This window comes from Bidens hawaiensis, unplaced genomic scaffold (genome assembly GCF_021521415.1).
Source record: "Bidens hawaiensis isolate Kalapana, Puna unplaced genomic scaffold, B.hawaiensis_p1.1 tig00015975_1, whole genome shotgun sequence".
In the NCBI taxonomy this organism is placed as follows: Eukaryota; Viridiplantae; Streptophyta; class Magnoliopsida; order Asterales; family Asteraceae; genus Bidens; species Bidens hawaiensis.
Genome location: NW_027492438.1, coordinates 448,682 through 520,770, shown reverse-complemented (window position 1 = coordinate 520,770; position 72,089 = coordinate 448,682).

Below are 72,089 nucleotides of genomic sequence, written 5' to 3'. Positions count from 1 at the left end.
CCTTAAACTTCCCACCTTTATCCTCTATTTCAACAGTGCCGTACGGGAAGTTCTCAGTGACCGTGAACGGTCCCGACCATCGGGATCTCAACTTTTCCGGGAATAACCTCAACCGGGAGTTATACAATAAAACCAAATCCCCACACTTGAACTGCTTGCTACCCTTCAACTTCCTATCGTGCAGTTCCTTCGTCCGCTCCTTATACCTAAATGACTGCGCGTAAGCGTGATCTCTCGCTCCTCTAACTCGTGCAACTGGTGGAAACGAGTGCTTTCTGCGGCAGACATATTAAAATTGACCCTCTGTAGGGCCAAAGAAGCACGGTGCTCCAACTCGACAGGCAAGTGGCAGGCCTTCCCATAAATCATCCGAAACGGTGTGGAACCGGTCGGAGTTTTGTAGGCTGTACGGAAGGCCCACAATGCATCATCTAACTTGTCGGACCAATCCCGACGATTCGAACCAACCGTTTTCTCAAGAATACGTTTGATCCCCCGGTTACTCACTTCTACCTGCCCACTAGTCTGTGGGTGGTAGGCTGTTGCAAGCCGATGGGTGACCCCATAGCGACGCAACGCCTTCTCCATCTGCGCATTGCAGAAGTGAGTTCCTCTATCACTGATCAACGCCTTCGGGACACCAAAACGAGCAAAAAGGCTCTTGATAAAACGTAGTACAACTCGAGCATCATTAGTGGGTAAGGCCTTGGCCTCAACCCACTTCGAGACATAATCAACCGCCACGAGTATATACTTGTTCCCACGCGAAGATGGAAATGGTCCCATGAAATCAATGCCCCAAACATCAAAACCTCACAAACCTGAATAGCATTCTGGGGCATTTCATTTCGCGACGAGATGTTGCCGACACGCTGGCAACGATCACAACTCTTCACAAATGCGTGCGGGTCCTTAAAAATCGAAGGCCAATAAAATCCACAATCAAACACCTTCTTTGCCGTCAAACTCGCATCGTGGTGACCTCCTGTCGGTCCAACATGGCAATGGCTAAGAATCTGCCATCCCTCCTTAACGTCAACACACCTCCTGATCAACTGGTCAGCACCTATACGAAAAAGATACGGGTCGTCCCACAGGTAAAACTTAACATCAGCAAAGAATTTCTTCTTTTGCTGGTAAGACATCTTCGGGTAGTACCCGTCAGCAAGATAGTTCGAAAAGTCGGCGAACTATGGGAAACCCTCATCCTGAGCCGAAACAAACATAAGACTCTTTGTCGGAAAGTGGTCATTAATCCTGACCCCCGGCTCTCCTAACTCAGCTCCCTCAAGACGCGAAAGATGATCGGCCGCCACATTCTCGGCCCCCTTCTTATCACGGATTTCAATATCAAACTCTTGAAGCAACAGGATCCATCGGATAAGGCGTGGTTTAGCATCCTGTTTGCTAAAGAGATAACGAATGGCAGAACGATCTGTGTACACAATCGTCTTGGACAGAACAAGATAGGACCTGAATTTGTCGAATGCAAACACCACAGCTAAAAGCTCTTTCTCGGTGGTGGTGTAACTCTCCTGTACACCATTCAGGGTCCGGCTCACATAGTAAATCGGATGGAAGTGTTTATCCTTCCGCTGTCCAAGAACCACTTCGACTGCGAAATCGCTGGCATCACACATCAATTCAAAGAGAAGCGACCAGTCGGGAGCAATCATGATCGGGGCGTTAACGAGTTTGTCTTTTAAAAGATCAAATGCCTCGATACACTGCTCAGAAAACAAGAATGGGGCATCCTTCACCAAGAGTTTGGTTATGGGTCTTGCAATCTTAGAAAAGTCTTTAATGAACCGGCGATAGAACCCAGCATGACCCAGAAAACTCCGGATGGATCTCACAGAAGTGGGCGGGGGAAGATTAGAGATGGTATCGACCTTCGCTCGGTCGACCTCTATCCCCGCAGTCGAAATACGATGCCCCAAAACGATGCCCTCGCGTACCATGAAGTGACATTTCTCCCAGTTAAGAACTAGGTTGGTGTCAACGCATCGGGCCAACATCCTCTCAAGGTTGGAGAGACACTGATCGAAAGAACTCCCAAACACAGAAAAATCGTCCATGAACACCTCCATGGAGTCTTCGATCATGTCATGAAATATAGCCACCATGCACCTCTGAAATGTGGCTGGAGCGTTACACAGTCTGAACGGCATACGTCGATAGGCAAACGTACCGTATGGGCAGGTGAACGTGGTTTTCTCCTGGTCATCAGGAGCAACAGGAATCTGAAAGTACCGGAGAAACCATCTAAGAAGCAGTAGTACTGCTGACCTACCAAACGCTCCAACATCTGATCAATGAAGGGTAGAGAAAAGTGGTTTTTCCTCGTGGCATCATTCAGTCTGCGGTAATCGATGCAGACTCTCCAACCGGATACAGTCCTAGTGGAATAAGCTCGTTCCTCTCGTTGGTGACGACAGTCATGCCACCTTTTTAGGAACCACTTGGACTGGACTAACCCACGAACTATCGGAAATGGGGAAAATGATCCCCGCATCAAGGAGTTTGATGATCTCCTTCTTCAAGACCTCCTGCATCTTCGGATTAAGCCGTCGCTGCGGCTGAACGACAGTCTTATAGTTATCCTCCATGAGGATTTTATGCGTGCAAAACGAAGGGTTGATACCCTTGATGTCGATAATCTTCCATGTAATGGCCTCCTTGTGCTCTCGAAGCACCCTCAACATTCTCTCTCTCTCGACCTCCGTCAAAGCAGATGCGACAATAACCGGTAACTTCCTCTCTTTATCCAAAAACGCGTGCTCCAGATGGGCAGGTAACTCCTTAAGCTCTAAGGAAGGAGGGGGGCTCTCGACAGAAGGTCGGTCCATCGAATCGTCACGTACGATCTCAGCAGACACTTCAGACTCAGGGTGATGTGACTCGGCGTCATCTTCCGTTGACTGGTCGGTCATGGCAACCATCTCAATCTCCGGAATGTCCCTATCGAGAATCTGAGTGTTGGAGGAAGATCCTCCACAGATCTCGCTGAAAAACTCACCAACATGCTCCATGATGGTATCAATAAAGTACAGGGAGTCATCAGCAGACTTGGGGTGTTTCAGTGACTGTCGAACGTCAAAGGTGACGTTCTTATCCCCAACTCTCAAAATCAACTAACCCTCGCAGTCGTCGATCAACGCCTGTGCAGTGGCAAGGAATGGTCGGCCTAAAATAAACGGTACGCTATCATCATTGTTCATGTCCAAAATGACAAAGTCCACCGGGAAGATGAACTTGTCGACACGAACCAGCATGTTCTCGACCACACCTCGAGGGTATTTCACAGAACGATCAGTAAGCTGGATACTCATCCTGGTAGGCCTCGGTTCGCCTAGACCCAGCTTGCGATACATAGAATACGGCATGAGATTAATTCTGGCACCAAGATCGGCCAGCGCATGAATAACCGTATCATCACTCAAGATGCAGGGAATCGTGAAACTCCCTGGATCGGCCATCTTTTCCGGTAATTTTCGCTGTAAGACAGCAGAACAGCTAGCACTCAATGGGATGGAAGCGACCTCAGCAAGCTTCTCCTTATTCGAAAGAATATCCTTAAAGAATTTCGCGTGTTTAGGCATCTGAGTCAGTGCCTCAAGGAAAGGAATGTTAAGGTGAAGCTGCTTCAAAAGATCAAGAAATTTGGAACTCTGCTCCTCATCTCTGTCTCGGCGAAGTCTTCCGGGGTATGGTACTCTGGGCTCGTAGACTCTCGGCGGCTCACTCGGTAGCTGCTGTCTCTCGGCCTGTGCTGAACTCCCTGGGCTGCTTCTCCGATGCACCTGGGCCGGTGGAGACTCCATCTGACTCTCCTCATCCACCTGCTCCTCTACAAATACTGCAGGCTCCTCGACTACTCCTCTCTGCTGAATCCCGGGCTCCTCTCGTGCCCCTGCACCGCTCCTTGTTGTCACAGCTTTAGCGAATCCCTTTGGGTTCTGCTCGGTGTTACTTGGTAGTGAACCCTGCGGCCTCTCGTTCAACCTACTCGCTATCTCTCCCATCTGCCGCTCGAGACTTTGAATCGACGCTCCCTGATTCCTCATGAACTGCTCGTGCTCTCGAAGCTTCTCCTACGTCTCCTTGTGTCGGGAATCCTCTCGTGACATAAGCTGTGATAGCATCTGTGTTTGTTGCGCCATCATCTCCTCTAAAGTGGGCTTCTTCTCCCCACTGCTCGCTCCCTCACCGGCATCCTGAAATAGGCTCTGACGCTGCTAAAAATCGAACTGGTTGCCGCTCCTCCAGTTGGAGTTCTGATTTCCCCTCCATCCCGAATTATAAGAATTGGAAGAATTTGGATTTCGGTTTGGATTTCGTACGAAGTCTACGGCCTCCTCTTGGGAAGTGACTGGACACTGAACGGTATCATGCCCCCCTCTGCAGATCTCACACAACTTGCTCTTCGTCTGCATGTCCTTCACCATCTTGGCCAACGCCTCGACCTGTGCCGTCAGTGCGGTGGTCGTGTCCACCGAATGCATGCCTCGTGAGATGGAATCGACGGTCTTACCTCCTCTAGCGGGTGGTCTCTGGTACCCTTTCATAGCTAGCCCATTGAATAAAGCGATACACTCATCGGGGTCCTTTGTTGTCAACAGATTTCCTCCCGCCGCAGTGTCGAGCATACTCTGCGCCGCGTACGTCACTCCATTGTAGAACTTTTCGACGACCGCCCAATCTTGCAAGCCGTGGTTAGGGCACAACGCTAATAGATTCTTGAACCGCTCCCAGGTCTCGTATAAACTCTCTGTGTCCTCCATCTGGAAAGAATGTATCTGGTTACGCAAACGAGCGGCCTTAGCCGGAGGATCGTATTTCTCAAGGAATTGGGTCTGCATGGCAGCCCAAGTAGCTATAGAGCTCTGTGGGAGGGACTCGAGCCACAGACTCGCTTGATCAGCGAGTGAAAACGGAAAGACGCGGAGCTTAACGGCGTCTTCGGAAACGCCCGAAATATGGAAAGTGTCGCAGATTCGCACGATGCGGGTGAGATGAGAGTGCGGGTTCTCATGAAGCAACCCGTGAAACTGAGCAGAATGAGCAATGGTATTCAGAATGTTTAACGGGATCTGCCAATTCGTCGCAACTCCAATGGCGGGTGGTGCGATGCTGGATCTGGCGCCAGCATTGGCCGGTCGGGCCCGGTCCGCAACTGTCCTTCTCTGTGGTGGAATGTCGCCCATGATCCTATCCCGATCGTCGGGGTCAACGGATGAAGAAGTGGACCTGGGTGAAACGGGACGATGTCTCTCACGAAATTCTCTCTCTGGCTCAGGAAATGCTTCAGTGTCGGGTGGTCCACGAGATCGAGTCTGTCGCATAAATACTATAATTAGAAATAAGATTATCTAAACTATTCAAATCAAATAAGCAAAATAAAACAAAAAATAATTACAAGTAGCACAAAAGATAAGTCCTAACTCGGATTGCTCTCAAAACGCCTAAAACCGTGTCCCCGGCAACGGCGCCAAAAACTTGATGTGTGTCTAATAACCCTATAATAATGACCCTCACCACTAAGCTTTAATATTAAAACAAAAATCCTAAAACCACACACAACCGACAAGTGTACAGATCGCAAGTAGTATAGACTTAGGAAGTCCGAGTATCGAACACGTGGACACGTTAGAACGCTAAAGATCACTAACCCTAGACTAGACCTACCTTAAAATAACATTATATTGATTTTTGATTTCTTTTAACTTAACTGAACTAACTGGATTAACTAACAAAACTTACCACAAATAGAAAACTTAACGGAAAACTAACTGTGTTAACTTAGGATGGAGAAAAACGTCTACCTAGGTCTGAATCAAATTGTAGGTCTAACAAGCTAATGGATTGAATGATATATAGACATCGGTCCCTAAAGATGACACGACTAAGGATCGCTCGGGCTCACTGGATTACCTCTCGGTCTCACTCAACAAGCCTAAACTACTCAAAATCGCCTAAAACGACCAAACCGGGAAACAATTGCTAACGTGTTCTAATGAAGGATCACCTCTCGGTCTCACCAACACTCGACTCTAATGGCAATGAATACTACACAACCAAGGATAGAGGAACAATTCAACTTAAACCAAAATAGATCAACTAGTCGCTCAAACACCTAAACCTGACAAGAAACGAACTCGCTCTCGCGCAATCCTTATTCTAGCATGCAAAGGCAATGAGACAACCCTAACTTCCTATCACCTCTCGGTCTCAAGAAAGGTGTCTAACCGCTGTACTTAATCCAATAAATCATGCAACAAAACCCTACGGTGGTACCTACCGCAAACAAACCCTAAACACAAAGTCTAGAATCAAACAATGCTCCGATCAATCAATACAAAACTAATCAATCAACACACGGGGTTTATGCAATAATTCACCAAAATTTCGAGCCCTTAAACACAACCTATTTCATGTCTAAATCAAACTTTACAATAACAATTCAAGTCTATCAATCAAACAATCCATAAAACCTATCAAACACTAACAAGAATCATCATTCCTAGGTAGAACTAACAAGTTTAGCCGAGAATCATTTTTGGACAGCAGCAAACAATTAATAAACACATCATTAATCCCATACCAAACATCTTAACAATCATCCAATGATCAACAATAATCAATAATAATTCAATCTCTCAAGTAATTGCAAAATAAATCAACAATTAAACAAGAAAATCAAAGTGTGTGAACAATGAAAAAGATGTAAGGATATGGATGTTTCCGGGGCTGTTCTTGCTGTCAAAAACGATGGGGATTCAATCCCGAGGCTTGGTTCTTGTGTCTTCTTCCTTCCCTAGCCGCCATAACCTTCAAAACCTAGCCGAAAAAACTTTATTTCTTTTTTTCTCCCCTGCTGCTGCTGCTGTTCGGCTGCTGTCCAGCTGCTGTATGGTTTTTAAATTATTTATATTATAATATTATAATAGTATTTGGGCCTCCATGATGCATACGGGTCGGGCCTTGAGCTTTGTCTTGAACTTGTATGCGTAAAAGGCTCATAGAATGCTCGAAAAGTCCCGGTTTTTACCTTTCTTTTACCCAAAACCTACAAGATTAATAAATGTACGTAAAACCTATCTAAAACAAGTTAAAAGATATAAAATATAATATGATACGTAGATAAAACGTGCGGAAAATACGAGTGTTTTACAACACATCACCTCATTAAGTATGATCATACACCCCCCTTTGCACTCCGGTCCATTTGTATCGAGTGGAAAAGGGCCTCATTATCCAAGTACATTGGTTGTTACCAATTGGAAAGGACCTTACTTGCGCGATTACCAATGTACGTTGCTTGTTACCAACTGGAAAGGACTTACTTGCTCGTTTATCACTTGTCCATGAGTTGTACGGTTTTTATGTATGTATTTAAAACTGTGGAAACTCACCTGCTATTTATAGCTGACTTTATTTTATACATATGTTACAAGTACCGTGATAAGAGGATGAAGGACTAGAAGACGCTTAGAATACCTAGTTTATTTAATAAACGAGACTTTTGTTTTTATTATGACTTGATTCCAATTTGAATTCATATTTGAACTTGTGTTAATTGGCTTATTAATGAATTAATGTTATTATGGTCACAAAATAGTGTCCCGTGTGTTTGACCAATCTGTACGTCACACTCGGGCGTTTCCGCTTAAGCCGGGGTGTTACAGATTGGTATAAGAGCCGTGGCTATAAGATAGGGCATTAGATGTAGTGTTCTAGTTTAGCTATAGCTTAATTGTTTAATTGTTTTGGTTGCATGATTAGAAAATTATGTAGGCCTTTATTTGATATTTTGAACGCACTTACTATTATTGCTATATTGCTTAATTCGTTTATGCCTCATGTACACAAAAGCACACACAAGTCCAAGGCTTAGGCCTAAAAATCAAAATTTTCAAAGGATTTACAAATAAGATTCGTTTGGGTGTTCCGATAATTCTTCTGCATAAAGATGATTCGTCGTGGCGGGTATGTAGTAACTGGAAGGGAGACGTGCTTGTTTTCAGAACTCTTGACACCAAGGTTCATGAAACCTAAAGATAAGCAATGCACATATATCCAATCAGACGCTGGACCCGGTTGCTTACCTGGAGAGTTCGGGAAGGGCATGAAACTTATTAGGCCAATACGTACCACACCAAATGCCATACGAGTCACCACTTTATGTCTCCGCGATCATGTGCTCTTTGTGATAAGGATATGGTTGCATCCCTTAGGATGTCACACAAGTCATGGTGGTTCATGCAACGTGTGACTCCGACCATCTATGTTTTATAATGTGTTTTAATCGAAAGTCTGTCAAGTCGTGGTGATACACGAATACCCAGCTTTTGGTTCGATTTATTTTTCAAAATTTTGATTTTGTGTTGGAACATAAGAGTCCATGGTGGTTCATGAAAGCTCTAAGTTCCTCACAACACTTATTATATTTATGGTTTTCATATTTTAACAAACTTTAACAAAGATTTATTTTCTTTATATATCATGCACTATTCTGAGTCTCACGATTTTCGTTACCCTTTTTCGCAGAATGGCTTCCCGTAACCTTAAGCGTCGATCATCTGGACCCTCTAGCGGCAAGATAACTTCCCAGATCACTAAGCACCTGAAAGCGGTCCTTCCCAATATCATGACTCAGATGCACTAGAACATCATGGCTAACGTTAACCCTCCTCCTCCTCCCCCGCCTTCAGCTCCCGTCGTAACCTTAAGAACTTTACCGATGCCAAACCTACCTATTTCAATGGAACTAAAGGTGCCACCGCCCTACTTTAGTGCTACGAAGAGATGGAAAGCGTGTTTTACCAAATTGAATGTCCTGATGATAAGCGAACTCGATTCGCTACCGGTATGTTCGGGGAAGGCGCACTTACATGGTGGGTCAAGGAAAAGTCGACCTACGGTGTTGAAGCTGCCATGGCCGTGCCATGGAACGAATTGAAGGATCTTATGACCCAAGAGTTTTGTCCTCCAAATGAGCTCATGAACTTGGAGGCTAAGTTTTGGAACCTGAAACAAGAGGGCAGTGAGCACCTGGCTTACACCGCCCGTTTCAACGAGTTGAGCATGCTATTGCTGCATCTTGTTACCCCGACCTCGCGTGCCATCGAGAAGTACATTAGGGGACTGCCGAGGCAAATTCAAGATAGTGTCTTCAGTAGTTCACCTAAGGAACTTGGCGACGCGATTAAACTAGCCGCAACCCTAACCGACAATCATGTCAAAGCCGGGACTTTGACATTGAAATCATCCAAGAAACCGGTCGAAAAACCTGCTGCTGAACCCAAAGAACTCAAACCTGAATCATCCAAACCCGCATACTCATCCCACAACCGCAACAAGAAGTGCAAGAACTACGCGCTAACCCAACAACCCGCACCTCAAACTCAAACCAATCCCGCACCACCACTTAAGAAACCCTATGGCGGACCTCACCGATTTTGTAGCACCTGCCAGCGTCACCATCCCGCCTATGCCTCTTGCCGACAGTGCACCCATTGCAACCGTTACGGACATCTTAGCCCTATTTGTCGTGAAACCACCATAGCGGCTCCCCCGCGGGCTGCTCCACCGAATCCCCGACCCGTACCATATGTCCAACCCATCAACCAAACGAGAGCTTGCTACAATTGTGGCAACCTGGGTGATGGGTGGATTGTAGAGCCACCCTTAAGTGTCGTAACTCTAGTTAAAACGTGTGCGTTTATGTATAAATTCAAGAATTTGGATTACTACACTATGTTGTGTAATGCAGGTACAAATGAGGAGAAAAGGTTGCTTGAGTGTGTTCAGATGAAAAGGAACAAGAGAGTCAATGCGGGAAGTCAACAGCCAATAATTGATAAAGAAAAATGGAATTTTGAACTGGGTCTACCGTAGCTTACGGTAGCCACCGTAAGCTACGCTAGGGGTCTGCCGTAAAAAGCCACCGTAAACAGACACTTTCCAACGTAGGAACTTCAGGGCTACCGTAGCTTATGGTAGCCACCGTAGCTTATTTTAGCCTCAGCATTTTGATGTCGGTTAGAACTCGAAAAATGGGTTTTAAAGGACTTTTGGGTTCCATTCTTCGGGATTCCGAACTAGACAATTTGTGTGGGTGATTTTGGTGCATTGGAACAAAATTTTGGGTGTTTCTAATTGAAGATTAACATCATAATCTTTGGTTGAATTGGATTAAACATTGAATTGATGAAACCAATAATGTGTGGCTAAACCCTTTGGTGTTTCTCTTGGATGTAAGGTTATTCACAATACATTTATGTTTATTGTTCTTGAATTTGGATTGGTTATCTAATTGTTGAGGTTAGTATAACTATGATGTTTGTTTGATTGTTTGTAATTTGTCCATATCGTTTTAAACCTAGTTTCATTCTATACGTTCTTGATGTCGTTGACAATTGAGATTTAGTAGAAGGAATTAGGGTTAAGACTATATTGATTGATTATCAAGTAACGACCTAGCGTTCTAGGAATCCGAGTACTTAGTTCTTGATTAATCACAAACAATTACACTTACATAAAATCAAGATATTATGATTTGTCCATTGAACTTTAATAAAAGTGTTGAGTAATAACCCGAATTCCAAGAGGAATACTTGCTTAAGCTATTGTTTACAACTTTCTTTTAGTTTATTTAGTTTATAAAATCAAATCAAAACCAACTTGAGAATTACTTTTTCGTCATTTACATTTATATTAGTTTAATTGATGAGTTACTTAGTAACACATATTCCACAAACTCCTCGTGTTCGACACCCACTTACCGCTATCTAGATAGTTGTATTTGGTTTATTTTTGCGCGAGTCTTCGACCTCGTGTCAAATTTTGGCGCCGTTGCCGGGGAGTAGTGCGCAACGTGTGTTATTTTTGTTGTTTTTGTTTAATTGTTATTGTCAGTTTTACACTGGTTGTGCTAGTATGTAGGTACTTATAGGTATATGAATACACGACGCTTGCGGTCTTCATCACCGTTAGCTTTTGATCCCGAAATCGAGAGAACTTTTCGCCAGAATCGGATTCTTCAGAGGGAGAACAAGATTATTGGGTCACCAAGCACACAAAGTCGAATAACTGACACCACAATCATGATTTCGGAACAAACTTTACCGCCAATGCCACCACCCATCAATCCACAGAACCCACCATCCACTGAACCCATTACCACCAAAAATCCTACAAGCGAGCCTACTTCAACCATGTTTAGCCTTCAACCACCAGCTAACCTTCCACCCTTGTCCAACTTCATGCCTATTCAAGGACAATCATCGACTTCATCACAACAATCACCTTTTCACTCTCAACAGCATCCATTCTACCATCAACAACCATACACATTTCCCCAAGACCCACCTATAATCCATATTTCAACGGGTCCAAGATCAGGCCCGCATTTGTTGGTGGGCCACATTATGGAGATAACAATGAAGGGTATGAAGAATTTGAAGAATGATATGTAAGTGGAGTTGATGGGAGTCAATTGAGGGTGCAAGGGCAATTCGGGTATAGACCCGAACAACAACCGCAGCAACTAGTGCAAAAATGGGGTAGGCCGAATATCAGTCAAATACAACAACCACAACCATTGCAACAAGTTCCACAACAACCGCAATATCAACAACCTCAACAACCAAATCCTCAACCACAATTCCAACAATATGCCCAACAAAGGCCCGTTTACAGGCAAATAGGCCAACCGAGAGTACCATTGGGGTACCAAAAAGGCATGAAAGGGAGATGGTTAGGGGAATTGAAGCTCATTTTAGACCCGTCATCACCAATAACCCATCTTCGGTAGTTATTCCTCAAAACCAAAATGGAAGAACGTTTGAGGTAAGAACCAATGAGCTCCAAAGTTTACCAAAGTATAAGGGTCTAGCAATGGAAGAACCTTATTTTCATTTGGAGGCATATGACTCTATTTGCAACACGATTGGGGGTCAAGGTTTTTCAGCGGATGAAGTTATGTTGGTTTTATTCCAATTCTCGTTAGAAGATAAGGCAAAGAGATGGTTCTACACTTTGCCTTCCGCATCAATTTATACTTGGGCCGAGATGCAACAAAGGTTCTTGGAAGAGTTTTACACGGCCCAAAAGACTAATGATGCGAGACAAAGTTTGAGAAGCTTCCAACAACAATCGGGTGAGATGTTTCATGAAGCATTCGAGAGGTTTAATATGATGATCAAAAATTGTCCTCACCATGATATAGCTCTTTGGGAATTGTTGAATGCTTTTCATGAGGGGTTAAATGCGGAATATGAAAGGGACTTAATGTCAATCACAAATGGTACATTCGGTACCAATTATGAACAAGATGATTGGGCATTCTTGGAGCAAATGTCGGTCACATCGAAGAGAAAGGCTCAACCCACAAGAAGAGCAAGGCTGACAATTGGAAGACCGTAAGTCCATGCAGTAGAAGTTGTAGGAGTACAAACCACTAACCAAAGAATTGATGTTTGTACAAATTGCAATGAGTTGGGTCATGCGGCGGATGTGTGTACGGTGAGACAAGCACAATTAGAGAATGTGAATGCATTTCAAGGTCAGGGGGAGGTGGTCGAAATTATAACATGAATTCAAACACTTACCACCCCGGGTTGAAAAATCATCCCAATTTTCATTATGGGAATCCGGCTACTCAATCTAATCCGAATTTCCAAGGGAATCAAGGAAATTATGTTCCACACCAACAATACAACAATCAAGGCTTTCAAAGTCAATTTCAACAAACTGGAAGTGGTCAAAGTGGGTGTTCGGGTCAAAGTTATTCAAGTGGGAATGAAGTCATGGATATGCTTAGGATGATACAACATGACATGCAAAGGAGAAATCTACTTGATGAAGTGCGCATGCAAAAGGATGAAGTCCGTGAAAAAGTCATTCAATCGTTGACCACTCAAATGGGTCAACTTGCAACCGATGTTGAGAATTTAAAGAAACACAGCTCGAGCTTAAAGAAGGGGAACAACGTGCATATCAATGCGGTAAGTCTTTTACCTAATTTTGGAATTTCAAGTGTTCAAGTTGATCCAACACCACAGTTTGTTGTGGAGGTGGTGGAAGATATTAGTGATGAGACTGAAAATGTGAGTAATTATGAAACAATTTTTCAAAACAACTCTAAATTACAACCGAATGAAATATCTTTTTGTGAAAATTGTTCTTGTGATAAATGTTTAAATGACAAATTAACCAAAATAAGGGATGAGAGGGTTGATAATAACATTATGCCAAGTAAACTTCAAGACCCAGGAGTGCCTCTTTTATCAATCCAAATTGGTGAATTTAAAACTGATCGGGCACAGCTAGATCTTGGAGCTTATGTTAGTATAATGCCCGGTAGTTTATATGATAAGTATGAGTTTGGTCTGCTACAAAAAGTAAACACCACTGTAGTTTTAGCGGATCAAACCCATACACTTCCCCGAGGCATGATATATAATGTGATGGTACATGTGGAGGATTTCTATTACTCAGTTGACTTTTTAGTACTTGATTATGCTAAAAATGTAACTAATACGCAACCCACAGTCATATTGGGTAGACCCTTCCTCGCCACTTCACTTGCAGTAATTGATTGTGCTAAGGGAACACTGGGAATTAAATGTAGGAATCGTGATAAACAGTTATTATTATTTGAAAATACTACTGACCCTTTTATTGACAAGGAAAGCCTGAAGGTGGATTTTGTTAACAAGTGTGTATCCTTGAGCAAGGATACACACTTGTTATTGACAGGTTAGTTGAGAAGAAAGAAGCTGAGCATCAACAGAGTGAGAAGGTGGCAGAAAAAGGTGGCTGACCAAAGAAGACAAAAGTGAGACACCCACCTAACCTAAATGATCCAGGGTGGAGGATGAGGATGTTCGGGCCTGACCCTGGTTTGCCGGAAGACTGGCAACAGCTGCTTGAAAAAGAGTGTGCTTATAACAAGAAGGCTGCACGGGAGTGGGCCAATCACCCACCTTTAATGTCATAAAAGTTTAAAAATGGTGGTAATTGTACATTTTGTATATTTTTATTTTTATTTTGCTCTATAATTTCTAATATGTTTGTTATTAATGGTATTTTAAGTTACCATCTTAGCAAAAACCAAGTGTGGGGAAATTCTTATGGATTTCTCTTCGACACTATGTTGGGGACAACACAGGTTTTTCATGAATGGAAGTGGAGTTTTTAATTTCTCAGAACCATACATTGGGGACAATGTATCCCAAGTGTGGGGATGGGGGAATTTTTTGTTCTTAAAAAGTTTTCATAAAAAAAAGAAAAAGAAAAGAGAAAAAAATAAAAAAATAAAAAAAAATTAAAGAAAGTCGGAAAGTGGTAAGATGGCGGGGTAAGGTTTTGGTCCCTTTTCATGGTCACAATTCCCTAAAGGTCAAGCTTGCTTAGTTGTTTTAAAAAAACGAGGTTGTGTAGTATTCTAGTCAAGGTTAGCATGCTTTCGGTACAATAACCTTCATAACATGTCCATGTCCACTTGTTTATTGGGAAAGTGAAGAGCGGTAATGGATTGTTTATTCTCCGTTAGAACTTGTGCTATCAATGCATTTTGAGACCTTATCTTGGCATAAGTGCAAAAGTGATAGAGGCAATTAGGTTTAAACCTCGTCTGGATGAGCATGAGTGTGGGTTTTGGGGGGTTGGGCCTCATACATTACACATATGAGCGTGGGCAATGAGAGGGGCGGGGGGTTGGTTCCATTAGAAAACTTTATTGGACTTATTATTCTGATTTAATCAACCCCGATGTTATGTTGCGAGACGATCCGGCTTAGTAGGTATTTCTTTGTATTTGTAATTATTATAGTACTAATCAATAGGAAGTATTGAGTATTATGTTTACTCCAAAAAAAAAGAAAGAAAAAAAAGAAAAAAATGAAAAAAAAGGAAAAAAAAAAGAAAAAGAAAGAAAAAGTTGAGAGTCAATGTTCGAAGTATGGTGTAGTGAGTGTTGAGATACAAGTTAGTAATTTTATTGTTGTTTATATTATTGTTTATTTAGTTTTGATGTAATAAGCCGGATCGGATCGCCTGAGCTAATTTCAATATTCCATTCCATACCCTTACACCTAGCCCCGTTATAACCCATTTTAAGTCCTCTTGATTTGTATTTGTGTCAAAGCATATATAGGTGGAGATTTGATGGTAGCACAAGCGTATGCGAGGAGAATTGAGTATTATTGGAAAATATAGAACGATCACCGATAAGAGGGTTAATGAGTGACGGTGTGTTATGTGTGAGTAAAAGCCGAAAGCATGTTAAGGTTGACTAGAGTTCTATGTTTTAAATATAATATTGAGTGATACTAATGCAAACCTCTAATAATGAGGGAATAGGGTATGATTGGGGACCTTGACTGAGCCGGGCTTTGTGGTATGTTTGGTGGTTATGTTTTAAAAACAAGAAATTGTTTGAGTTGCTTGAGGGCAAGCAACGTGTAAGTGTGGGGATGTGACGGGTGGATTGTAGAGCCACCCTTAAGTGTCTTAATTCTAGTTAAAACGTGTGCGTTTATGTATAAATTCAAGGATTTAGATTACTACACTATGTTGTGTAATGCAGGTACAAATGAGGAGAAAAGGTTGCTCGAGTGTGTTTAGATGAAAAGGAACAAAAGAGTCAATGCTGGAAGTCAACAGCCAAGAATTGACAAAGAAAAATGGAATTTTGAAGTGGGTCACCGTAGCTTACGGTAGCCACCGTAAGCTACGCTAGGGGTCTTCCGTAAAAAGCCACCGTAAACAGACACTTTCCACCATAGGAACTTCAGGGGTAGCTTACTGTAGCCTCAACATTTTGATGTCGGTTAGAACTCGAAAAATGGGTTTTAAAGGACTTTTGGGTTCCATTCTTCGGGATTCCGGACTAGACAATTGGTGTGGGTGATTTTGGTGCCTTGGAACAATATTTTGGGTGTTTCTAATTGAAGATTAACATCATATTCTTTGATTGAATTGGATTAAACATTGGATTGATGAAACCAATCATGTGTGGCTAAACCCTTTGGTGTTTCTCTTGGATGTAAGGTTATTCACAATACATTTATGTTTATTGTTCTTGAATTTGGATTGGTTATCTAATTGTTGAGGTTAGTATAACTATAATGTTTGTTTGATTGTTTGTATATTGTCCATATCGTTTTAAACCTAGTTTCGTTCTATACGTTCTTGGTGTCGTTGACAATTGAGATTTAGTAGAAGGAATTAGGGTTAAGACTATATTGATTGATTATCAAGTAACGACCTCGCGTTCTAGGAATCCGAGTACTTAGTTCTTGATTAATCACAAACAATTACACTTACACAAAATCAAGATATTATGATTTATCCATTGAATTTTAATAAAAGTGTTGAGTAATAACCCGAATTCCCAGAGGAATACTTGGCCACTTCCGCAACGCGTGTCCACAACTCGCAAACGTGAACATTTCGGTTGTCTCCTGCTCTGCAATTCCAGCTCCAAGCTTACCAAGCCTACCAAGCGATTCAGCCACAAGTTCCTCAATTGATTGCTAATCAGGCTCCACCACTACTGGCTATTCAAGCACCTGCACTTCAAGAGGGTCAAGCCGCTCAAGCCTTTCAAGCTCCTCAAGATAACCGTGGGCGTGCTTTCATGATGAATGCCCATCAAGCGCAACAAAACGGCGATGTGGTGAACGGTACATTTCTTGTAGACGACCACTTTGCAACCATTTTATTTGATATCGGTGCCGATATGAGTTTTGTGTCTTTTGAATCTGAGTCCTTGATTGCTAAAGCTCGGTCAAAACTTAAGAGCTCGTATACTATTGAAGTAGCGAATGGTAAATCATGATGATCGATTCCGTTATTCGAAGTTGCAAGATGAATCTTAATGGCCAGACATTCTCAATCGACCTCATCCCGATGCAATTGGGAAGTTTCGACATCATAGTAGGCATAGATTGGTTGTCCTCTCACCGTGCCAAAATCGTTTGATTCGAGAAGATTATTCGTATTCCGATTACCGATGGTCAAACTTTGCGTGTTATTGATGAAAAGCCTTCTCCCTTGAGTCTCAACCTCATAACTTGTTTTCAAGCCCAAACATACTTACGCAAGAAGTAGGTAGCATTCGTGGCTCACGTTGTTGAAAAGAAGGAGCAAAAGATTGAAGACATTCCGGTTGTTCGCGAATATCCCGAAGTGTTTCCCGATGACGTTACTGGTCTTCCTCCCGTTCGAGAAGTTGAGTTCCGCATTGATCTTGTGCATGGTGCAACTCTTATTGCAAATGCTCCTTACCGTCTTGCACCCTCCGAGATGCAAGAATTGTCTACCCAACTCCAAGAACTTTTGGAAAAAGGGTTCATCCGCCCTAGTTCGTCTCCATGGGACGCACCTGTTTTTGTTTGTCAAGAAGAAGGATGTTCCTTTCGTATGAGCATCGACTACTGCGAGCTCAACAAGCTTACCATCAAGAATCGTTATCCTTTGCCTCGCATCGACGATCTCTTCGATCAACTTCAAGAAGCTTCTTGCTTCTCCAAGATTGATCTTCGTTCGGGTTATCATCAATTACGTGTGCATGAAGATGATGTATCCAAGACCGCCTTTCGAACTCGATATGGACATTACAAGTTTAGGGTTATGCCTTTTGGGTTAACCAATGCACCCGCGGTATTTATGGACCTCATGAACCGCGTATGCAAGCCATACTTGGATAAATTCGTGATTGTTTTTATTGATGATATCCTCATACATTCTAATTCCAAAACCAAGCATACGAAACACCTTCATTCCATCCTTGATCTTTTGAGGAAGGAACAACTTTACGTGAAGTACTCGAAGTGTGAATTCTGGTTGAATGAAATTCCATTCTTAGGGCACATAGTGAACGAAAAGGGTATTCACATTAACCCCGCCAAAATCAAAGCCATCAAGAATTGGAAGACTCCAACCTCTCCTAGCGAAGTTCATTCGTTTCTTGGTCTTGCGGGTTATTATCGTCGCTTCATCCTCAATTTTTCCAAGATCGCTTTACCCCTAACCGCCTTGACTCACGCCTTACGTGTGGGGACCAAAGCAAGATGAAGCATTCCAAACTCTCAAACGTATGCTTTGCGATGCGCGGATCCTTGCTCTCCCCGAGGGCAACGAGGACTTTGGTGTCTATTGTGATGCTTCCAATCAAGGCCTTGGTTGTGTCCTTATGCAACGAGGTAAAGTTATCGCCTACGCTTCACGGCAACTCAAAGTTCATGAAAAGAATTACACGACGTATGATCTCGAGCTCGGTGCTATTGATTTTTTGTTGAAAATATGGAGACATTACCTTTATGGCACAAAATGTGTGGTATTCACCGACCACAAGAGTCTTCAACACATTTTTGACCAAAAGGATTTGAACATGCGGCAACGTCGATGGGCCGAGTTACTTATTGATTACGACTAGAAAATTCTCTACCACCCCCGTAAAGCGAATGTTGTAGCCGATGCCCTTAGCCGAAAGAATCATGTGAAATCTATCTTGCTTCATAGTGTGACCGTTCAAACCGATCTCCAACTCCGAATCTTTGAAGCCCAACATGTCTCGGTCACCGAGGGTAATATGCACGATGAAATGTCCTGTGGCGCTGAACATCAACTCGAAACTAAGCGTGATGGTTTGTTGTATTACCTTAATCGTTTGTGGGTTCCCAATCAGGACCATCTTCGTACTTTCATCATGGACGAAGCTCATAAGTCGCGATATTCTATTCATCCCGGTGCGGATAAAATGTATTTTGACTTAGGGTCCACATTTTGGGGGCCCGGTGATTCTATTTGCAACACGATTGGAGGTCAAGGTTTTACACCGGATAAGGTGAAATTGGTTTTATTTCAATTTTCATTGGAGGATAAGGCAAAGAGATGGTTTTACACATTGCCATCCGCATCGATTTATACTTGGGCCAAGATGCAACAAAGGTTCTTAGAAGAATTTTACACGGCCCAAAAGACTAATGATGCGAGACGAAGTTTGAGGTCTTTCCAACAACAATCGGGTGAAATGTTTCATGAAGCATTCGAGAGGTTCAACATGATAATCAAGAATTGTCCTCATCTGGTATAGCTCTTTGGGAGTTGTTGAATGCTTTTCATGAAGGGTTGAATGCAGAAGATGAAAGGGATTTGATGTCAATCACAAACGGTACGTTCGGTACCAATTATGAACAAGATGATTGGGCAATTTTGGAACAAATGTCGGTCACATCGAAGAGAAAGGCTCAAACTGCAAGAAGAGCAAGACCGGCAATTGGATGACCGCAAGTTCATGCCGGGGAAAATGTGGGGGTATAAACTACTAATCAAAGAATTGATGTTTGTAACAATTGTAATGAGTTGGGTCATGGGGCTGATGTGTGTACGGTAGGGCAAGTACAAGTTGAAGAGGTGAATGCACTTCAATGTCAAGGGGGAGGTAATCAGAATTTCAACATGAACTCAAACACTTACCACCCCGGGTTGAGAAATCATCCAATTTTCGTTATGGAAATCAAGCAACTCAACTCAATCCGAATTTCCAAGGACTTCTCAAACCACCTTTACCCTCGTCAACAATACTTCAAACAAGGAAATCAAAGTCAATTCCAAAGAACGGGTGGTAATCAAGGTGGGCTTCGGGCCAAAGTTCATCGAGTGGGAATGAAGTGATGGACATGCTAAAGATGATGCAACAAGAGATGCAAAAGAGGAATCAGTTGGATGAAGCTCGTATACAAAAGGATGAAATTCGTGACAAGGCCATCCAATCATTGACAACTCAAATGGGCCAACTTGCAACCGAGGTATCTAACTTGAAGAAGAACAAAGGTCTACTCCCAAGTGACACCAAGGTGAACCCTACTCACACTACTTCTCACAATGTGCCGATTAACCAGGTAAGTGTTTTAAGAAGTGGTAAGGAATTTAAAATCAATACCACACCGGAATTAGTTGAAGGTGTGGTAGAGGATGTGACGGGGGTAGAAAGTGAAGATAAACAAGCTTCACCCATTAAACCCCCTAAACCATCCACGTTTTCAAACAAAGATTCGGGTCAAAATGAACTTTTAAACGATAAAAGCAAGGAAATGGGAGAGGTTCCAATTCCATTTTCTTCAGCTTTAATTGATCCGGGTAAGAAAACCGTGATTTTAAAACGGGGTCCTCAAAAGGAGGAGATAGGGGAGGCTGGAGAATTATTGTTGGTGATTGGAAAACATTATTTTATGCTTTGAATTCGTATGTGGATAATAACTAATGTGATGATGATTTCTCAAACAATGCTTGGCTAATCTCCTTTGTGTTTTCCCTCGGATTGTAAGGTTTCATATTGTTTGTTGATTGAATGTTTATGCAATTGCTGAGATGGTAGTTTAATATTATTGATTTCATAATTATGATGTTTATGTATTGATTGATAAGTTGTTAGTTTGTTTAATTCGTGTTCTAAACCGTTATGAAAAACCTGAGTTGTCCTCAACACGGTAGAGAAATTCCCAGCCACAAAACTTACCAACTGCCCTCTCCTTCTTCACACACTCCTCTCTAAAACTCTAATTTCACCATCTCTTTCTTCCAATTAACAACCAAAATCCAAGTTTCTTAACCCGATTGTGAGTGAATTTTTGTGAGATTTAACAATAAAAACCTTATTCCATCTCATTCTCAAGTGTTATCCCGTTTGTGAGGATTTGGATCCCGAAAATTTCAAAGATTTTTGGGGGTTTTTTGTTTACTTGTGAAAGATTACTTGTTTATCATCCTAAAACATCAACCAAGGTATGTATTTGTCAATTTGTTATAGACATTGTAATAATTGTTAAGGTAGTGTTGATTTGTGTAAACCCACTTGCTTGTAAGATGTAATGGTTATATGTTGTGGTCATGGATAAGAGATAAATGCTTGAAATTGGTGATTTTTCATGGAAAAGTTAAAAAATTAAGTGTTTATTGAAATGAAGTGATATTGGTTAATTACATAATGAATTGTTTATCCACGACTATGATAACAAGCAAGTGTGGGGAGGGGATATTGAATTGACTTGGTTTGTTTTGGTGGTTTGTGTGTATAGATGGGAAGAAGTTCGGACAAGGGAAGGGAAAGGCAGCATCTACAAGTGGTCGGGCCACCCAAGCCAAAAGACAACGGTTGCGAGAAGAGCAAGAGCATGTGCAAGTAGAAATCCCAACACCCGACTGGAGGGGTGTGGTATTATCAAGTTATGCTTTAGAATGGCAGCCGGAGTTATTTAAGGATAAAATGAGCAGTATAAGAGACAGGTTGGAAGGTTTTATGTGTGAGAAGGAAGTGACCGACTCAGGTCTTGAAGCATTTGGTGTGTTCGACAAGTTTGAAGCATTAGGTTGGGAAGCTGCTCTCTAGTGTTACGATGGAGAGAGCATGGTATTATATGATAGGGAGATTGAGGAGTGGGTATCTACCCTGCGGTGCCCACTGTTTAAGAGAGGCTCAGACCTGAAGTTGATTGGTACCGTGGGTGGAACGACAGTGGAGATGTCTTTTGAAACACTCAATCAAATTGCTCGGTTCGACAGCAAGCCATAATTCGTATGTATATCCATCAGTCAGAGATCTGTTTGACCATCCTGACAAAAGTCCGCAATGGTATAATATATTATCATCGGTATTGAAAGGGGGTAGAGGTACAGGGTCGAACTTTAAAAGAAAGGAGTTCAGGATTGAAGCGTAATTGTTGATGACAATATGTTTGTCCAATGTGGTACCCCGTCAGAGCGACATTTCAGTAGTGAGAAATAGTGATATGCTGGTTTTGGCCGCATTGATGACTGGCAAGTTGCGAATTTCCTTTCGCTACTTAGCCATGTTAAACATATGGACGAGAAGAGAGAGCAACAAGAGAAAGTTAATCCCTCACTGCCGACTGATAACGGTGATACTGAAATTGCATGGCGCCCTTCCATCAGGCGTAGTTGGGTTGAAGAAGGTAATTACGGAACATAAGTTGGATGCATTGGGGATAGGTTGGATATATACCAAGAGCGAAAGATACCATCAGTTGAAGATCAGTAATGAGAAATGGAGAGTATTAAGGGAGGATGTTAAACAAGAAGCGGGTGAAGACCGGGAGGAAATAATGGAGGAAGGAAGTGACGATGAAGATATGGAGGTGGTTGGTGGTGATGAGAATGTGGGTGGTAGTGGATCCCAACAAAGGGGTTGGGACTATTCGTCGGGATATGCTTCATATGGAGACAATTGGGCCCACATGTGTTCGATGAATGAGGTGGTGGAGAGGCATCGGCCCTCGACTTTCGATAATTGGTCGGAGGAGGCCCGAGCCCTTTTCGACCACCAAAATTTCATGGGAGCTTATCATGAACGAGGCGAGAAAGAGAGGCATGACCATAACGAGATATGGAACCGTGCTCACGTCTATGCGTGGGAGCACGAATCAAACATGCGGTATATGGATGACCGAAATAGGAGAATGCACGAACAATGGCATGCAGGTGAAGAGGTCGTTTCAGATCCACCATGTGTGGATTACACATCTTTGCCTCCATACGACAGCTCTATGCGATACCCCGAGCCTCCATTGCATCACTCTATGTGGGTGGACCCGATGCAGTCGATGGCACCACCACCACCATCATCGGGAGAAGGCAGCAGCGGCGGAAGTGGAGCTTTTAAATTTGGTGAATTTTCGGACTTTATGACCTCCATTTTTAGGCCGCCACAACCGCCCTACGACTGATTGGACTTCATCATACCAGGTTTGATAAGCTAAAGGATGAAACAACAAGATCATAGGTGAAGACGGTGAAGAAAACGGAGCTAGAATGAGAAAATTATAAAGAAAACAAGAAAACTTGAAGTAGCTCCACCGTGGCCCACGGTGCAGACCGTGGACCACGGTCCACCTAACACAAATCTGGCAGAACCCACCGTACCGTGGGTTGTATGGGAACCGTGGAGGAGACCATGGCCCACTGTCTAAACCGTGGACCACGGTCCATGCCGTAACAGCAGGTGTCTTTTGGGTTTAATTGGCCGTTTTGGTTAATCTTTTCATCAAGAAACATTGAAAAACGATTGGGGAGGCTGGAGAATTATTGTTGGTGATTGGAAAACATTATTTTATGCTTTGAATTCGTATGTGGATGATAACTAATGTGATGATGATTTCTCAAACAATGCTTGGCTAATCTCCTTTGTGTTTTCCCTCGGATTGTAAGGTTTCATATTGTTTGTTGATTGAATGTTTATGCAATTGCTGAGATGGTAGTTTAATATTATTGATTTCATAATTATGATGTTTATGTATTGATTGATAAGTTGTTAGTTTGTTTAATTCGTGTTCTAAACCGTCAGTTCTCGGTGCTATAGGCAATCGGGATTAATCGGGTGGAATTCGGGGTTGGATAATCTAATTGGTTATTTAGTGATAACCTTGCATTTGTTAATCCAAGTACTTAGTCCTCAATTACCATAACCATTTGCATATTCATGAATTATGTTTTTATAGTTCGTCTCAGATTAAACGTTTACATTAACATTCATTGAAACCTGAAACCGAGGGAGAGCATATCCTTTCATCTTTGATTGAAAAATAGGGTTAAGTGTTTTAGTTAATTTTCGTTAATCAAACAAAACAACCAAAACTTTGATAGTTTATTTCATTCATTTAGTTTAAATTTAGTTAATCTATAAAACTACTTGGTAACACATATTCCACCAACTTTTCGTGTTCGACACCCGTTTACCACTATCTAATTAGTTGTAATTGGTTTATTTTTGCGCGAGCCTTCGACCTCACGCCAAATTTTGGCGCCGTTGCCGGGGAGTAGTGCGCAACGTGTGTTATTTTTTTTTTTGTAGTTTTCATTTAAATTGTTATTGTCAGTTTTACGCGGGTTGTGCTAGTGTGCAGGTACTTACAGGTATATGCATACAACACGCTCTCGGTCTTCATCACCGTTAGCGTTTGATCCTGAAATCGAGAGAACCTTTCATCAGATATGATTCTGCAAAGGGAAAACAAGGTTATTGGGTCGCCAAGTACAAAAAGTCGAGCAACTGACACCACAATCATGGCTTCGGAGCAAACCGTACCTATGATGCCACCACCCATTAATTCACCAAACCCACTATCTACTGTACCCATTACCACCACCAATTCCACAAGTGAACCTACTTCAGCTACGTTTAGCTTTCAGCCACCAGCTAACCTCCTACCTTTGACAAATTTCATGCCTATTCAAAGACAATCATCAAACTCACCACAACAATCATCTTTCCAATCTCAACAAAACCCACGTTATCAACAACCATACACATTTACCCAAGACCCACCTATTATTCATACTTCACCAGGTCAAAGATCGGGCCCGCATTTTTTTGGTGGGCCACGGTATGGTGATGGCAATGAAGGGTATGAAGAGTATGAAGAAGGATATGTAAGTGGGGTTGATGGGAATCAGTTGAGGATTCAAGGGCAGTTTGGGTATGGATCTAAATTTCAACCGCAACAAGTGCAACAATGGGGTGGTCCGAATGTCAATCAAATACAACAACCACAACCATTGCAACAAGTTCCACAACAACCGCATTATCAACAACCTCAATTTCAACAACCAAATCCCCAACCGCAAGTTCAACAAAATAAGCAACAAAGGCCCGTTTACCGACAAATGGGTCAACCAAGAGTACCACCCGGTATGAAGAAAGACATTGCATTGTACGTCGCAAAGTGCCTTACTTGCGCTAAAGTTATGGCCGAACATCAGCAACCATCTGGTTTACTCGTGCAACCGCACATCCCGATTTGGAAATAGGAAGATGTGACCATGGATTTCGTGTTTAAACTCCCAACCACTCGAAACCGCCATGATGGAATTTGGGTTGTCGTTGACCGTTTGACTAAGTCGCGCACTTCATTCCGATCAATGAAAAGTTTTCGGTTGATCAACTCGCTCAAATCTATGTTCAACGTATCGTGTGTCGTCATGGTGTACCCTTGCGTATTATTTCCGACCGTGATAGTTGTTTTACTTCTCGCTTTTGGTCATCTTTGCAAACTGCGTTGGGAACTCGTTTGGACCTTAGCACCGCCTATCACCGTCAAACAGATGGGCAATCCGAGCGAACGATTCAAACGCTTGAGGATATGCTTAGGTCTTTTGTTTTGGATTTTGGTGGACACTGGGATTCTCATCTTCATCTTATTGAGTTCTCCTACAATAATAGTTTTCATACGAGCATCGGTATGGCTCCATTCGAAGCACCCTAAGGTCGTAAGTGTTGTTCTCCTATTTGCTGGAACGAGATTGGTGAAACCTAAATCACCGGTCCCGAACTTGTCCAAGAGACCACTGATCGAATCGCACAAATTCGACAAAACCTCTTAGCCGCTCGTAGTCGCCAAAAGAGCTACGCGGATAATCGTCGACGACCTCTCGAGTTTAATGTTGGCGATCGTGTTTTTCTCAAGGTATCTCCTTGGAAGGGTGCCGTTCGTTTCGGTAAGAAAGGTAAACTATCTCCTCGATATGTTGGACCTTTCAAAATTCTCGATCGTGTTGGTAGCGTGGCCTATACTCTTGAACTTCTACAAGAATTCGCAAATGTTCATCCAATGTTTCATATGTCGAACCTTAAGAAATGCTTAGCCGAGGGAAATCTCCACATACCACTTGACGAAGTTCACATCGATGAGACTATGCACTTTGTTGAGAAGCCGGTGGAAATCATGGACCGCAAGGATAAAGAGACCAAACGTAGCCGCATACCTTTGGTAAAGGTTCGTTGAGAATCTAAACGAGGTGCCGAATTTACTTGGGAGCGGGAATACCAAATGCGAACTAAGTATCCTCATCTATTTGATACGGATTCTTTAAACTAATTTCGGGACGAAATTTTCAAATGTAGGGAATGTTATGACATTCGACAAATTTCGATTCGTATTTGTATTTGTAAACCCGACCCGATCGGTCGTTTCGATGTATTATTGATCATTTAATAAAGTATTCCCGACATTTGTGTTCAAACGTCGTTCGTTTTTTTCTACATTCCATTACTCGAGGCTTATCGATAAACCGCTTAAACGCGTAAATAATCCAAAACCGAAAACTTTATAATTTAATTATAAAGCTTAAGGTTAAAAGTGTAAACTTTAAAAACCTATTATTAACTTAAAAGAGTTTTAAATTCCATTTAAAATTTTATGAAACATTAGGGTCCAAAGTGTAAATAATATTTAAATTATATTATTATATTAATATAACAAATACCCAGCCCCCCACCCCCCACCGTCTTCCCCGTTTTTCCGGTGGTGTTTCCGGCCACCGGATAAGTCGCCGGAATTTCAACAAACCAACTGGAAATCGTGTATCCGACCCATTTAAACTAATAACAACATTAATCGTGATTTTTGGAATATAACCAACTGGCTAATTAACATCGTAGACACGTGTTTAATACCCGCGATCCTCGCCGGAAAATCCGGAAATCGAATTAAACGAATTAACGCGTGAACGCTCCACCCCGTAGTATAAATAGATGCCCAAGCTTCATTACAACTTGCTCATTCTCTCCAATCCCCCTCTAATACACTGAGTAATCTGTAATTGGGAGTTCTTATTTATTCTTTTCTGGCAACTGGGTTTCGGTCAAAACAAAACGTTAAAAGGTAATTGATATATGCTTTTTAATGGCGTCAAACCAACAAACAAAAACCCTAAACTTATTTGAGCAAACCTTGAATAGATTCTTTAATTTGAAAATTAGGGTTTATGTTCTTCATATGAAAAAGATGAATCTGAAATACTATACATACATATATATATATATATATATATATATATATATATATATATTACTGAGCTTATATCGAATGTTTCATGCAGACCAACTGGTTGTGCCCATGTGTTACCAGTCTCCAGACCCTAGTTCGAAACCCTGGTCATGCGTGTGTTGTTATTTTTTTAAACAGATTATATACTGTTATTATTATTAATATTATTAAACTAGAATTGTTAATAAATATAAACAATGAAAACCAAGCATAACTGGATGTCATTCCCCTAGAGCAATTGGTAACACATGGAACTTATAACGTGGAGACCCGGGTTCGAACCCGGGTCACAACCGTTTTTCTTTAATTAATTTTTGAACCATTTTTTTTTACCAATTTTAATCATTTAAAAATCAAAATAAACTTATAAAAACCTTTTTAAATTAAATAGAAATTATGTAAATTAACTATAAAATATATCTCACCATTTTACATGTAAAAATCAAGTTTCTCGTTTTCGTAAGTCGTTATTAAAAATCGTTTAACAAACGTAAAGTAAACTTTAAATTTCTATAAATCGTTTAGTCAACGCAATAAATATAGTTATAACTTATAATCAATAGTTCAAGCTTTTCAAACATATAAACTTTGTTTTCTCGCCATTAAAGTGCTTAAATCGTACTAAAAGTCGAATTGCCGTTAAAACATAAATAATAATATAATAATCTAAGGGCTATAAAACTTGTAATAAATTGTAATAAAATAATAACTATCTTCTAAAATTATTTATACAATTAAACAACCTTAAAATCTCAATAGAATAGTCATTAAAAGTCGTGTTTATTCTTATTTATAGTTCGTTCGGATTGACTGCTTCGATTTCTTTTGACGCCATTGAGTTATTCTTATTCCTTTTTACTTCAATTACTAAGGTGAGTTTTTCACCACCCCTTTTAATGTTTTAATGTTTTGGGGTAGCATATGTATCCTTATAAAAATTCAAGCATTGTTTCTTCTATTACAAACTACAATTCGTATATGGACTTGTGTGCTACTTGTATTACTTGCACGAATATTACTTGCACGATTGGGAAGCCTCATTAAGTATGATCATACGCCCCCCTTTTCCTTCCGGTCCATTTCTATTGAGTGGAAAAGGGCCTCATTATCCAAGTACGTTGGTTGTTACCAATTGGAAAGGACCTTACTTGCGCGATTACCAAAGTACGTTGGTTGTTAACAACTGGAAAGGACTAACTTGCTCGTTTATCACTTGTCCATGAGTTGTATGGTTTTTATGTATGTATTTAAATCTGTGGAAACTCACCGGCTATTTATAACTGACTTTATTTTATACATATGTTATAGGTACCGTGATTAGAGGATGAAGGACTAGAAGACGCTTAGAATACCTAGGTTATTTAATAAACGAGACATTTGTTTTTATTATGATTTGATTCCAATTTGTATTCATATTTAAACTTGTGTTACTTGGCTTTTTAATGAATTAATGTTATTATGGTCACAAAATAGTGTCACGTGTGTTTGAACAATCTGTACGTCACACTCGGGCGTTTTCGCTTAAGCCGGGGTGTTACAGTAATAAATGAAAAGAAAATAGTTTGCGTAATTAATCTCCGACTAGATATGCCTTCAATCGTCCAAGTAGTCTCGAGCACGTCCAAGCGGTAAGCATCCTCCTCTAAACCTTTAATTCAAACTAACATACATACAAAGTCAGCTTGAGCTGAGTGAGTTCAAGTTTTAATAATTGACATTTAAATAAATCATTCCAAGAGTTTAAATATAAAAACGGGATCTAGACAGTTAGGCCATAATAAACAATAAGTAGTCATACTTATATATCTATATAATTATACCCCTATGCTTAGCATCCAAGTAATAACATCAGGGTCGAGCACACGTACAACCCAAACACGTAATATCCAAGTAATAACATCAGGGTCGAGCACACGTACAACGCAAACACGTAACATTCCATCCTATGGTGATCATGCCACACGAGCCTCCCCCTTTACGGGATTTCCAGGGCCCGCCACAAGATTTTAGAACCTGAGTAGTATAGTTTGTCCCGGCCAAGATCACCATCCATCCGTATGCAAACACAAAGTAGGCATACGCAAACATCCTTAGTCGATAACGACTAATTAACATCGCCAATTATTGGCCATAAATTAACGCATGTATAAACATACATGTATATATATATATATATATATCATTCCAAAATATATCATAATGAAAGTAAGCCTATCGTCATAAAGTAACACATGTATATACATACATAAATATCATCTCAATGCATGCTATGATACAAGCAAGCCTATATCCTTGAGCCTAGGCCATTAGTAATATAAATAACCTTAAGGAATATATGACCATAAACGAGTCTCAAATATCCTAAGGCATAGAGTATAATTCACAAATATTTTCATGAACCCACAAACACAAGTAAGGCCATGTAATACCATCCAATTAGTTTAAACGAGTAAAATCGGGTAAAGTTGTAATATGGTGTTTATGCTAGCCCAAAACGTAAAAATGTAAGAAGGGGAATCATGAACTCATCTAACACAAGGCACACAATCACAATGGGCTAGAGGACCCTTAAGTACTCCCACAACTCAAAAGCCTGTCGGATTACGAACAATAATTACTAATGGTACCAAATCGACTCGTTTATCCTACGAGGCTTTCTAACATGGTTTGATCTACCTAACGCCTCGACCTCGCCAAATTCATTTAAAACAGCCCCTGGGGCCTTGAATTAACCAAAACCACCCTTAGGAAAAACCTAAAGTAGAGAATTCCCAAATTACCCCCAAAAGTGCTAGGTGAGGCGAATATGCGCGTTTAAGAGTTGTTTAGGCACTTAACATCCAACTCAGCCCCGTATGGACCAAATTTAATAAATCACAGCCAACAAGTCCACACGACACTACAAGAGTTGGATGGGTCGGTAACTCGCAAACACAACGCACCAACTATCAAATAAACACGAATTCGCGTTGTACCGACCCGTTTGAGTAACTGACAACCAATTCAGCCCCAATACTTAAAAAAATAATTTTCCAATAGCCCGTATATCAAACCGAAGCTACCCGAACTGAATTGGTTGTTAATTCATTCAAACCTCGTGTTAAACGCAACAATTCAACAACCTAGGCAACCGAATACTAGCTTTCAATTTATCAACAATTGATCAATCAAACGAGCTTCATAGCTCATGATGCTAAAGTATGTTACACTAGACATACCTAGGAATACGAAGGAGAAAAACCTCACTTCAAACAGCCCCGACGAGAACAAAATTGGACAGCAACCGGTTAAGCCTAAAACGAACTTATCGATCAATAACGAGTATAACATGCAGATTTTATAATGCGAATATGCATTTTATTACATAGGAAAACTATAAAAATAAATTATGAAATTTTTACCAGAGTTGAATAAATGTCTTAGGTGTTTAAAAATATTTTTTATTATATTTTACCAATGCACACAAAAATCATAAAAATTCCTCCAACGTCGAAAGGTACGTGCAGCTATTTCAGTGTGCAACAAAATGGTTTTATTTTTATAAAAATCATTACCAAACCAAATTAAACGATTCCAATTGGGTTTGATTCCTAACTCAAAATATTAAGTTTCATAAGTGGAACCAACCAATTTGGACTTGCAGAAAAAGAGTTATGATGTCGGGAAGACAGACCAGAATCCGTCATCCCGCATTAGCGTTGACACTAGACTCAAAGTAGAACATTATGCAAACAAGAATAGATCAAAAAAAATAAATTTTCATCGAGTTACGAACAAAACAATAAACGAGTATGAATCCGCCAGAAACTGTTATTATCAAAACTCAACCCTAACGTGTTCAACAAAGGGTTTAATGGTGGAAAAGAGTTATATTATGTAAGGCCTCGAACCCCGGGAACCCCACAGTTGGTATTCATACAAAACACTTATAAAAATATTTAAACTTGAAAATAATTCATTTCATTAAAATAACCAATTCAGAGTATAATTCAGCGAAAAACATAATTAATAAAATAAGTTCACAAAAACCCAGGAATGATGCCCAAAACAAATTTAAATATGATTTATAAAACTTTTTAAAATAAAATGCTCAATAATAAAATCTTCCATCCACGTATGCCCTTCACCGTTCAAGTAGCTTCGTGCACGTCCAAGCGATAAGGCATCCTCCTCCTAACCTGAAACTCACACTAACATGCACACAAAGTCAGCTTGAGCTGGGTGAGTTCAAGTTTTAATAAATAACATCAATAAATAATACTCATAATAGTCATTCAAGAGTTTAAAAGTAAAAGGAGTACATCAGTTAAGCCATCATCTTCAATATATAATCATCCATATATCTACATGTATATACATACATATAAACAAACATCCTCATAAGTGCATCCCTATATATATATATATATATATATAACATCCAAATAATAACATCAGGGTTGAGCAAACGTACAACCCAAACACGTAACGTCTCATCAACGTATGCAAACACAATGTAGGCATATGTAACATCCGTAGTCGATAACGACTACAATATCGCCAAATATTGTCCATACAATAATATATATATATACATACTATAACATCCCAATGCCAACTATATACTAGCAAGCCTATATAAAAGCGTTTAAACGTTTTATCAAGAAAAATCGTTTAGGTGTGCATGCTAGCCCAAAACTTAAAAGAGTTAGAAGGGGCATCATGAACTCACCTGACACGAGACACGGATTCACCACGAGCTAGAGAATCCCTAAGTAATCCCAAGATTCAAACACCTGCCGGTTTACATTCAATCAATACTAACGACATCAAGATAACTCGTTTATCCTACGAGACGTTCTAACGGGGTTCGGGTCACCTAAAGCCTCGACCTCATCAAACTAAATCACAACAGCCCCCGAGGCCTCACATTCACCAAAACGACCCTTAGACACTCCCAGGAATAAAGAATTCCCAAATTACCTCCGGAAGCACTAAGTGATACCAATACGCGCGTTTAAGAGTCGTTTAGGCCATTAACATTCAACTCAGCCCTGTGTGGACCCAGCATGATAAAATCCCAGCCAACAAATCCACACGACGCTACACGAGTCAAATGGGTCGGTAATTCGCAAGTACAACACACCAACTACTCAACAAACGCAATTAATCGTTGTACCTACCCTTTGGATTAACCGACAACAAATTCAGCCCCATAACTTATAAAAATGATTTTTCAACAGCCCGTACATCAAACCAAGTGTCCCCGAGCTGAATTGGTCGTTAATCACTTCAACACTCACGTTAAACGCACCAAACTACAATTCTAGTCAACCGAACACAATCTTTCAAACGATAATTAGTTGACCAATCTAACGAACCCCAATGAATATGGTTTTTAAGTATGATATACTACACATACCTAGGAGGATTTTGGTTCAAAAACCTCACTCAAAACAGTCCCAGAAAAGCTCAATTGGACAGCCACCCGGTTAGCCTACAACAAGCCATTAATCGATCAATACGCGTGTTATAACGACCAATTATGGTGTAAAGGACTTGGGGGAATCGTAGTAATAACCTTTAATTGATGTTTTACGCTCACGACTTGGCCGGAAAAAAGAAAATTCGCAGGGCGGGGGGGGGGGGGAGGGGGGCTGTGTGCGCCGATCGGACAGCAAGAGGGGGGGGAGTTAGGGTTTTTTGTTTATGTTATAATATAGTGAGTTTCATTCTAGCCCCTCTAGTATAAAGTATTTGGCATCTTGGAAGAAAAGTTAAATGATTAAACGTAGCGGGATGACGTAAGGCTTCCGAGAAACGTCGGTTAAATCCCGAGAATTATACATACTTTACAAGCTTTAAATCTTTAAACCAAAACGTTCACGGGAGTTACAAGTCCACCTGCCTTACAATGGGATTCGTCCCCGAATCCCGATGCGACAGGAACAACTGCGGATAGCGTTTCATCATCTCATCTTCGGACTCCCAAGTAGCCTCGGAACCCCTACGGTGTCTTCACTGCACCTTCACCTGTTTAACCACTTTATTCCAAAAACACCTTTCCTGACGATCAAGAATAGAGACCGGTTCTTCAACGTAGTTCAACTTGCTATCGAGTTCAATATCATCAAGAGGCACATGGGCCTCCTCGTCAGCTAAACATTTCCTCAAGTGGGACATGTGGAAAGTAGGATGAATCCCCGCGAGCTCATCGAGCAACTCCAGTCTATATGCTACCTCACCAACACGAGACAATATACGGAACGGACCAATGAACCTCGGACTAAGCTTCCCCCTCTTACGAAAACGAAAAATACCCTTCCAAGAGGAAACTTTCAACATAACCCGGTCCCCAGTCTCAAACACAATAGGTCTTCGCCTTTTATCTGCATAGGACTTTTAACGATCCTGAGCGGCCTTCATAAAAGCCTTTATCTTATCGAGCTTCTCAGTCGTAGCCTCAACCACCTCCAAACTACCCAACTGCTTCTGACCAATGGAACCTCAACAGACTGGAGTCCTACACCTCCTACCATACAACATCTCAAACGGTGGCATCCCAATCGTGGCGTGATAGCTGTTATTATACGAGAACTCTACCAACGGTAAGTGACGATCCCAACTACCACCAAATTCGATAACACAAGCCCGCAACATATCCTCAAGAGTCTGAATGGTCCTCTCGGACTGACCATCCGTCTGCGGGTGATAAGCGGTACTGATGAGAAGTTTGGTACCCATCTCCTCATGGAACTTCTTCCAGAACCTGGAGGTAAATCGCGTGTCCCTATCCGAAACAATAGATACCGGCACCCCATGCCTAGAAACGATCTCACGAATAAACACATCGGCCAGCTGCTCAGGATTAAAAGTCTCTCGAATCGGCAAGAAAATAAGCGCTCTTGGTCAGTTTATCAATGATTACCCAAATGGTGTCATAATTTCCCCTAGGAGTACGAGGCAGTTTAGTCACAAAATCCATCGTAAGATGCTCCCACTTCCACCCAGGTATTTCCAGGGGTTGGAGTTTCCCGAAAGGTTTCTGGTGCTCGGCCTTAACTTGTAGACACGTCAAACACTTACTCACATACTGAGCCACCACAAACTTCATCGCAGGCCACCAATAATTCTTTTTCAGGTCTTGGTACATCTTGCTCGCGCCCGGATGAATGGAATAGCGCGACTTGTGTGCTTCATCCAAAATTTTACCTCTGAATCCTCCATACCTCGTTACCCATAAACGCCCATCCTTATACTTCACCCTTTCACCGACGTCCTCCAACAACTTTTCCTGACCCCAAATACGTTCTGACATAATCCATTCCACCTGCAAAGCTTCATTCTGGACGTTGGCTATTTGTTTCAAAATATCGGGTTTAAGAATAAGCTGATAAGATTTCACACGAACAGGTTTCAGTCTCTCCTTCCTGCTCAATGCTTCGGCTACCACGTTAGCCTTACCAGGATGGTACATAATCTCCAGATCATAATCCTTAATCAACTCCAACCATCGACGCTGAAGCATATTCAGTTCCTTTTGTTCGAAGAAATACTTTAAGCTCTTATGATCGGTATAGATAACGCAAGGAACACCGTACAAATAATGCCGCCACAACTTAAGCGCAAACACAACCGTTGCCAGCTCCAAATCGTGAGTAGGATAATTCGCATCACGAGGCTTCAACTGCCGTGAGGCATAAGCGATGACTCAACCTCGCTGCATCAGAACACACCCCAGCCACTGGTAAGAGGCATCATAATAAACCACTAAATCATCGGTGCCATCGGGTAAAGCCAGAATCAGAGCATGCGTCAACCTGTTCTTCAACTCGAGAAAAGCTTCCTCCTGCTCAGTACCCCAAACAAACTTATCGCTCTTCTTAGTCAACTTGGTCAATGATGAAGCAATTTTTGAAAAGTCGGGAATGAAGTGGCGGTAATACCCCGCCAAGCCTAGGACGCTATGAATTTCGGATGGAGACTTAGGAGATTCCCATTCGTTTACGGCTTCCACCTTTGTAGGGTCAACCAAAATACCACTCTGGTTAATAATATGGCCCAAAGAACTGAAGCTCGCGTAACCAAAAGGAACACTTAGAAAATTTTGCATACAACTTGTTCTTTCGCAGAGCTTCCAAAACTTCCGTGAGATGACCGGCGTGATTGGATTCACTTTTGGAATACACAAGAATGTCGTCGATGAACACAATAACCAAACGATCGAGCATCGGCCTACACACCCGGTTTATAAGATCCATAAACGCAGCCGGTGCGTTGGTCAAACCGAAAGACATCACGAGGAATTCATAATGCCCATAACGAGTGTAGAAGGCAGTCTTAGGAATATCTTCCTCCCGAATCTTCAACTGATGATACCCGGACCTAAGGTCGATCTTCGAGAACCAACTAGCTCCTTGGAGCTAATCAAATAAATCGTCGATCCTTGGAAGAGGGTACTGATTTTTATAGTGAGCTTATTCAATTCACGGTAGTCAATGCACATCCGCATGCTACCATCCTTCTTCTTAATGAACTGGACCGGGGCACCCCAACGTGAGATGCTCGGTCGAATGAAGCCCTTGTTGAGCAAGTTTTCCAGCTGAGCCATAAGTTCTTTCATCTCATTCGGTGCTAGACGGTAAGGGGCTCGAGCAACGGGTTTTGCGCCCGGCACAAGGTCTATCTGGATCTCGACCTCGCGGTCTGGCGGCACATCTGACAAATCATCTAGAAATACATCCGGGAAATCCTGAACGATAGAAACATCACCGACGGTAGCCACCTCGGTTTTCTTATTTATAGCATACGCTAGATACGCCCCGCAACCCCGCTGCATCAACCTTCCCGCCTTAAGCATGGATATGATATGTGGTGTCGCACCATTCCGGTCACCGAAGACCATAATTTGGTTCCAATCCGGGGCCCTCAGACGAACGAGTTTCTGAGCACAAATGATCTGAGCATCAACACTCGCGAGCCAATCTATCCCGAGCACCACATCGAAACAACCAAGCGGCATAAAATACAATCACACCGGAAATTTATACCCAGACAACTCGATAGAACAACCCTGAATAGCACTAGACACGGGAACGGATTTCCTATGGCGACCTCAACCTCAAACACATCGATTACTCACTTGGGTGATTTATTCAACGAGGAACAGAAAACGGTAAACATGAAACTTCTACTGGCGCCCGAATCAAATAAGACTGACGCATGTAATTCATTAAATAAAAAAGGTACCTAGGATAATAGTATACTACTGCTTAGCTACATGATCATCACATACGATTCTAAAGGAATAAGAAGTTATAGCAGTGGAATAAAAGCTAAATAAGGAAAAGTACCTGAAACAACATCCGCATCATCCTTCGCCTCCCTCTTGGAGATGTTGAAGGCCCTCGCCCTGGCCTTCGGCTTCTCTTCCATCTTCCCCCTCGAGGAAGTCCCCTGACCGGACCGCCCCCCCCCCCCCCGCCTTACTGGTAGGATAGTGTGATGCCAAATGACCGGAACCCTTACAGCGGAAACAAGTCAACGTTAGACACTCGAAATGGGGGTGTCCCACTTATCACAACGAAAACAGGAGCCAGACCCACTCTTACATTCCCCCTTGTGTGGATTCCCGCACTTCTTGCAATTACCGAACGCCGCATCCCTCTTAAACTCAGAAGTCTCAGTCTTCACCCTTTTCTCAGACAAATTAAAATTGCTTCCCCCGGGCCGCTTACCATACGAATTAGTGTTCCAAGTCTTCCTAGTCTTGGTCGGCGGTAACTTCTCCCTCTGATCATATAATGTACCAACTAGGGTAACTACCGAGTGAAAAGAGTTCATGTCGGTGGTCACCACACCCCTACGAATATCTACCGGAAGCCCCTTCACATACTTTTTATTCCTCTTGGCTTCGGGAGTAACCAAATAGGGACATAAACGGGCCATCTGGTTAAACTTGGTGGTATACTCCCGATGCGTCATACTACCCGCCTCCAAGGTCAAGAATTCTTGTTCAATCTTATCCAATTCATGCGGAGGACAAAACTGATCAAGAACCAACCTCTTCAACTCATCCCATGACATCCTCCTAATCGAACGATCACCCATAACCTGCGCCAGATTATCCCACCAACACAATGCCTCGGAACGAAACGAGGCAGTAGCATACGTCACCGTGTCATCCCCCTTGCACTTACTAACTCTCAGAACGGCCTCTATCTCCCTCACCCACTGATGTGCTGCCAACGCATCCTTAGTACCATCGAAAGAAGGAGGGTCACACTTCTTAAAGTCACCATATGAGCAACCCCGAGTAGACACAATAATAGTCTGCACTTCATCTTCATCCCCACTCGGCACATACACCTCTTTTTCCTCATCAACCTGCGCCTCCCTACCCTTCCTTTCTTTACCCGAACTCTTACCAACCATAGACTCCTCCATGGCCCTAACGGCCTCAGCAACGATCTCGGGAATGGCGCTATGGAGCACCTGGTAAACCTCGTCCGCGATAGCCGCGCACATAGCAGGATCTAAGGCGGGGTTATCCCCCTCCTCATGAATTGGGTTTTCTTCCTGCTGGGAAGTAGGAATCTCACTCTCGGTTTCGGCACGTGGCTTACGACCACGACCGTGAACACTAGGACGGCCTCTCTTAGCTGCTCGAGTATTGACCGTGACTTATCCCTGCAAAGACAGAATTTTAACACGGTCAAGTACAAGTGGTATTTAGAACGTGTAAAGTAAGGGTAAACTGCTAATGACGTTGATCAAGTGTAATTAGTCATCTACTTTACCCGCCCGTCCTAATCACCCTCGGCCCCTAACCACATTAGCATACTATCTAACACTTAAACAATTAATCACATACTAGGAACCTTAAATTCAAAGGAATGACTAAATAATTTAAAGTTACCTCTTGGCGTGCAGCTACTCGCGGTGGGCATACTGGTTTCTTTCTTACAGTTTGAGTCCAAGCATTCGGGGATGCTCGGATCCCTCGAACAATGGCTCTGATACCAACTTGTAAGGCCCCTAACCCCGGGAACCCCACAGTTGGTATTCATACAAAACACTTATAAAAATATTTAAACTTGAAAATAATTCATTTCATTAAATAACCAATTCAGAGTATAATTCAGCGGAAAACATAAATTACCAAATAAGTTCCCAAAAACCCGGGAATTATGCCCAAAATAAATTTAAATATGATTTATAAAACTGTTTAAAATAAAATGTTCAATAATAAAATCTTCCATCCACGTATGCCCTTCACCGTCCAAGTGGCTTCGTGCACGTCCAAGCGATAAGGCATCCTCCTCCTAACCTGAAACTCACACTAACATGCACACAAAGCCAGCTTGAGCTGAGTGAGTTCAACTTTTAATAAATAACATCAATAAATAATACTCATAATAGTGATTCAAGAGTTTAAAAGTAAAAGGAGTACATCAGTTAAGCCATCATCTTCAATACATAATCATCCTTATATCTACATGTATATACATACATATACATAAACATCCTCATAAGTGCATCCCTATATATATATAACATCCAAATAATAACATCAGGTTGAGCAAACGTACAACCCAAACACGTAACGTCTCATCAACGTATGCAAACACAAAGTAGGCATACGTAACATCCGTAGTCGATAACGACTACAACATCGCCATATTGGCCATACAATAATATATATATATACATACTATAACATCCCAAGGCCAACTATATACTAGCAAGCCTATATAAAATAGTTTAAACGTTCTATCAAGAAAAATTGTTTAGGTGTGCATGCTAGCCCAAAACTTAAAAGAGTTAGAAGGGGCATCATGAACTCACCTGACACGAGATACGGATTCACCACGAGCTAGAGAATCCCTAAGTAATCCCAAGATTCAAACACCTGCCGGTTTACATTCAATCAATACTAACGACATCAAGAGGACTCGTTTATCCTACGAGACGTTCTAACGGGGTTCGGGTCACCTAAAGCCTCGACCTCATCAAACTAAATCACAACAGCCCCCGAGCCCTCACATTCACCAAAACGACCCTTAGACACTCCCGGAAATAAAGAATTCCCAAATTACCCCCGGAAGCACTAGGTGATACCAATACGCGCGTTTAAGAGTCGTTTAGGCCATTAACATCCAACTCAGCCCCGTGTGGACCCAGCATGATAAAATCACAGCCAACAAGTCCACACGACGCTACACGAGTCAAATGGGTCGGTAATTCGCAAGTACAACGCACCAACTACTCAATAAACGATATTACGCGTTGTACCGACCCGTTGGAGTAACCGACAACCAATGCAGCCCCATAACTTATAAAAATGATTTTCAACAGCCCGTACATCAAACCAAGTGTCCCCGAGCTGAATTGGTCATTAATCACTTAAACCCTCGCGTTAAACGCACCAAACTACAATTCTAGTCAACTGAACACAATCTTTCAAACGATAACTAGTTGACCAATCTAACGAACCCCAATGAATATGGTTTTTAAGTATGATATACTACACATACCTAGAAGGATTTTGGTGCAAAAACCTCACTTAAAACAGTCCCGGAAAAACTCAATTGGACAGCCACCCGGTTAGCCTACAACAAGCCATTAATCGATCAATACGCGTGTTATAACGACCAATTATGGTGTAAATGACTTGGGGAATTGTAGTACTAACCTTTAATTGATGTTCTATGCTCAAGACTTGGCCGGAAAAAAGAAAATTCGCAGGGGGGGCTGTGTTCGCCGATCAGACAGCAAGAGAGGGGGGGAGTTAGGGTTTTTTGTTTATGTTATAATATAATAAGTTTCATTCTAGCCCCTCTAGTATAAAGTATCTGACATCTTGGAAGAAAATTTAAACGATTAAACGTACCGGGATGATGTAAAGGCTTCCGAGAAACGTCGGTTAAATCCCGAGAATTATACATACTCTACAAGCTTTAAATCTTTAAACCTAAAAGTTCGCGGGCGTTACATATTATGATAGAATCGACCTTGAATTAGACTCGGGAGGGCCGGAGAGCTGCTGGAATTGCACTGAAATCAAGGAGAATCCCTGCTATGCTGCTGCCGACCAGAATATGGGGTGGGGGTTAGGGTTTACTTGTGTTATAATAAAACAATTACACTCTAGCCCCTCAAACTTGAAAAATGTGCTAACTTAGGTGAAAGGTTAGATAATCGGACTAACGAGAATGACAAGGAGATCCCCGAAGAATGCCAGATCAAACCCGATAAATATACAAACTCTAGAAAGCTTCAATCTTATCACGGAAATTAACGGGCGTTACACTAATCTTTTATGCTAATGACTTCTTCCAAAATCTTAATCTCCTTGACCTCAAAAGGTGGATGGATGGGATAATTCCCTTATTAATTATGGTGAAAGGAGGTAGGTAAAGTGTATTAAGTGTTCTTTAAGGTCCCTCCAAGTCCATTAAATGTGGTGGGTGAGCATTCAATTTATAGGCTGATCAGGACACTCAACGCAACCCGTGTTGTCATAGGCACAACCGTTTTGATCATTTTGTCTGATACTCTAAAATGCTCGTTGTCAGAAAGTACAGAAGGAGAGACACGGCCCGTGTTGACTCTAGGCACAGCCGTGGTGAGTCTGGAAGCTTCTATTTTGTATTTTCTCTTGTACTGTCAACAAGGGGCATGTTAATGTCAACATGGCTCGTGTTTTCGTTAGTTTTGTCTTTTCCTCTTGTACTTTCAACATGGGGTGTGTTGGTGTCATCATAGGCCATGTAGTGACTTCTTAATTTTGTCTTTTCCTCGTATGCTTGTAACATGACCATGCCTTGCTTCACTACAGGGTGTGTTGAGTCGGTTTTCACAGTTTTTCTTTGTTTTCCTTCATATACCAGCACGTTTTATTATTTAAGGCTATATTAACCTGGAAATAGAAATTATAAACATTAGTGGTTATTTATTCAAATATTATTGCTGATATTATGCTATTTTGGGATATTTTAGTGCTGAAAAGATGTTTAATTTTATATCCATCAAATTTCCCCACACTTGAACCTTGCTTGTCCTCAAGTAAGCTTTGAACAAATTTTTCGAACAGGACGTTTAAGCGAAGCTAAACATCCCAAGAAGTCTCAAAAAATCGCGGTAATCCATAAGAGCAAAACATGGTAGTATATGTAATGATATTTAAAACTATGGTTTGCTTTTATGAGCTTCATATTAAGCAAAACTATGGCCATACGTGTATTATTGTGTGTATAAACACTCCTCAGCCAAGATACAACATACTATTAAAATGATTTTTGAGAGATCAATCCTCCACCCACTTTGTGAAATGCTTCATACGTTAAAAGATAGTATATTTCCATAGATATTTGTGGCTGATAGGTTTTGTCAGGTATTTCGGCAAGGGTGTTTTCGGAGGGTACGACTAATCGAGCTTCTTCTTCAAAACATCTTTTTTTTATTATCTTTGCTCCATTCTTCGTCCCAAAGTGTGGTGAATCAGCGAGGGTTTCTTTTTTTACAATCCTAATGACTCTTTTAAGGTCAAATCATCAAGACCGGTTTTGCCTATGGTGCGGATCAGTTCCTCCTCAACCATGTTCTTAACATAGCTTTCAACTCTAAAGGATCGTTCGGCTTTGAGCCTAATAGCCCCTATCCTCATTATTTCGGTATATTTGTATTAGGATTGGGTTTGACTTATTTTACATCTTCCTTCGTGAGACCAAGTGACACAGCCCAAACATCGTTCAAAATTTTTTACTTTTCTTTTCATTTTTTCATTGCGCTTCTGGATTCTACCGGTGAAAGGGTAAATTGGTAACATAGGATTTTGGGTTGGTTTAGTGTTGTGGTGGTAGGAATAGGGTTTGTTTGATTCGGTTTTGACTGTGGTTGTGGTTTTTGTTGGTAATATATTACCTTTCTTTTTATACAACATTTCGTCTTATCTCGAATAGAATGCTCAAGAAAAGTTCTAATCCGCAGGAAGTATCTGACTCACTCAAAAGTATCCAATATATGAGTATTTTTCTGAATATCTACATGAGGCTTAATTCTCATAAAACGAAAGGATTGGGTAAAACAGTCATATTTTGCATAAAGTTAGTCAAAATATTACAAATCGTATTTTTAATTTTTCACTTTTTAAGTTAGATTAATTTTGCTCTAATATTTAAAAATATTTAAAAACCTAACGGTTTTTATTGCTGCAAAAAGAGTAATTTTGAAAAATTTGTTCAAAAATTTCGCATTTTAGACTTGGTATGGCTAAGTGTAAACCCCCTCACCACACTAGAATTTCACATTCTTCTTAATATGAAAATATTCAAAAAACTAAATGGAAAATGAGGCTTAAAAGGAATTTAGCTTCCCCTACAAGCTAAGACGAAATTTTTGCTATTATTGTCTCCTTGCAAGCCTTCGGGTTGCTTTGGTACTTAATGTATCTTACCTGCATAATATTTACAAATAAAACCACAAACACAAAAATATAAGACATAAAGTAGGCACGAGTATAAAAACCCATGTTGCTCGTAAGTGGGCATAATACATAAACGACAATTGTAACATTTCGGAATTTTTCAAACTCGTATTCGTTTACGTTTAACCCAACCCGAAACATTTTTAGATCTTTATTATTATTGAAAATCAAATATTTATGAGTATTTAAGTTACTAATGTTCACATTTTACCCCTAATACTTTATATAAATGTCCATTCCCTAATTATACCATAAGAGGTTTAATAGTTGATCATAAAAAAAAAATACTTCAAGGACCATTTATGTTAAAAAATCAAATTCATACCTCCATAGGCCCGGGGCGCCGCGCGACGGGCTACCCCCTGGCCATGCGACGCATTGGGTGCACTGTGCAAATCCTTAGTCTGATTTCATTTCCTATCTCGTTGTTGGTATAAAATCGTTTATTGTAGGCCTAAATGGAGAGAATCAAGGTCCAAGAAAAGGTGTTATAACTAAAATATAAGCCTATATTCGTTTCTTACTGATCAAGATCATATTTTTTGGTTTATGTCAATAATTTTGTCATTAAAACCATATTTACTTGCTTAAACGAGTGTTACGTCCATATTTGTTTTATTTTTGCTATTCCTATATAAACAAGCCTCATAATCTCTACCACAAACTTTACACTAAACCCTAAGAGCCTCCTCCAGCCGTCCTACCCCTGTCCATCATCAAATCCCTTGGTTTTTGCTTAATTGGTTGAAGACACAAGCTTTGAAAGTTGACTTTGCATGCGTGTGGACCTTTGACTCTTCGTTTCTCTTGATTTTTTCACTTTCTGGGTAAATTTTAAACTGATTTTTCATTCATAAACATTCTCTAGTCAATAACCTTCAATCGATTTCTGAGATTGAAGGGTGTTGACTGGTCAATTGCTTTAAAACTTGATAAAGGGCAAAATAGTCAACTTAACGTTTTCTCATACTTCTGCTCGAATTCAACGTTTGGTCCAGAAAACTTTTATTCTCGTAACGAAATTTTAAGGGTACTGACCAAAACCCGACTTCCAACTCGCTGTTCGGATTCTGTTTAGTAACAGCTTGCTTAAATCTTAAATGTAACATAACTTGAGTTCTAAAGGTCCGTTTGGATTGATTCTAGCGTCAACAAGTTCGTTTTTACTTATTTTATCATATATCAAAGTTTCAGGTTCTGATCGTACATATCGTTTGACCTGTAGTGGACGACTCGCTTATTCGTTAACTCGTTTATTCGTATTTATTAATCATTTGCCTTTAATCTAAGGTGAGTTTATCATTCCCCTATTTTACCCAGTTTTTCTAAACGTTTTGTAGACATATGCGTATTATTCGTATTTCATACTATATATATATATATATATATATCAAACAATAGCAAGCGTGTAGTTGTGTGTGACTTAATCAAATATACGTGTTGCATGCTTACTTGTATTAATTATTCATTCATTCGTATAATTTGGAGGGGTCCAACATATTCCCTTGTATAGGGTTCTTATATTATTTACTAACGCCCGATTCGCTTGGCAACGGTATCACTACTTGTTTATGGTTTGATTCATTTACCGCTCTTACTACGTAATGCTTATTTATTTTAACATGCAAAACTGGTGATAATTTCACTCAACTTTATGTTGTGTAGGGCCCCAGTCCCAGGAGCCCTACGTTGCGTTGGATTTACTCATAAACACAGTTCTAAAATCTGAGTTAATAAAACTTTTTGCGGAAATATAAAGACATCAACCAATATATTACAAAACATAATTCTTATCTTAGCATAATTTAACTTGTCTTAAAACATAACATAAATGACACGTGAATCTTCTTTCTTCGATGCCAGTCTTCACTTTATTGCCACGTGCCTCCCCTTAAGCAACCTGCCGCATTCTATTCACCTGCGTACACACAAAAAGTCAGCTACGCTGAGTGAGTTCTAGTTTAACAGTTACAGGATTATTCTTACACATTATTTTATATATTTATTCATACACGTTCTTTCATTTACGTACAAATATTACTCGGTACTATTCTAACATTTTCTTACACATAATTCAACTATTCTTACATTCTTGCACAGATATTATAAGGGTTTGTCACCCGACCTCTTGTACAGATATTATAAGGGTCTGCCACCCGACCTCTTGCACAGATATTAGAAGGGTCTGCCACCCGACCTCTTATATCATCAATTCAGCCACTATATTCTTGCCTAGGTATTAGAAGGGTCTGCCACCCTGACTCTTACATTATATTCTTATTTGACTCTTACAATCACGATTAGTTATCAAACTAAACACATACAAATTTTTACCACATTCTTTCATTCTTGCATTAGTTATTCACCTTCATATATGTATATAGGTGTATATATACTTCTAGTCTTACAAGTATGCACACAGCCCCGAAAACATTTCAAAGAGAAATGGGGCTAGAACTCACCTGCAGTCGGGTTCTCTCTGAGTTAATGGTAATGCCCTTCCTTAGCTGTACACGGCTAACTGTGTAACAAGTTACGAACATCAATTATCTATTGCTACTACTTCATACATCTATGTAATGAACCCCTCGACTTTGGGTCACGTTTTACAACAATTTGAAACAATTCGCATGAAAGAATTCGCGTGAAGGAATTCTCATGGAAGAATTCGTATGGAACAATTCGCATGAAAGAATTTGCATAGAACAATTCGCATGAAATGAATTCGCTTCGCATGTATACCATTCGCTTCGCATGGCTATGCAATGCGATTCATGGAAAGAATTCGCATCGCATGAAAATGATTCTCATCGCATGGCTATGCGATGCGATTCACGGAAAGAATTCGCATCGCATGACTATGCGATACGATTCTGTGTCATGCGATCAGAATCTTCTCCTCTTCGTTTTTACCATTTTAAAGCCATTTTCATTGGAGGTCCTTCCTTAAGACCCGATTTTGACCTTTTTATGGGTTTTGGGTCGTACCAACTTTGTATACCCGTGTTTCTCATAGTCCGAACATCACCATTTTGTCCTATAATATACATAGGAGGTTATAACTCACCAAGTTTATGTTTTTCTCACATCCTACAGCCCGATCTATCATTATATTAGTTTGCATGTCGAAACCAACCATAAAAACTTAACCTTGTTAGCCAAAACTCACCTTTTGGTTCGGGTTTGGTTCGGATTTGGATCAACCCGAGTGTCTGGTGGTGTTTCTTATTTTTTGATGATGTTTAGACACGAGATTTGCTCTTCCCTTGGCTCGGATTTGGATCCGGGTGCTAGAGAGAAAGGAAATGAAATGGAGTGTTTGGTGGAATTTGGAGTTTATATAGGGGGTCCTTGGGCCCTAGGGCCCATAACCTTTTCCTAACTATTCCCAAGCCCAACCCAACATAATCCAAACATTATTGCACAATTAAATTAACAACACACACGTAATAATAAATTTTCTTTTATCTATTTATCCCAAAATACGGATGCTACATGTTGACAAACTCTTTCATTTTCTACCATATGCAGGTTATCATGTGAATTTGAAGAATGAAGTTTGGACAATAGACAAGACCATAGGACTTAGTGAAGACAAACACAATCTCAATTTGTTATATTTATTTATTTGAATTGTTTTGCTATATTGGGATATTATGTGTACATTTGAATTAAAAATAATTAACTAGATATTGTCATTTATATCCATGATAGTATTTTCGACCTGTGAGCAATCGGATCACGCCCGGCATTTCCGCATTAGGTTGAGGTGTGACAGATTTGTATCAGAGCCGAAGGTTATAAGATAGGTTGTTAGAAATTGTCCTAGTCATATGCTTAGGACCCTATATGTGCTTATCTGAACTGCCTTATGTGCTATTTAATTGTTTACAACTTAATTAGATTAATTATTTTATTGTATTGTATCTTATTTATTTATTGCACACACACACACAAATTCTGAGGCTATGCCTCACATTCAAAATATTTTTCTAAATCTTTTATTTTGGTAGATTATTTTTTTTCTGGGAAATTCCTTAAGAATTCCCGAGTTTTGTTTTTACTCCCTCTCCTTAGGGCATGGAAGTAGGGCATGTTCGGTTAGTAGCCATAGGGGGTAAGAGAATTTTGAGTTGGGCCTTGGCAAAACAGTTCCAAGAACCCAAGATAGGACGTTATTAATTACTTTGAGGATAACCTGATCACAGTACTTGAGCCTCTAGGCCAAAGCAGAACAAGATGTCATACCCTAAGTGATCAAATGTAACCGGCTAAACGGTTGCACTCCTTTTAAAAACAGAATTCACAGTGGTTCGTGGCTTAATTCAGGAAAAACTTCCAAATTGTGTTTTTAAATTATTTTAAATGATTAGTTGGGTGAAAAATCCATGGGCACTCCAACTATCCATTTCCCCATTTTCAATTTGATTTTTGATTGGAACGCATCGTCCGGGGTGGTTCCCGAGATACACCAACCAATCATATTTGACTCATTGATTCGATATTTAGTTGGTTCGGTTAAATTCCATATAAAGCTCATGGTCCGGCCAACTCCATTGGTTTGATAATCCTTTAATTAGTTGGGTCAGTTAAATGCCATATAACGCTCATGGGCTGACCAACTCAATTGTTTATTACTCGTTATTTTAATTAGGACAATAAATTGCCATGGAATGCTCATGGGTGGCCCCATTCACAAACTTTATGTTGCTTATTTAGTTGGGTCATTCAAATTGCCATGAAAGCTCATGGGAGGTCAACTCATTAGATAGGTTTTGTTATTTTAATTGGGATCTCAGGCTACCATGGAAAGCCTAACCCAAAACATTTTTACTTTTGGAAAACTTTATAAATATTGTTATTCAATTAAAATATCTCAAACTTATGCACATTATTTTAAATCCCTACTCGTCCTCGAGTCATCACTAGCAAAATTTCATTTTAATACGCATCTTATTATCTCATATAAACTCATTCACACAACTTACCCATCATCTTATACCAACTTCCTTGTTGACCCTCGTAGAATGTCTTCTCAATCTCATCGTCGTAACAATAGTCGCTCATCACTCCTCATGATCGCCGTTTGGCTACTCATATCATGAAGGAATTTGCTGTTGCTTTACCCGAGGTCGTGTCTCAACTGCAAGGCATCAATGGAGTCGCTACTACACCAAACAACTACCACTACAAGAACTTTACCAGTGCTAAACCACCTCCTTATCTTGGCGAGGAGAATGCTACTAAAATTCTTCGCTGGTTTGAGAGGATGGAGAATATCTTTATCCACTGTGAGTGTCTGGACGACAAACGAACTAGGTTCGCCTCGAGAGTCTTCGAGGATCGAGCTCTCACTTGGTGGAACTCTTATAAGGCCCTCCACGGTGTTGAAGAAGTTTTGGCTATGCCTTGGGAGGAACTCAAGGATGCAATGAAGAGAGAGTTTTGCCCCGAGCATGAACTGCAAAGGCTGTAGACGGAGTTTTGGGAGCTTAAACAAATCGATGGCGACAACTCAACTCACTCGAACCGTTTTAAGGAACTGAGCCTGGTTGTACCTCACTTGGTGACCCCTATGTCCCGCGGTATTCGAAAGTATATTCGCAGATTGCCAAGGATTTTCCGTGACGCCGTGGTTAGTCAAGACCCTCTCTCAATCGAGGAAGCTATTGGTCTTGCTACTTCACTATCTGATAACCATGTTAGAGATGGAACCTTACCTCGCAAGGATGCTAAACCTACTCTTGAAAATTCTAAAACTGATTCCTCAACCGATGCTAAGGCTAAACCCAAACCCACTACGAACCATAGTAACCACAAACGTAAAGCCAATCACCACAACTATGATGTTAACCAAGCCAACTCTCAATCCTCTAACCAAAATGCTCCTAACAAGAAAACCTATACCGGACCTTTCCCGTTATGCCCCGTCTGTAACTACCGTCACCTGCCCCAATCTCGATGTTGCGTATGCACCAACTGCAACCATTATGGTCACCTTGCTAACACTTGCCGTGCACCGCCCGGTACTCAAACTACCCCACATGCTCAACCCGGCGTTCCCAACACCCATGCTTGCTACAATTGTAGAGATCCTAGTCATCTTCGCAATGCACTCAAGCTATGCATGCACCCTACTACACTCCCAATACTCATCAAGTCCCAACCCATCAACCATATGTCCTTCAAGCTCCTCTCGTTAACCAAAATTCCCCATACTTAACTCAACCCTATCAAACCCCATTCCCGCAAGCTCAAGTTTACCAAACTCACTTCAACCAAGCCCCACTCATGCAAGTTGTTCAAGTTCACCCTACCCAAGCTATTCCAAATCCATCTACCTCGACTTCTCATGTTCTCATGGATCCAACCACCTCAAGTGCTCCAAGTCAAGAAAATCAAGTGAACCGTAGCTGAAAATCCTTGAAGACTTTTGTTGTTTTCTTTATTTCCATTTTAAGTTATTTTATCTTTTTCGTTTATGCATCGTATCGATTCTTTGGTTATTTGTGACATTTGGTGATTTTAAGTTGAACTATGTTGCGCGTTTCGTCTTATGAATGAAGTTTCCTTTTATTAAGAATAAGTTGTTAGGATTTTGTACTCTTATCTTATTCATCACGATTCATTATAGTGTATGTTTCAAGAAATCCATTTTCTTTCAACCTTCCAAATTCTATTTTTATATAATTAAAAGCTATAATAGGAATTACACGATTTTAGTAATCCAACTCGAATATTATCTTTTGAATTTATATTTGAAATTATCAAAACGTTTGTTTCTTTCAAAAAATAATGGTTTCAATATTTTATAACCCACATGATGAAACGAGTTATGCGGGCCATCCGACGATAAGAGTAATTATGGTCCGGAACATAATTATCTAAATCCTCGCATAGAAATCATTATACATACAATTATGTGTCATGATTTAGAACCTAAGGTAGCTTGGGTAACGGTACGAATGATGAGATGATAAGGACATGGTAGATACGCCGCTGGTACATCCTATATATAAGTGCCCTTATCGGATTATCATTTGAATCATTATTTCGGTTATTAGAAGTTCTATGTTATGATGTTTTCCTTAAAAGTATTGTTTTCAAAACGATGATGTTTTGGTTTTCCTTAATTTCGGGACGAAATTCCCTAAAGTAGGGGAGACTCTAACATTTCGGATTTTTCCAAACCCGTATTCGTTTACGTTTAACCCGACCCGAAACATTTTTAGATCTTTATTATTATTGAAAATCAAATATTTATGAGTATTTAAGTTTCTAATGTTCACATTTTCCCCTCATACTTTATATAAATGTCCATTCCCTAATTATACCATAAGAGGTTCAATAGTTGATCAATAAACAAACTTCAAAGGACCATTTATGTCAAAAAAATCAAATTCATGCCTCCATAGGCCTAGGGTGCCACGCGACGGGCTACCTCCCCTGGCCACGCGAAGCGTTGGGTGCACTGTGCAGATCCTTAGTTTGATTTCGTTTCCTATCTCATTTTTGGAATTAAATCGTTTATTTTAGGCCTAAATAGAGAGAATTATTTACTCTTCGTTTCCTTTTTTCATTGCGCTTCTGGAAATCCTACAAAATGATAGCCTATGTTCTTCTTGGCGCCACTTTTTCCTCCCCTCATTGCTAAAGAGAAAGATTCTCCCCCTAAATTCTGGAGGCAACCTAGGTATTGCGAATTGTAGGAAGCAAAGTAAATTGAAATCGAAAGAATGCATTCCACTTCTTTACGGTCTACCAATAAAATATCAATGCTGAATTCTACCGGTGATAGGGTAAATTGGTAAGATAGGATTTTGGGTTGGTATAGTGTTATGGTGGTAGGAACAGGGTTTGTTTGATTCAGTTTTGACTGTGGTTGTGGTTTGTGTTGGAAATATATTACCTTTCTTTTTATGCAACATTTCGTCTAATCTTGAATAGAATGCTCAAGACAAGTTCTAATCTGCAGGAAGTATCTGACTCACACAAAAGTATCCAATATATGAGTATTTTTCTTAATATCTACATGAGGCTTAATTCTCACAAAACAGAAGGATTGGGTAAAAATGTTATATTTTGCATAAAGTTAGTAAAAATATTACAAATCGTATTTTTAATTTTTCACTTTTTAAGGTAGATTAATTTTGCTCTAATATTTCTCATTATTTTCCCGGTTTGTCAAAAATATTTAAAAAGCTAACGGTTTTTATTGCTGCAAAAAGAGTAATTTTGAAAAATTTGTTCAAAAATTTTGCTTTTTAGACTTGGTGTGACCAAGTGTAAACCCCCTTGTCACACTAGAATCTCACATTCTTCTTAATATGAAAAGATTCAAAAAATAAATGGAAAAGGAGGCTTAAAAGGAATTTAGCCTCTCCTATGAGCTAAGACGAAATTTTTGCTATTATTGTCTCCTTGCAAACCTTCGGGTTGCTTTGGTACTTAATATATCTTACCTGCATAATATCTACAAATACAACCACAAATACAAAAATATAAGACATAAAGTAGGCACGAGTATAAACACCCGTGTTGCTCGTAAGTGGGCATAATACATAAAAGACAATTGTAACATTTGGGATTTTTCCAAACCCGTATTCATTTACGTTTAACCCGACCTAAAACATTTTTAGATCTTTGTTATAATTGAAAATAAAATATTTATGAGTATTTAACTTTCTAATGTTCACATTTTACCCCTCATACTTTATATAAATGTCCATTCCCTAATTATACCATAAGAGGTTCAATAGTTTATCAAAAAAAACTTCAAGGACCATTTATGTCAACAAAATCCAATTCATACCTCCATAGGCCTGGGGCGCTGCGCGATGGGCTACCCCCTAGCCACGCGGCGCGTTGGGTGCACTGTGCAGATCCTTAGTCCGATTTCGTTTCCTATCACGTTTTTGGTATAAAATTGTATATTTTAGGCCTAAATGGAGAGAATTAAGGTCCAAGAAAAGGTGTTATAACTAAAATATAAGCCTATGTTCGTTTCTTACTGATCAAGATCATATGTTTTGGTTTATGTCAACGATTTTGTCATTAAAACCATATTTACTTGCTTAAACGAGTGTTACGTCCATATTTGGTTCGTTTTTGCTATTCCTATATAAAAAATTCTCATAATCTCTGCCACAAACTTTACACTAAACCCTAAGAGCCTCCTCCAGCCGTCCTACCCTTTGTCCATCATCAAATCCCTTGGTTTTTGCTTAATTGGTTGAAGACACAAGCTTTGAAAGTTGACTTTGCATGCATGTGGACCTTTGACTCTTCGTTTCTCTTGATTCTTTCACTTTCCGGGTAAGTTATAAACTGAGTTTTCATTCATAAACATTCCCTAGTCAATAACGTTCAATCGATTTCTGAGATTGAAGGGTGTTGACTAGTCAATTGCTTTAAACTCGGTAAAGGGCAAAATAGTCAACTTGTTTGACTTAACGTTTTCTCATACTTTTGGTCGAATTCAACGTTCGGTCAAGACGACTTTTATTCTCGTAACGAAATTTTAAGGCTATTGACCAAAACCCGACTTCCGACTCGGTCGGATTCCGGTCAATACCTGCTCGCTTAAATCTTAAATATAACATAATGTTTATACATGTTTTGTACGTCTCGGTCTTAATCTGTTTATTATTATATTAATTTTAATGTAAAGGGTATTTTGGTAATTGTATAAAGCTCATTCGCTCTATTGTAAGTCACATTCGTTACCCCGTAACGAATGTAACACATTCGTATTAATTGTAAGCTCATTCGTTAACATGGCTTAACGAATGAGATAACGAATTAGGGCTATTCGCTATCAGTTAATGTATTAACGAATAAGTATGTTTATTCGTTAGGTTAACGTAACGACCGACCCATTTGTTAAGGTAATCTTAACGAATGAGGCCATCTCCTATAAATACCATATAACTTAACGTTTAATGTAACAGTTCTGATATTTTTCCTCTGCTGCCTCGTTACTCTATCCAAATACACTCTCAACACACACACTACACACACATAACGTATTCGTTCCTAATCGTATACATATTCAATGAATTCATCGATGTCATCATAAGATCTAGATCCCTACCATCTCTTTCAAATGGTATCAGAGCTTGATTATCTAATCTCTGAGGTTATTCATTGCTTAATTGTATTCATTCAACCAGGATTTAATCAATTTCAGTATGATTTGATCTAATTTGTGATTTGTGAAGATCTGGTAAAACAGAGGTTTATGTTTAATAGTAATTGGATTGTTCTAAGTGTAATTGGAACATGAATTAGGTAATAGTAACTAGTTATGGATGATTTGAGTTCGGATTGAAGTGAATTAGTGAAGTGTTTGACTAAATTGATATTGATTTGAAGTTATGAACCGGATGACAATGGCAGTTGGTTATTTGGACAATTGAGGTCCGGATTGAAGTGGTTGTGATTACGGACTAACCTAGTAAGGCTCAGATTTGAGTTACAAATAGTTTGATATAGGTATCAAGGATTTTGAACCAGTACAGACTAAGATCTAGAGTTTGAAATTTTGAATACTCATTCGTTACTGGTTGAATACTGATTCGTTAAGATGGATGAAGACTGATTCGTTATTCCTTAACTGATCATTCGTTATTCAATCAACATTCACTTAAACCACATTCGTTACGAAACCACATTCATTAACCACATTCGCTATACTTTCACCAGGCACATTCGCTAAACTTCACATTCATTAATTCACATTCATTACGCTTCACATTCGGTTGAATTGTTAACGAATATCACTCCATTCGTTACTTCGTTGAATTTCAGATTCGTTATTGTTCTAATTCATTTGAACATTAACCATAAATTTTTAAAATTTGACAAGTTTGATCCCTGAATTTCAAAACTTGTTATCTGATGGCTTCTCAGAATGCTTCGTTCTATGCATTAGCATCCTAGAATGCTTTAATGCAACAAATGCTGACGATGGACAACGAGATTGGTAGTCACAACAAGTGTCCAAAACTTCTGAAACTTTCAGATTTTGCTCGGTGGGAACCGAGGTTTTGTGCTCACTTGGGGTTGGTTCATCCAAGTAATGTACGGTATCTCGATGTTGTTTATGCAGCACCTCTCGTTGGTAGTGACAATCTTGGTTGGACTCTAAAAGAATTTAAAAATTATGAAGCACAAGAACTGAAAGATTTTGAAAGTGAGACAAAGGCTTATTAGACTCTCACAATGGCTTTGCTCGAACAAATCTTTCACCAATACAGTACTATAAAGATTTGTGCATCTCTGTTTGGTACTCTTAAAAGAAGAAGCTTGGGTAATACGCTTGAGAGTAAGAAGACTCTTGTCAAGTTTCAGTTTAGAAATTTCATCTTTATGAAGAATGAAACTGTGGAAGAGATGATTAATCGTTTTAGTCATCTTGTAGTGGAAATGGTAAGTGAAAATCTTGAACCAACTGAAACAGATAAAGTTGATACACTGAGAAACGCATTGCCCTCATCATATTCTACTTTCCTTTTGTGTTAAAAGAGAACGGTTTCTTTCGCAACACAGAGCTCACTGCAGTGCAATTTATTAACAAAATAGAGGAAAGAGAATTTGAGTTGAAGTGCCAAAACTCATTGAAGGATAATCAAGTTCAGAATCCTTCTTTGTATGGTGGTGCATTGCCTGCTAATAACTCATCTAACACAAGCTCATTTCCAATCACAACATTTTTTTCTCAAGAACAAGAAGAGAATGCTAATGTAAATGGTTCACCTAACGTATGCCTCATGGCATCGGGTGCCAACTTTGGGTCAAACTCAAATTCTACGAGTCCGTTGCCTAAAGTGAACCTTCAAGAAGCTGAACAGCAATTTTCTTTTGTATGTGCTTTCATGACTTCATTTGAAAAACTGGTTGGTAGCAAGATTGCAACAAGTGACTTAACTGATGAAGACTACGATCAGATTGATCCCGATGATCTTGAGCTAATGGATCTCAAGTGGAATATGGCATGATTATCAGAAAGGTTAAGAGGTTTATGCAAAGAACGGGAAAAGACCTTCCTACACTTAACAAGCGAGTTGGTTTTGATAAACTGAAGGTCAAGTGTTATAATTGCGGGGACTTTGGTCATTTTGCCAAAAAATGTGATAAACCAATAAAGGATTATCAGGGCCACGCAATGCTGAGAGAAACCCGGGAAAGAATGCATCGGGAAGTGATCAAAGTAAGAAGAATTCATCAGAAAGTGACAAATCTAAAGTGTCCAACACTCAAGCTCTTGTCACAAACGAAGGGGTTGATTGGTCTCAAAGGTTGTTGGGAAATCAGGCCAACCTTGCTGTTTTTGAACCAGTTGAGAAGTTTGAAGATGCAAGAAGTGATAATGTATCTAAAGAAAGCAACTCCTCTGACTCTGAAAGTGATTCTGATCAGAGTTCGTCTGTGCAAATCGAATCTGATAAATCAGTTCCTGATCAAGTTGAATCTTATGCTTGCATGGCTAAGATCGAAGAGGTATGTCCTAAACCTCAAATTAATGTATCTGAACCTTCAGCTGGTGTGATTGAGTGTACTGAATGTGCTGAACCCAAAACTAAACTTGAAACAGCTTTAACTCAGAACACTAATCTCAAAAAATATCATTTTATGATTAATGAGTGTTATCAACAGAAAACCAAGTTATTGGAACAATCTACATTAAAAATTCAAAATCTGTCTGAAAGCATTCATGATCTCAAAGCTGAGGTTCAATGTAAGATAATCGTGGTTGAACAACATTTCAAGGAGATTATCAGACTCCGAACCTGCATTTCTATTCTGGAAAATGAAATTTTAGTACTGAAAAACAAACTTGGAAATTTTCGAGATTCCTCATTTCTGTTAAATGAAATCATTGAAGTAAACAATTCCCACAAGAAAAATAGGAAAGCAAGTTTAGGGTACGTTGAGATCCCTCCTCCTTTTAAAGGAGATTACTGTAGTATTCCAGATGTGAAACAATGTCCAGATATTCACTACAGTTGAATCTGAAATTGTTAATCAAAACAAAACAACTCTAGAACCGATTCACATCAAAAGTAAATCAGTGTTTACCAAAAGTGAATTGGACGGTTCTATTGAGGACTTAATTGAACCAGATGAGATTGTCAAAAACGAGAACATCCCTGCTGACAATCACATCTTATGTGAACCTGAAGAGTTTGAACCAGCAGTGTATGGTTCAAAACCTTCGGGTGATTCATCAAAAATTCCTAAGGTATCACCTAATGTACCTAAATCAAACCAACCCTCTGTGTCATATGAGGAGTTTTGAGGTTCATCAATCCTCAACCTAAATCTTCAAGTGGGAAGATATTTAAGTTAAAAGGATTGTCAAAATTGTTTTCAGATAAAGAAGTTCCTTTGAATCTTCTAAATCCTGAAATGATTGACAATGTCTTTCAAGATGACACATCAAAGGTTACTGAGCTTGAACAAAGGTTTATCAAATCAAAAATTGAGAATGTTCAAGAAAAGGAAAATAATAACAAGTTTAAACCTATAAAATTTGTAAAATCATCTGGGATGGAGAATTCATCTAATCTACCAACCTGGAATTTTATCAAAATAAAAGGGGATTTAAACCTGCTGGTACAAAGAAAGTAACTTTTGAAAAATCTAAGACTGATGTTCCTCAACCTGTGCATGAAAGTCAACCAAGTGTTTCACCACATAAGTCATTAGACACACGTTTATGCTTTAAATGTGATGAACCGGGTCATGTTTCAAATAAATGTAAAGCAAAGGTTGATGATATCAAGTTGTCATCAAATCGAAAGACATAATTGAATCGGAATATGAAAGAAAAACAAGTTGATGAACGTATGATCATGTATTCAAATGTTAATCCGAAGAAAGTAATTCGGATTGAATCGTTTAATGTATCAAACAAATGTGTTGACCGTGCTCAACCAATTTGTAAGAACACTGATTCGGGAATCATACGTGACGGTTACTTAAAGAAGAAATCTAAGAAACCGGTCACCTATTCTCAAGTCCCGAATGCTAGTGTTAATTTATCTTTATCTTCGAAAGTATCAAATGGAGAGCACAAGACTGAGGCTTAGGCTGCCTTTTTGAACTAATCTCTTTACCTTGTTATGCAGAGTTCATCTAGATCCGTGTCAAATCACAAGTGGATATTGGATTGTGGATGTTCTCGGCATATCACTGGCAACCTAGATCTTTGAATAACGTCAAAGTTATTCATGGGGGTTACGTGGCTTTTGCTGGTAACAACGGTGGGATGATTACTAAAGAAGGAGAAGTTTCAAACGGGAAAGTGACGTTTGAAAAGATTAATTATTGTGAAAAGGTGGATCATAATCTGTTGAGCATTTCGCAGATATGTGATAAGAAGTTTACCACAATTTTCTCAGATACGGAATGTGTTATCCTTCAACTGGGATACACGATTCCTAAAGACATGATTGTCATGCGATCATCTCGATCAAATGATATTTATGTTCTAGAGATGAGTAGTAATGTAAAATTTTCACCCTCGGCTACATGTTTTGTGTCAAAAGCAACAAAAAAGGACTCTATCCTTTGGCATCGACGCATGGGACACATTCACATACGGAAGATGAACTTTCTCATTTCAAATAGTTGGTGGATGGTGTATCCCTTAAGAACTTCAAGATTAATGATCATTGTGTTGCATGCAAGAAGGGGAAACAAAAGAAGAAGTCACATCCGAGCAAGTCAATTAACTCGATTGTTACCCCATTAGAAAGACTTCATATGGATCTATTTGGTCTAGTGAATCGAGCTAGTATCGCTGGTGATCTATACTGCTTGGTGGTTACTGATGACATCTCCAGATACTCATGGGTGTTATTTATGGGATCGAAAGATCAGACGCCTATCTTAATTCAGGATCTTATCACAAAGATCGAATCACTTTACAAACAGAAAGTGAGACGAATTTGTAGTGATAATGGAACTGAATTAAAGAATAATGTATTGGATTTCTTCTGCATTCAGAAAGGAATTCATCGGGAATTCAGTGCGCTTTATGTTCCTCAACAAAATGGCGTGTCTGAAAGAAAGAATCGTACGTTGATTGAAGCTACTAGAACGATACTTGTTGATTCTAAGTTACCCGTTCAATTCTGGAACGAAGCTGTGAATACGGCGTGTTATACACTAAATCGTGTACTAACAGTAAAAAAGGTTTAACAAGAAAGGTTACGAGCTTCTAAACAATCGTAAGCCGAACTTAAAGTATATGGAACCATTCGGGTGCCTTGTACTGTTTTGAAGAGAGATGTTGGAAAGTTTGATGAAAAAGCGTTTGAAGGTTATTTTTTGGGATACAATTCTTCTAAGAAACGGATCTTCAATATCTCTTCTGGTTGTGTGGAAGAATGGTATCACGTTGATTGCCAAAGTTATACTACTCCTCCAACTGGGACGGGTCCCGATTGGATGTTCGATTACGACGGGTTATTTAATTCGTTTACTTCAGTGGTTGAAGAAGTACCTGAAGATTTTATTAGATCATATCTGGAAGAACAGTGTCTTCCTATTCCAAGGTCTTCTTCTGTTGATGTTGATGACTCTCCTAATGTATCAAAAATGTCAAATGAGGTTTCTGAATCTTTCGATGATGTTGATTTGTTGATTCATCGTCTGTTCCATTAGATGAAGCTCCAGAAACAATCGAGCCGACTCTAATTGTTGATGAATCACCAACTGTCTCTTTAGACACTATGGAGGAAAATATCACCAATCTGGGTGATAATGTATTTGTACCTGCTAATCCTTTCTTAATGATTCACTCTAGTCATCCGCGGGAACAGATAATTGGTGATGTGAATGGCGGGGTTCGTACAAGACACCAATTAGCTAATGTATGTGATGATATGATTGACTGTAACTTATCTCCTACTTAGGATTCGATAGTATGTGCTTATGCGGATTTGCACTCTTCGGGTATCCTTAGTATTGCACAATACACCTGCTTTTTATCACAGATTGAACCGACAAGTGTCACGATGGCACTCAAGGAACCGTCTTGGGTTGAAGCGATGCAGGAGGAGCTGCAACAGTTTATTAGACTGGGTGTATAAGACTTAATTGACAAACCCGACCGTGTGAAAAGGGCTATTCCGACAAAATGGGTTTTTAAGTGCAAAAAGGACGACCACGGGGTAATCGTTGGAAACAAAGCACGATTGGTTGTTCTTGGTTACAATCAACAAGAAGGCATTGATTACACTGAGGTATATGCTCATGTGGCATGACTGGAGGCTATACGTATTTTTCTTGCCTATGCAGCCTACAAAAATTTTAAGGTTTATCAAATGGATGTGAAATTGGCGTTCTTAAAAGAAGCTATTCATGAGGAAGTGTACGCGAAGCAGCCTCCCGGTTTCGAGGATCCAGACTTTCCTGAGCATGTTTATCGATTAAACAAGGCTCTGTATGGTCTACACCAGGCCCCGAGAGCCTGGTACAGCACGTTGGCTGACCATTTGATAAAAAGCGGATTCAAGAGGGGAACTGTGGATTGTACTTTGTTTTATAAGAACATTGGTGATGATCTGCTCCTCGTTCAAATTTATGTGGATGACATTATTTTCGGTTCGACAAACGACAGCCTGTGTAAAGATTTCGAGAAGACGATGCAAACCAAATTTAAGATGAGTTCGATGGGAGAGATGAGCTTTTTCTAAGGATTGCAGGTTCACCAGTCTGATTCCGGGATCTTTATCCATCAGACCAAATACGTGAACGATGTCTTGAGCCGATTCAAGATATCCGACGGCAAGTTTCCTTCGACACCTCTTCCCGTGGGTCACAATTTATCACCGGATGAATTGGAGGATACCGTAGATCCAACCCTGTATCGAACGATGATCGGATCTCTTATGTATTTGACTGCATCTCGACCTGATATCATGCTTGCTGTTTGTTTGTGTGCCAGGTACCAATCGAGTCCCCGAGTGACTCATCTGGCGGCAGTAAAGCGCATCTTACATTATCTGAGGGGAAATCCCGACATCGGGTTGTGGTACCCCAAGGACGATAAGTTCAATCTCACCGCTTTTACTGATTTGGACTATGGAGGATGCAAGATCAATTTCAAGTCTACAACAGCGGGTTGTCAGTTCTTAGGAAACCGACTTGTTTCCTGGCAGTGTAAGAAGCAGACGACGGTCTCAACTTCAACAGCTGAAGCGGAGTATGTGGCGGCCTCGAGTTGCTGCTCACAGGTTCTCTGGATCCAGCAACATTTGCGGGATTACGGTTTGAAGTTTCTTACTACTATTTTTATTGACAATTCGGTCGCTATATCTATCACCAAAAATCCGGTTCACCATTCGAAAACCAAACACATTGAAATCCGTTATCAATTCATACGTGATTGCTTTGAAAAGAAATTAATTTCTATTGATAAAATACATACGGATTTTCAAAAGGCTGACCTTTATACCAAAGCGTTTGACAAAACACGTTTTCAATATTTGCTTGGTATAAATGGTTTAAAAACTTTGAAAGATAATCAAAAGCTTGGTTAAATCATTTTATTTCTTGTTTTAGTTCAATTTTTGTTGTTTTTAGGGGGGGGGGGAAATATAAAATCCAAAAATATTGTGTTTTCAGTTTGTACAGAGAAAATTAAAAACTCCAAAAATATTCAAATATTGAAAACCTCAAAAACATTGAAAAATTCTCCTCAAAACGAGTTTAGAAGCAAAAAGGGAAAATGATAGTACATTGATCATTTGCTCCTAAGTTCAGTAAAAATTAAGTGATAAAAGACTGTGTGCTTAATTGTATTGATGTATTGGTAGGTCTTTTGACAAACAAGTACATACTAGTAAGTGATATAAACATAAAATTGCAAAATAATCTGGGAGATTAGTTCTATATAGGGTCTTGATGATGATGGCAGAAATATAATTATCTGGTCATACTCAAGCCTTCTAATCAATTTGAAAAACAATTTTAACAAAAGGGTCTAGTTGGTGGTTAACACTTCAACGATGTATGGTCTTGTGGCCTTAAATCCTGTATTGATGGTATGCTTTAAGGTTCCTGACTCCATTGGGTCTTTATGCGGTTTTACATCTAGTATTCATTTCATGAATATTAAAAATGCTTGTAAAAGCGAACCCATAGTGTAACTGCTTAAGTCTATAAACTTGATCGCAAAATGTACTTCGTGTACAAAATGAATTGCAGACTTGATCAAACCACGCTGTGAGTCATACATTATCCCCTTGCTCGCGTCTTATTACCATTAAGAAACAGACCACAAGGGACACAATGTCTGTAAACCGACAGATGAAATCGTGCATACTCATACATGAGAACGGACCTTAGGGTATTGCTTGATAACGGAGGTATATCTTGTAGTGGGGGATTACGGACTATGATTACTTAAATATAATCATTTTACATCAAATTGGTTTTAAGGTTTAAGTCAAGTTGGGGTGATCTAGAGAAAATCAAACTACGCTTGAATCAAGATTAGAACTAATTCTTTCCGATATTTGTGCCTAATTGAACCAATTAAGAATATCACCGTAAGTTCTGAAAACTTTGTTCGAAGATTTAAGTGGATAAACAATCCGATAATTGACTTAACACCAGTCATAATAAAAACTGAAAATAAAACTGTGATGGACAGAAATTTTGGACAATATGATTCCCTGCTCGACTCACAAAAATATTTACTACTTTGTTAGTTTAGATTTACTGTTTTTACATTGTTTGTTATTTGAAAATTTTTCAAAAATCCAAAAGGATTTAAATTTTTCTTTTTAGTTTCTACTTTATTTTCGATTTACCAAGCTGGCGAATAATTCGAAAGGAAAAAGGAAAAAGGTTGATCCCCAAAAGTTTTAAATTAATCGTGCTTAATGTAATTCACAACTGGTATCGGTTGTGATTTAAGTTAAAAATTTGCTTAATTTAAACATTACCGATTTTTTATTGATCAGGTGTATTTTAATGTATAAAATTAAACCCTAATTGGATTTAATTGATTTTTTAATTCTTTGAAAACCCTAACTGGTTTTTTAAAAGTATTTAATTCCTTAAATGAGATTTTTATCTCATTCGTTAAGGATAATTTGGCGATTCGTTAATTTCTTTAACGAATGTAAAGCCATTCGTTATTTAGACATAATGAATGAGTTTCTCATTCGTTATAAAGACATTCGCTTCCTTTGTGCATAACGAATGGAAGACATTCGCTAATACAGTTGAGGAATGGAATGAATTTAATGTATCATTCGTTAAGATTTTAACGATGACTCTTATATTCGTTAGAAAGTTAACGAATAAAAAAGAGTTGATGTGTATTCATTAAATTTTAATGAATAGAAATCTTATTCGTCTAAAAAGATTGACGTATCAGGTTTAATAATTTAACGAATGAGGCCATTCGTTAGTTCAAAATTTGAACTAATGACCTCAGAAAGTGTAAAATTATTGGGGTTTATAATCCCAATGTCAGACGAATGACTCTTCATTCGCCTATTCACTATTTCATCGCTTTCCTAGCCAACCTCTTGCAAATTTTTCATAGAAATTTTAGCCTGCATATTTGATCAATTCATTGATATCATTGTATTCTACAGGTAATGACGAGATCAGAGATACAAGATTTGTAAGATTTCATGGGGTTTTACTGGGTTAATTGATTGGTTTAATAACCGATTATCAACCAAACAGTTAACAACTTAAAAACTCATATTTAGATGAAAATTAGGACAGATAATCAACTATTAAGTGTATTAAACAAGTTTCCGATTAGTTACATAAAGTTTGATTGTGAAATTGGTACAGATTCCATGAGTGTTTTGACAATGTTCTTCGTTATTGACTAAGCTGGGTCAAAATTAATTATATGTTTGACTTTTGATAGTCTAATATGTCAATTTTAAACTGATTCGTTATTCATGTAACGAATGATCAAGACAAATTCGTTAAAAGTTGACGAATGATTATCTTATTCGCTAAAGTAGCGAATGGGTAGTCAAACTTATAACGAATAGGTGTAACGAATCAGAATTGATTCGTTAAAGTAATAAGAATTGTTTCGTTATTATAACGAATGTCTTATAAGTATGATTTGTTATCTCCCTAAGGAATGTAATGTATATAATGAATAATGAATATCTCATTCGTTTAAATATTTTTTAACGAATAAGATGGATATTTGTTAATCATTATTATATTCTTGAACGATTAACTAATATTTATATTTGTTCAATCAGCAATGGCAGACGAGAATATTTAAAATCCTGTTCCAAAACAAAATCATGAGGTTAACCCTGAACAACAGCCAGATCAACCTGAGCAACAAGCTCCCGTGCTATTATCATGGACTAAGAGCCACAACATCTATGCCTTTCTAGAAACAGACTTTGAAGATTCACCGATCTTTGGAGGAATGATTCGTTTCTTAATTCGCTCCAAGATATACAAGGCCATCTCTACTCATGCAGTCGTTTATGAGAGTATGATACGCGCTTTCTGGAATACAGCTACGTTGAACGAGATTAAGAATCAAACTGAAGCTGTGATTCAAGATAAACGAGTAGTGATCGATGTTGGGGTTATTCGAGATTCACTTGGTTTTCGTGATACCATTAACGATAGATGCGAGTTCGATAGGAGTTTGATTCGTGGGTTATTTGGAAGAGTAAGGTATAATGGTGATCTGGGGAAATCGATGTACAACAAAGCAAACTTGTGCGAACAATACAAGTATTTGCTTCATGTGTTGATACATTGTCTCAGTGGACGTAAAGGTAGATTCGATGAATGCCGAGTGATGCTACAATCTGCTTTTGTTTCCTTAGTGTTGAATAAACCATTCAATTTCTCTGAATTGGTTTATTATCACTTGTAGGAAAATCTTACGAGCCGTCACAAGTTTCTCATGTATTCGAGATTTCTGCCAATGATGATCAATGATTTATTGCCTAATTTGATTAAAGATCAAGATGATGTGTTGAAGCTTGACCGTATGAATGCTGAGACGATGAGACGTTTACGATCTTACCGAGGTCAAAGTCTTGATGAACGACTGAGGTATAAGCGTTTGATCGGTCATCTATCTAACATTGATTATGTTGCGCCACCTAATGATCGTTGGGCTCATGACGATTACAATTCTAAGCGTGAAGGTGGTGATGGTGGTAATAGTGGAGATGATGGTGGTGATGGTGGTCCTGGACCACACACCGAGTTAACTTATGAGCAGAAACGTAAGAGAAAAGGGAAAGAACCGATGATTGGTAAAGGAGAAAAGGCAAAGAAGCAACGTGTTCGACGTGGTTCAGGAATTGAGATACCAAGTCAACCATTCGAGCGATCGACTCCTCCAGTATCTATTTCAGCTCCTATTTCTACATCTCCAATGCCTCAAAGGATTCCGAGACCACCCACTCCGATTTATATGTCGGTATCTCCAGTTCCTCCTTCAATGACTTTGATGACTACTGCAAGACCAGATCCAGTATTTGGTGATGTTCTTCAGACAGTATTGGCTCGTTTGCCTACACCACAGCCAACTACTCCGGTGACTCCAGCTACACCAACACAGTTGCCAAGACCTGAGCATTCCTTTATGGCTTTCAATCGTCCTCAGGGTCCAATGCAACCGGTACATCCAAATTTCTATGGTATGACTCCCCAAGCTCAGTGGTTTCACATGATGAATCTGTTGCATCTTCAACAGACACAGATGCGGGCTGACATAGCTGAACACGAGCTAGCACAGAGGAATATGTATCGACATATTCAATTCGTTCAACGTGAAAACAGGGAACTTCAAGCCCTTGTTGCTGCTCAGGGGGAGAGAATGGATAAACAAGATGAGATCATCCTTCAGCTCACTTGTAAAGATGACGAGTTGAAGAAGTTAAAGAATGATGAGGATGATCATGATGGAACTGGTGGAGTAGATCAGCAATCGGGCGGTATTTCTGCACCGTCGGCAGGTCATAAGGCTGATACAAGTGCTGGTGGTGGGTCTGGAGATCGGAATTTGCAGATAGTGCCATACAAGGATTACACAAGAGCCAAGCCGATTGACATTATTCCAGCTAACGTGATTTTGTTTGTGGGTATGGACGGGGTTATGTACAGTATGGTGAACGCTGATGAGATCAAAGAAGGCAAGTTTGTAGATTATTCGTTGACTAAAGAGCAGATAGCCTTGCTTCTGGATCTAAATGAAGAGGAGGTTGAGGAATTGGGTAAGAGTGTGGATGTGGATGTTGATTTTGAAAAAGTACGAATACAGGCATTCCACGCGGGAATGTGCCTGAATTTGATGAAGTGAAGGTTGAGGACGTTACTACTGAGGAGTATCCTGAGTTTTACACTGACGACAACAACAACGACTCAGGTATTCCGTTTTTCACTACAGAACATTTTGATGCAGCAGAACGTCGTCTACGAGAAGAAATTGAGAAGTGGAACAAAGCTGTTGAGACAAGTCACCTATCTGCAAAAGAAAGAAAACAGAAACGTGCTTTGGATGGTATGTTTGAGCATAATGTAAAGAAGATGAACAAGATGATCGGGACCTTTCGCTATCATGAACAGGAGGAAGTTAGATTGGCAAAGGCTCGAGCAATAGCATATCAGATGAAGAAGTACAAGCCAGTCAAAGATGTGAAAGGTGATTTAGTGACATGGCAGTTTGATTCTGATCTTAAGGTATATATCGTAAAGTGGGAACATGGTATTTATTATTTCAAATGCCCACACGATATACTATCTATGTCAAGATGGGATGTGCGAACACTAGCCAACAGACCATTCGTGAATCGAGAAAAGGATGTCTGGGCTGAGTGGTTCCATGCTCATTTATTACATGGAACCCGTTATGGTTTCAATTTCTTCAAGCCGCAGGTGCCGACTCACAAGTATATTAACGAGATTGATCCGCGCACAGGCTGGAGGAAGATGATACTACAAGTAAAGCCGCCAAAGACGATGAAGAGGGCACCAATGAAGACCTTCCCTCAGAGTCTGTTCACGTCGTTTAACTACTAGTACTATGATAATAAAACGAGTGAAGCGGTTATCATTTTGGGCACTGGATCGAACATGAATGTCATTCGTGTATTTGACCTGATGTGGCTCGTTAACTTATCTAAGTCTGACAACGATGCATAATTTACAAGTCAGATCAGATTTGCTAACGTATGTGACTACGAGCTTGCTATGCAGTTTCAAAAAGTTGTTAGAGTCTGTTACGCGTACAAGATTCATAGCTGCAACGACTAGAAGACGAGGGGGAGTTTGTTGATACATGTTTTGTACGTCTCGGTCTTAATCTGTTTATTATTATATTAAAATTTAATGTAAAGGGTATTTTGGTAATTGTATAAAGCCCATTTGCTCTATTGTAAGTCACATTCGTTACCCCGTAACGAATGTAACACATTCGTATTAATGGTAAGCTCATTCGTTAACCTGGCTTAACGAATGAGGCTATTCGCTATCAGTTAATGTATTAACGAATAAATATGTTTATTCGTTAGGTTAATGTAACGAATGACCCATTCGTTAAGGTAATCTTAACGAATGAGGCCATCTCCTATAAATACCCTGTAACTTAACGTTTAATGTAACAGTTCTGATATTTTTCCTCTCCTACCTCGTTACTCTGTCCAAATACACTCTCAACACACACACTACACACACATAACGTATCCGTTCCTAATCGTATACATATTCAATGAATTCATCGATGTCATCATAAGATCAAGATCCCTACCAGCTCTTTCATATAACTTGAGTTCTAAACGTCCATTTGGATTGATTCCAGCGGCAACGATTTATTTTTACTTGTCTTATATTATCTCAAAGTTTCAGGTTCTGATCTTTTATATTGTTTGACATGTAGTGGACGACTCGCTTATTCGTTAGCTCATTTATTCGTATTTATTAATCATTTTCCTTTAATCTAAGGTGAGTTTATTAGTCCTCTATTTTACCAAGTTTTTCTAAACGTTTTGGGGACATATGCGTATTATTCGTATTTCATACTATATATATATATACACACACACACACATATCAAACAATAGCAAACGTGTAGTTGTGTGTAACTTAATCAAATATACGTGTTACATGCTTACTTGTGTTAATTATTCATTCATTCATATAATTCGGAGGGGTCCAACATATTCACTTGTATAGGGTTCTCATATTATTTACCAACGCCCGATTCGCTTGGCAACGGTATCACTACTTGCTTATGTTTGATTCATTTGCCGCACTTACTACGTTATGTTTATTTATATTAACATGCAAAACTGGTGATAATCTCACTCAACTTTATGTTGACAAACTTTTCATTTTCTACACACATGCAGGTTATCATGTAAATTTGAAGAATGAAGTTTGGATAATTGACAAGACCATAAGACTTAGTGAAGACAAACATAATCTCAATTTGTTATATTTATTTATTTGAATTGTTTTGCTATATTGGGATATTGTGTGTACTTTTGAATTAAAAATAATTAATTAGATATTGTCATTTATATCCATGATAGTATCTTCAAGCTGTGAGAAATCGGATCACGCCCCGGCATTTCCGCCTTTGGTTGGGGTGTGACAACAATTTTGTCTAATAGCATCCATACAAAGTACACAAAAATAAACTGTTTAAACATCATCACAACCAACCATAAACACAAATTTCTAAACATATCCAACATCAATATCACAAATAAACTAGTCACAAACACAGCAATGGTTAGTACTCTCACAGCTGCTAGGGGTCCTGCGGACTCTAGGCTTACACACCATACCTATTTGTCCTCAAGGGTCCAATTTCTGTCCATCCGCTCCCTTATGCATCTAATCTCTCCGTCAAGGTGGTCACAGCGAGTAATCATCAAATGGTGCAGTCCCTCAAACGAGTAAGGGTCTGGCTATGAATGGTCTGCACCATAATCGGTGTGTGGTGTGTCAGGGCGATGGCGGGTACGGCGGACTTGCTATGTGAGCATGGCATCTCCCTCATCCTGATAAGCTGGGGCATTGGGATCCCAAACGTTGCCTTGGGAATCCTTCAGGCAATAGCCCCGGTCCTAGGCATGGTGGTGACCATCTGTATTGATATGCAGATGTCTAAGTCTAGAGGGATGGGTTTTGGATCCTCAATGTCATGCATAAGAACATGAAATTTCACTGGAGTTAAAGATATTGATTACACGGATGGTAAATGGAAAAGATGAGCGATACAAAGAACGTCAGACTATAACCTAAACCTAACGGAAACTATTTGAATAATCCCGGTCCTCCTCCAAAAAAGGTCTGCATGTGGGCAAGCCCCGCCATTAAGTTGTTTGGGTTGTCTTTTCGGCTTGGTTTCGGTTAAAATGAGCAAGTTCGGGCATGAGTTGCTCAAGGTTGCCTTCTAGCTTGGCCATACTTCGGTCAACATGATAGTGTTCGAAACGTAGCATTTCGATCTTGTCATGCAGCTGTTGGTGCCGCAAATCCGCCACCATGTTGATAATGAATAAATCATCGACTCGCTCACGTAAGCACATAAGTTCCTGAACTACATTTATCAGCACCTTTCCTTATTTCCCATAGTTGGACCTCCATTCTTTCCTCTCCATGGTAGATTCTTGGTATAGAGTGTATGAAAAGGGACATGCCAAAAAATGCAAAATTTAGACTTTTGTAGGCACATAGGAGGGCAAACACGAGGCGTGGTGACATGTACACTGCCCATGTTGATGAGTGACATAAATGCCAGGTTCAGAATGTTTTTCTATTGCAGAGATGATGAGTTGTAGCAAACCTAAGGTGACCACGGCCTTTGTTGTGCTCAACACGGTCCGTGTTGGATTGGATTGTCTGGTATGATTTTTTGAACTTTTCGCGTGCAATGGTCATGGTTTTGAGCGGACAGTTAAGTGTGTGCAACTCTTATCCTAAAACACAATCAAATTTCATTGCAAATCCTAAAGTTACATTACTTTTCCTAAAAACACACAAAACAGAAATACACGAAAATAAAAACAACAAATAAAACCGAGTTAAACCCTAATCCTAAATACAAGGCCTTTTTTTATAGAAAGTTAATTTTAACTACTAATTTTAACCTACAATGCTAAAAACTAAACCTAAACATGCTAAATTTTGTCGAAGTCGATAGCTTGACTCACGGTTATGTCAGTTTAGTACATGCGACGGAGGCAGAACACCTCCATCTCAGTTTCTATGGGTTCTCCTAAGTAGAGTTTAGGTTGGTGGCCATTTACCTTAAAGCTATGCCCATATTTTTGACAAGTTCAACGATTCCATACTCAAATACTTCATTAACCGTGAAAGGTTCGGACCATCTAGACTTCAATTTTCCAGGTAATAAACGAAAGTGAGAGTTGTAAAGTAGTACCTGGTCGTCTGCTTTAAACTGTTTATCACCTTTTAAATGTGCGTCGTCAAGTCTTTTCATCCTTTCCTTGTAGATTCTTGAATTGTCTTATGCATGTACCCTTAGTTCGTCTAGCTCATGTAACTACATGAATCTGTTTTTCATAGCGGTCTGGAAGTACATTCAAATTTGGTAAGCCCAGCTGCTCCGACTGATCTTTATATACATAGCCCAAGTGCTCCTCGTTCGAGTCTAGAAAGATATGATCAAACCACGACATTTCTTTGGTACTACGATGAAAGTGCCACGCAAAAATATAGCTTATTTCTTTCTACTCGGATATATGTGTGTTTGTGTGTTGTGTTCTCAACATTGAAACAATCCGCCGCGGACCTATCCGTGGCGTATAAGGTACCAGGTTACGACTGATTTAATTGTCGTGGGTTTTCGGGTACCTTATCTTCCGCGTAAAGACCTATTCGCTACGGATAGGGTACAACATTAATGGACAACAAAAGACAAAACCCTTATGTTCGCCGCGTATACGTCTATCCACTGCGGATTGAGAGGGTGCCACCCAAATTCCTTGGGTTTCCTTAGCAGGACCTTATAGATGAGATAAAAGGATGAAATTTTAATGTCGGTCAAGTACAATTTTTTTGTATTGAAAAGTGTTTGGAACTACCCTTTAAAATCTGAATGAGTCTTCCTGAGACGAGATGTCAATCGTCCATACTAATTTTGACGCTCCATGCTTGACTCACATAAGAGCCCCATCAAGGAGGAAAACTCACACTACCGCGAAAACCTCATTAAGTCAGGTTTTGAATCTGAGACCTCAAGAATTCCAAGCCTTAACCATCACTCTCATGCCAATAAATCAGAAGGTCAACAAATTCGATGTATTCATATCAAACTATAAAATTCGATTATAAAAAAAATCATAAGCACGAATAAATAAAGACATATACAATTATACATTAATTGAAAAAGGTCAATATAGATAATTCAATATTTGATTCAATATTTGTTACATGAGCCTGTCAATATTCCTCTAATGTAGTCCCATTTCACTTTTAATCTTATAAATCATTTTTCAAAAATAAAAAGAAATACCTTATAGATAGCACAAACTAGATAGTTTGTGATCAGTTATCTATCCATGTGGGCCATCGGATCACTGCATTCTGATTCTCTTTTTAGGCTTTTAGTCTTTTAGCATAGGAAATGTAATTCCCAACTACGGTTAATTTACATAAATGCCCTTAGGGTTTTACAAAGGCAAAATAAAACCTCAAAAACAATTATATTCTTTGAAATAAACTCAATAGGAACTACGTTAAATCGTTGTAACTTTTGTAATTAGAATTAATCGAGATCAGATTCGGTTGTACTTGAATTGATCAGTGCGTTAGAATTAGTAAATCAAACTAAAATATGAATAAGAAGCAAACCAGTCATCACCGATTTTATTATAATCAAATTATGATTACATAGATACAAGCTCCCCCTCAACCATAGGTCGTCTTATAAGCACAAATCTATTTTATTCGTACAAGAAGGTCTAATAGATCATGAGACTCTCATGATCTATATATACAAATCTAAGACTACTGATGACTTAAGGTTTAAAAACGACATCTACCTATCTTAACAAAGAGTATTGTTACATTAAACAGCTAATATTAATATAAATAACTGGGCTACTGATAAGCAGGAACAAAACGTATATGATGTATATAAGTTTTTCTTTAAAACCGCTCTTTCTTCATCAACAGTTCTTCAATCTTCAATCGTTCTTTGCATGCAGTACCTCTTCGAACTTTAGGCATCAGTCATTTGAGTGGACCATTCTTTTATAACTTTTCTTTTATTTAGTGAGAATAACTAATTTTGGATATCAGTTCTTTGCTCTAGTGCAACAGCAACTAAGGTGGACAGAGGATTCTTCATGTGTCAGATAATCCTCTAGTGCAACAACAGTTCATATGGGCAAAGGATTCTTCATATGGTTAGATAATACTAATCCTCTAGTGCAACAACAATTTAGGTGAGTCGAGAATTCTTCCTTTGGTCAGAAAATCCTCTAATCAACAGCTCAATTGGGGCAAAGGATGCTTCCCTTGGTCAGATCATCCTCCAGCAGTGTATTCGTTGTTAACATTTTGAAATAAATACAAAAGATTTCCTTTTGGTGATCTTACATCGGAGGTCAAATAAGGGGAAGGTAATTCATGTACAAAATGATCTTAGCATGAAAATGTAGGAAATAATACCAATCTGTCAAAAATAAGAACGTAGGAAACAATACCAACTATAATACCAATATACATAATCAGTGTTTTATAATAATGAAGAAAAAACCGTAATAATAACAACAAAAGAATCAAAGTTAGCAACAAGATGATAAAAGCAAATTTTTATAATAAAATAAGAAAAAAACTAATATAACAAGAAAATGTAAATCAACAAATACTTACAACATCTCACAGTCGGAAATCAGCAAATACAAATAAAAAATAACATCAAACACTTATAAAAACAAACCTAATAATGACAGCAAATTAGTTCTCACTGTATTCATGTTAAGAATGATTTGTATTTTATACTGAAACGGTCAAATAACCTCATATATATTATAATAACGTGTTAAAATTTAGCCATGTGTTTTGGGTACAAGGAAAGCTCAACAGTAAAGTGTTCAAGTGGTCGATCAAGGTCTTGGGCTTCTTAACTTGGATTTTTTGAGATTTAATGCATGCTTGGGATTGGGTTAGAAAACTGCTTATTGATTTTTTGGTTTTTTCAGAAGAAACATTTTGAAAAGCCTGTATTTTTGGTTTTCTGAAAACAACTTTTTAACATTTTCAAAGCGCTAAAATAAAGATAAACTTTTGTGTTTGCCAAACACTTTTTGAAGTAAATAACTTGTTTTCAAACTCAGTCTCAAACATGCTCTTAGTTTATCTTTTATAAAATGCCATTAAACATGTTTATATGTGGTAGGTTGCTCTAGTTTAGGGTGAAAACTTTTTTAGTCTGTACTGGATAACCAGTTTAGTATCCGTTAACATGATTATCCATGATAGACTTTTGCTAAAAATGATAATCCAATGTTCGGACCAAGTTTCTAAGTAAAATTCTGATGTAGTTTAAACCGGTTTCCGCTGTGTTCTTTTTATGATTTATCAAATTACAATAATAATGGGGCATGTGTTACAAATGTGAAGATTGTTGGAATATGCTTCTAAAGAGCATTCGTATCCCTTTCAATATCTTTAAATTTATTGCTATATTAAAAATCATTATATTTTCTTTTTATGTTTAATTAAATAATATTTTCTTATACATTTATTATTATCTT